The sequence below is a fragment of the Zea mays genome, chromosome 4, assembly GCF_902167145.1.
Source record: "Zea mays cultivar B73 chromosome 4, Zm-B73-REFERENCE-NAM-5.0, whole genome shotgun sequence".
Classification (NCBI taxonomy): Eukaryota; Viridiplantae; Streptophyta; class Magnoliopsida; order Poales; family Poaceae; genus Zea; species Zea mays.
The window spans coordinates 183,402,559-183,474,647 of record NC_050099.1 but is presented as its reverse complement, the minus strand read 5'-3'; the positions used below and the strand labels follow the sequence as shown (position 1 = coordinate 183,474,647).

The 72,089-nt window shown below is 44.6% G+C and overlaps 2 protein-coding genes across 2 annotated transcripts; one reads left to right on the top strand and one right to left on the bottom strand.

The window, feature by feature from the left end:
• Nucleotides 1-23,619: 23,619 nt before the first annotated feature.
• On the top strand, nucleotides 23,620-24,993 carry LOC100283173 (RHC1A). Its single transcript, NM_001156075.2, has 2 exons — nucleotides 23,620-24,727; nucleotides 24,808-24,993. The coding sequence occupies exons 1-2, from the start codon at nucleotides 23,698-23,700 to the stop codon at nucleotides 24,843-24,845; spliced, it is 1,068 nt and encodes a 355-aa protein (NP_001149547.2). The 5' UTR covers nucleotides 23,620-23,697; the 3' UTR covers nucleotides 24,846-24,993.
• Nucleotides 24,994-25,152: 159 nt separating this feature from the next.
• Nucleotides 25,153-38,231, bottom strand: LOC103654226 (prolyl-tRNA synthetase associated domain-containing protein 1). Its single transcript, NM_001317945.1, has 12 exons — nucleotides 38,063-38,231; nucleotides 37,585-37,644; nucleotides 37,448-37,501; nucleotides 37,305-37,365; nucleotides 37,151-37,227; nucleotides 36,574-36,623; nucleotides 36,118-36,200; nucleotides 28,402-28,472; nucleotides 28,200-28,323; nucleotides 26,662-26,798; nucleotides 26,484-26,576; nucleotides 25,153-25,550 (listed from the first exon to the last, which is right to left on the bottom strand). The coding sequence occupies exons 1-12, from the start codon at nucleotides 38,099-38,101 to the stop codon at nucleotides 25,470-25,472; spliced, it is 930 nt and encodes a 309-aa protein (NP_001304874.1). The 5' UTR covers nucleotides 38,102-38,231; the 3' UTR covers nucleotides 25,153-25,469.
• Between the last annotated feature and the right edge of the window lie 33,858 nt (nucleotides 38,232-72,089).

The window sequence follows — 72,089 nt, the reverse complement described above, 5'->3', positions numbered from 1 at the left end:
CCTTGGGGGCGGACCGTCCGCGATCCTCCAGAAGGTCCGGGGTTTGACCATTTGTGTTGACTCTGTGTTCTATTGCACTGCGGAGCGTCCGGGCCTTAGGGCCGGACCGTCCGCAGTCCTGACCAGAGGAAGGTGGCTTCGGGTCAGTCCCTGAATTATAGGCGGACGGTCCGCCTGTGAGGCGCGGACGGTCCGCATGTGAATAACTCGTTTTTGGACAGGGACTGTGTGTTTTTATTGATTTGTACTACGGACGGTCCGGGGGACCAGTCCGGACAGTACTGTCTCAGGTCGCGGACGGTCCGGGATTTATAGCCGGACGGTCCGCGTGTGTTAACTCCGTTTGATCCGAGGCTCGGGTGTTTGAAATTGTCAGGTCGCGGACGGTCCGGCCTTGACGGGCGGACTGTCCGGACCCACCTTTTGAGTCTGCTCTGACATGTTTCAACGGTCATTATAGCCGTTATGGTGTACGGCGGACCGTCCGGCCCTAGGGCGCGGACGGTCCGCGTGTGCGCAGAACTGCCCCCTTTTGCACATAACGGTTGATTTTAGATGGGGGACTATAAATAGAAGGGTAGCTCGTGTGTGAGACCTCTCTTGGCTATTCCTTGCACACATTGAGCTCATTTGTGATCCTCCAACTCACTCTCTCACACTCTTTGCTTGAGATTGCATTCTAGTGAGAGATTGAGGGTTCCTAGTGCATTTGCATCATTTGGTGATTCTTGAGGCACTAGGTGGTACACCGAGCAAGTGTCGTTGGCTTGTTACTCTTGGAGGTTGCCGCCTCCTAGACGGCTCGGGTGATTGTCTCCGTCGAGCTCTCCAAGAAGATTGTGGAGAAGCCGCGGTGTTGATTGTGAGGGGTTCGCGCCTACCTCGCCGGAGCGGCAAAGGTGACATTAGTGGAATCGAGGTATTGAGTGATTTCTTGTCCACTTGGCTCAAAGATCAAGTCGTGTCTTGATAGAGGAGCAAGTGAGAGCTTGAAGTCCACCTCAACGTGGATTAGGGGTGATCGGCAAATCACCGATACCACGGGATAAATTTCGGTGTCTATTCCTTCTAGCATTACTTATTGCCTTGCAATTGATTAGTGTTTTGCTTATTGTTCTTCAAGTATTCAATCTTCGTAGTTGTCTTTCATACATTGTTTACTTATTGACACTAGTAAATTTATTTCTCTTGTTGTATTGATTAAATTTACTTAGTATTGTTGTTTTTAGTCAAAACCGTCTATTCACCCCCCCTCTAGCCGGTGTCCTAGATCCTACAAGTGGTATCAGAACCGAGGACTCCATTGTTTGTGGATCTAATCATCCCGGAGTGGGACAAAATGGCTAGTAACAACAATGTGCACATTGGGAAGCCACCGCACTTTGATGGAAACAATTATGATTATTGGAAAATAAGAATGTCAATGCATCTTAGAGCAATGGGTGGAAAAATTTGGCCAATTGTTAAAAATGGATTTGTTGTATTGAAGGAAGATGAACCATCCGTTAGTGATAATGAGAATATCCTCACAAATGATCAAGCCATGAATGTCTTTTATGATGCTCTTGATATAAATGAGTTCAATCGTATCAAGAATCTCACAACCGCTCATGAGATTTGGGTAAAACTAATGGAAATTCATGAAGGAACTACAATTGTGAAGAGTGCCAAACTATATGTGTGCAAAGGGAAGTTTGAGCAATTTATTATGAAAGAAGATGAGAGTGTATCCGATATGTTCAATCGATCGAATGAGATTGTAAATGAACTCAAGGGACTTGGTTTTAATGTACCGGATGTGGATTTCACACACAAGTTCCTTAGATCACTTCCGGAGAAATATGAGACTATTGTGACAATGCTAGTAAGGAGTGATCTATCTACAACCTCTCCAACCGAAGTATTGGGAGAAATTCTCACTCAAGATATATTTAAGAAGTCACAAGCCGATGCTTTAAGTTTGGCAAAGAAGGTGAAAAATGAATCTATTGCTCTCAAAGCCAAGGCCTCAAAGGCAATTGAAAAGGAAGATAGCAATGATGAAGAAAATGAAAGTGAGAGTGATGGTGACATGGCTTTATTTGTAAGGAAATTCAATAAATTCATGAAGATGAAAAGAGGTCAACCTAGAAGAGGTCAAACATCTAGAAGAAATGCTTTCAATGATAGAAAATGTTTTGAGTGTGGGGAACCCGGTCACATTGCCATGAATTGTTCAAGCAAGAAGAAGAAGGGCAAAGATGAAAGTGACAAGAAGAAAAAGAAATACTATAACAAGAAGAAAGATGGCAAAGCCTACTTAGTTGAATGGGACTCGGATGATAGCTCGGATGATGATGATGATGACACCTCATCCAAGCTTAATGCCGGAATTGCCATCAAGGAAGCTCCCTCACTCTTCTCATCCCCCCATTGCCTCATGGCAAAGGGAGATGCTAAGGTAAAAATCATCACCGATTTAAATGATATAAATGATGATGATGATATCGATGATGTTGATGATGATGGCTATTCATATGATGATCTTGTTAGAATGTTAGGTGAGGCCGATGACTACATGCACAAAGAAAAAGAAAAATTTAAGGCCTTGAAGGAATTGTATAAAAACCTCCAAGTGTCTTTTGAGGAGCTCAAGACCTCTCACAATGACCTCAAAGAAAATTGTGAGAAGCTTGCGGATGCTCAAAAATCATCTATTGTGCATGAAGTTGAGGTGGTCACTAAGGATGTTGGAGTCACTTGTGACTTACTTGATAGTCTTACAAGTGAACCACTACCTACTAACTCTATTTGTGATAAATGCAAAATTTCTCTCAATGATAATATTGCTCTTGATGAATCAAAAATTATTGTTGAGAATGAAGTGTTAGTGGATGGAATAAATACTCTAACTCATGACCTAGAAAAGGCATATGGTGGTAAGAAGAAATTGGATTTCATATTGGGAAGTCAACGATGCTCTCTTAACCGTGAAGGTCTTGGATATGTTCCCAAGAAAGGAAAGAATGCTTTTGTAAAGCAAAAGACATTGTTTGTGAAAGAATGTGACAAAGTGTGTCACAAGTGTCACAAAAAGGGACATGTTAAGAAAAATTGTCCCAAGTTCAAACATGTATCCTCCACTTGTTTTGAGCATTGTTATGTTCTTTCTCATAATGCAAAAGGTGTTCATGCTAAATTTGTTGGTACTTCAATTGTTGGAAACAAAAAGAAAGCTATTTGGGTGCCAAAGACCTTGGTCACTAACATCCAAGGACCCAAGCAAGTTTGGGTACCTAAAAGAGATTGATTTCCTTTTGTAGGTAAACTACAAGGCGGGAGGGAATCATTGGGTGTTGGATAGTGGATGTACTCAACACATGACCGGGGATATGAAGATGTTTACCCAAATGAGTGAGGAAGATTGCTCAAATTATGATAGTATCACATTTGGAGATAATCGTAAAGGAAAGGTTAAAGGTTTGGGTAAAATTGCTATCTCAAATGATCATTCTATATCAAATGTGCTATTGGTTGAGTCTTTGAATTTTAATTTACTTTCCGTAGCTCAATTATGTGATTTAGGATTTTGTTGCAATTTCATAGTTGAAGATGTTATTATCTCTAGTGTTGATGGTAGCAATCTTAAATTTAAAGGTTTTAGACATGAAAATCTTTATCTTGTTGATTTATCATCTAATGAGGCAAAGCTCACAACTTGCTTATTTTCAAAAGCTTCACTAGGTTGGTTATGGCATAGAAGACTTGGTCATGTTGGGATGAAGCAACTCAATCGGCTAACCAAGCATGACTTAGTTCGAGGCTTAAAAGATGTGAAGTTTGAAAAGAACAAATTGTGTAGCTCTTGTCAAGCCGGTAAGCAAGTGGCAAACACTCATCCAAATAAAAGTCAAATGTCCACTCATCGACCTTTGGAATTACTTCACATGGATTTATTTGGGCCCACATCTTTTGTAAGTATTGGTGGTAATTCTTATTGTCTTGTGATTGTGGATGACTATTCAAGATTTACTTGGGTTTATTTTCTACGAGACAAATCCAATGTGTTTGAAACATTCAAGTCATTTGCTATATTGGCTCAAAATCAATTTGACTTTGACATCAAAAAGGTTAGAAGTGATAATGGGTCGGAATTCAAAAATGCAAGAATTGATCAATATTGTGATGACAAGGGTATCAAACATGAATTCTCTTCCAAATATACCCCGGAACAAAACGGTATTGTTGAAAGAAAGAATAGAACTCTTATTGATATGGCAAGGTCTATGTTAGCGGAATATAATATATCGGATTCTTATTGGGCCGAGGCAATAAATACCGCTTGTCATTCATCAAATAGACTATATTGTCACAAGCTCTTGAAGAAAACTCCATATGAATTGCTCATTGGTAGAAAGCCAAATATCTCATATTTTAGGGTATTCGGTTGCAAATGTTATATTTTGAGAAAGGGAAGCCGGCTTTCTAAATTTGAGAAGAAATGTGATGAGGGTTTTCTTCTTGGATATTCATCAAATAGTAAGGCTTATAGAGTCTTCAACAAAACTCATGGTATTATTGAGGAAGCATATGATGTTGAATTCGATGAAACAAATGGGTCTCAAGATGAGAGTGATAATCTCGATGATGTTGGGGGAACTCAATTGATAAATGCAATGAAAACAATGGCCATTGGTGAAATAAAACCAAAGGAAGATGATGATGAAGATAGTGTGGTTGTCATTCCTTCATCCTCAACTATAAATGAGGAAGATCACCAAAGCCAACAACTCGATGAAACCATGGATACTCATGATCAAGGTACTTCAAGACCTACGGTTCCTCCTAATGCTTCAACAAGCAACTATCAAACGGTATCAAGAATTCATCATTCCATTGTGAAGGATCACCCGGTTGATCAAATTGTGGGTGATATTAGTAAGGGTGTTCAAACTCGCTCTCGCATAGCTTCATTTTGTGAACATTTCTCTTTTGTATCTTGTATGGAACCTAACCATGTAGATGAAGCTCTACTTGATGTTGATTGGGTGAATGCAATGCATGAAGAATTAAATAACTTCGCTCGAAATGAAGTTTGGGAGCTTGTTGAGAGACCAAAGAACCACAATGTTATTGGTACAAAATGGGTGTTTCGCAACAAGCACAATGAAGATGGTGTAGTAGTAAGAAACAAGGCAAGATTAGTTGCACAAGGATATACTCAAATTGAAGGATTGGATTTTGGGGAGACATTTGCTCCCGTAGCAAGATTAGAAGCAATCCGGATTCTACTTGCTTATGCTTGTGCACACAATATCAAGCTCTACCAAATGGATGTAAAGAGTGCCTTTCTAAATGGTAAGATTAGTGAACTAGTGTATGTTGAACAACCTCCCGGTTTTGAGGACCCCAAAAGACCTAACCATGTGTTCAAGCTTTCTAAAGCTCTCTATGGGCTTAAGCAAGCTCCACGCGCTTGGTATGAAAGACTTAGGGATTTCTTGCTTTCCAAAGACTTCAAAATTGGGAAGGTTGACACTACTCTATTCACTAAAAGAATTGGCAAAGATTTATTTGTTTGTCAAATCTACGTTGATGATATTATTTTTGGATCTACTAATGAATTATTTTGTGAGGAGTTCGGAAAAATGATGTCAAAAGAATTTGAAATGTCTATGATAGGAGAATTGAGCTTCTTTCTTGGCCTTCAAATCAAACAATTGAAAGATGGAATTTTTATAAGTCAATCAAAATATTTGAAGGACATGCTCAAGAAGTTTGGTTTAGAAAATGCTAAGCCTATCAAGACTCCAATGGCAACAAATGGTCATCTAGACTTAGATGAAGGAGGTACTATAGTTGATCAAAAACTTTATCGTTCAATAATTGGTAGTTTGCTTTATATTACCGCATCTAGGCCCGATGTTATGTTTAGTGTATGCATGTGTGCTCGATTTCAAGCTTCTCCTAGAGAGATTCACTTGAAGGCCGCTAAAAGAATTCTAAGATATTTGAAGTATACTCCCAATATTGGTCTATGGTATCCCAAAGGTGCTCAATTTGAATTAATTGGATATTCGGATTCGGACTATGCGGGGTGCAAAGTTGATAGAAAAAGCACCTCCGGTTGTTGTCAATTTCTTGGTAGATCTCTTGTTTCATGGTCTTCTAAGAAACAAAATTCGGTTGCTCTATCTACCGCCGAGGCGGAATATATATCGGCCGGAAATTGTTGTGCTCAACTATTATGGATGAAACAAACCTTATTGGACTATGGAATTATTTTCAAGAATGTGCCTCTCATGTGTGATAATGAGAGTGCGGTAAAATTGGCTACCAATCCGGTCCAACACTCAAGAACCAAGCATATTGATATACGGCATCACTTCTTAAGAGATCATGTTGGCAAGGGAGATATCTCTATTTATTCCATTGGCACCGATGATCAATTAGCAGACATTTTTACAAAACCTTTGGATGAAACAAGATTTTGTTCTCTAAGAAGTGAAAAGAATGTGATCGATATCTCAAATGTGACTTGAAGTTGATCACACATGTGTCGCCTTGCATCTCGGGTCTAAGTATGCTCTTTATGCTATTTATTTGGTATTATTTGTGCATTTTTCATTTCTAATTGCTCTAGATAGTATAATTCAAAAATCTTGCATTACTCAATTACATCATATGTATATACATGCATACCAACTCTTGGATTGGTCAAAATGTCCATATATGAGCACCAATTCGGATTCGGAATTCAAAATCAGAAAGTGGACAGAAATTGGAAAAATGAGTATCAGGCCGCGGACCGTCCGCCCATGGACCGCGGACCGTCCGCAGCATCAGGAAATGGACAGTCCGAGCAGCCTCGCAGACCGTCTGAGATCATCAGGGCGCGGACCGTCCGCCGCCCCAGCGCGGACCGTCCGCGACAGGGCAGAAAAAGGGACAGAGCCCGCAGACTTGCCAGTTGTGCCCATTCGCTTGTTCTCTCTTGCTCTCCACTCGCCATATACTCTCTTGTGTCGAGTGTGCGCGGACCGTGAAGTGAAGTTGCGTGCGGACAGTCCGACAGCTTGCAGCAACATTCCCTCAACATGTCTTCATCACGGTATCTTCAAATCTTGTGGATTTAATCAAATTTCATCAACTTTGAGATTATTTGGGTTTCTTCTCTGATCTGAAATTGAGCAGTGGGTTTCAAAATCTAATTGGTGGGATTGATAGTTCTTCTCAATATCAATGCTATGCCAAATTTTGAACTTGTTTGGCTGGGTATTATCTGCAAAAACATCAAAGTGAACACTTGTGGCGGCTAGGGTTCTTGGAGTCGCCCCTGGTCGGTCGCGGACCGTCCGCCTGGTGGACGCGGACCGTCCGGGCCTCTGGCGCGGACAGTCCGGCCCCCTAGCGCGGACCGTCCGGACCCTGGCAGAGCATTACCATTCCATTCCTTTTTATAAGTGGTGATTGATCTCAATTATTTATCTATGGATGTCTGTCACCTTGTTGCAGTGGTTTTGGTGGTCTCCGCAAGAAACTTGCAGGTCTCTTCAAATCCAAGCGCCCTCGTGGCAATGATGATGACTACACACCGACCACTGATTCAGAGGCCCAATCCTCAGCTGGGGGCACTGAATCCATGGATGCTGAAGATTTTCTTCATGTTCATCCTGATTATCCCATTGATATCCAAGGATGGACTTATCCCAAGCGGAGATTTTCTATGGCTGAGTACTGCTCTAGACGGACTGTGAACCAGTATGCTCTGCCATCTGATACAAATATCCAGTTTTTCCACACTCAGCCGCAGTTTGATGTCTTTTGGGGCACCCTGGTGGATACCAATTTTCATAAGCATCAGGTGATTGATTGGTCCTTCTTGCTCAGTCAATCAGTCATGGAGGGTCTCATCCCCAAATTTGAAACAAGTGGGTTATATCAGTTTATGGGGCAGCGCACCGATTTCAATGAAATGACAGTTAAACAATTCTTGGCTACCTCAGAGATTGATATTGCAGCAGAATCTATCACCTGGATGACTGGCTTCAAGCGGTATTCTGCTTCTTTTGCTGACTTTGCCGCTGCCAACAGTCTGGACTATGGCACCATTTCTGCTGGGGTGGATCTTTATACTGAAGATAATTTTGAGGATTTTGTGCAGTTTTATGAGCCAGCCAGGCTAGGTATACCCAGGAGGTTTGGAGAAACAGCAGGACTCAGACATCATCCTGCTGTCATCAACAAGATTGCCAGAGTCACCATTCTTCCCAAGAGTGGTGATAAGAGTAAAATTCGAGATAAGTTCTGGAACATAATCCAGCACATCATGAATGGTGAAGTCATGAACATTGTTCTTTTCATGATGAGGCAGCTTAATGATTTAAAGATGGACAAGAATCAAAACTTGGCATATGCTCCCTACATTATGGCTCTCATTAAATCCAAGACAAGATTTGAGGGCCCATGTGAGATTGTTCACACTCCATTCAGGCCTTTTAAGAATGAGATAGGGTTTCTCACCAGGCCACTCACTCCATTCCCAGATGATGAGGAAGACCCTGGCTATGAGGGTGGAGCAGCTCCTAATGTTGAGGAACAGCAGATGCCTCCTCCTCCACCTCCTCCTCAGCCTCAGCACTATTGGGAGCCTGCTCCAGGATATTTTGATCCTTATTTTCACAATATGCAGCAAGGGCTGGAGACTCATATTGATGCTCGCTTTGATGGCCTAATGTCACATGTGGATCACCGCCTTGATGACATGCAGTCTCGCTTTGACAGTAACTGGGATGCACTTAACTCTGAATTTTCTGACTTTCGTGATCAAATTCACACTAATGTCACTGATCCCATCATGTCAAGGCTGAATAATATGCAACAAAGCTTTCAAGATAACATGGGTGCTCTCTCCAGTCAGTTTGATAATCTTTCTACAACTGACAACATGCATGATATAAGTCAGAGGCAGCAGCAGCTCCAGCAGGACTTTGGCCAGTTCTCCTCCCTGTTTGACACCTTCAGCACTCATTATTACAACATGCATCCTCCGCCGAGTGATCAGTAGGGTCTCTCCTTTGTGGCAATTGATGCCAAAGGGGGAGAGAAGTGATGAGAAGTTGTCAGGCGTCTCCTTCAGGGGGAGTTGGTGGTTCTATGTGGACACTAAGACCATGCATATGCATTTTACCTTTCTCATGCCGCTTTAGTTTATGTCTTATGCATTCGGAACTTGGCTTGATCCATTAACTCTATGTCGTATGTCTGTGGACTATTATCTGTAATATTCTGTGGGATGAACTATGTTTTAGTTCAAATTACTCTGTGTGTGGTTAATCGAGATGTGATTATAATTGCTGCGCTCACTCTACGGATCATCTCTTGTATGCCTCGATAACCATGATTGTAGGAAAGTCTCCATCAAGCTCCAATATATTATGTGTGTTATATCTTCAACTTCAAATAATCCTACACACACTTAGGGGGAGCCTTTCTTGCATACTGAGTTTTTATTGGGATTTATCTATCTCTTGGACAGAACTTCAAATCAAGATAAGTCCTATGAAACTCATCTCCAAGATCTATCTTATACCTTAGGTATGAGAGAGATTTGGAGAAACTAAACTTCTCTTTAATATACTATGTGGTGTTGTCATCAATTACCAAAAAGGGGGAGATTGTGAATCATCTAGGCCCCTTTGGTAATGTTTTGGTAATTAATGACAACTACTTGTGGACTAACGATTCTTGGAGAAATAAGAATGCAGGGTTGGACCACATAGAACAGGAAATGTTGAAGAGTCATACGCATTGGTTGTGGATCAGATGAAGGCAAAGGTATAATATAGGTTTTACTTTTGCCGGTCTTGAGGTGTTTAGAGAAGATACCTGACCGGATTAGTAGGCTAGATAGCCGTACTATTAAGAGGGGTCAATGACTTAGATCTGTGTAAAACTTAGTGCCTCATAGAGCATCAAGTAGTTGCATTTGCATAAGGGCTAACAGCGCTTCTCATTTCGTGAGTTAAAAGTTCATTCAAAAGCATGTTTGAAATTTGAGAAGTCTTGGTCGCGCGGACTGTCCGGCCCTTAGGGCGGACCGTCCGCGATCCTCCAGAAGGTCCGGGGTTTGACCATTTGTGTTGACTCTGTGTCCTATTGAAAGTTCCCTTTGCCCGGGAACAGGATCTGGATGTCGCCTAGAGGGGGGGTGAATAGGCGAATAAAAAATTATCACTTTAGTTCTTACTCTACTCAAAGACCAGATCGCAGTGGAATGAAAGATCCTTCGAGTAGGTTGCAGCGGAATAGAAGATCCTGTCTCAAAATGCCCTGCACTTCAAATATAACTTGTACCACAGATAAGTGTTGAAGTGCAGATATAAAAAGTGAGTAAGACAGAGAGTCAGCACATAATACAGAGCGAAGCACACAGACGCAGGAATTTATCCCGAGGTTCGGCCAAGCCTGAAATGCTTGCCTAGTCCTCGTTGGAGTTAGCCACACCTGGGCTTGGAGTCTATTTCAACTCCTTCCTCCGTTTGCTCAGATCTGTCAGTATGACAGATAGAGCCTTCCACTATGTTGAGTTGGGTTACAACAAAGCCGCGGCTGCTTACAATCTTCTTGACAGCACTCTGGCAGAGTAACAATGCGCTCAAGACTTTGCTCTAGCTCTTTGCAGCACCTCTCCACTCTCTAAAGGCTTATAACTTTGCCTTCACACAAACTAGAGAGATTTACACAAGAGGGAGAGAGAGAATCGATCCGAGTGATGTATACAATTGTTGGCTGCACTTGTGTTCTTGTTTCAGGCGCCTAGGGGTCCCTTTTATAGCCCCAAAGGGCCTAGGAGCCGTTAGAGCTTCATTTGGAAGCTCCCAGCCTTCCCTGGTTGCGGGTGCACCGGACTGTCCGGTGGCGCACCGGACAGTGAACAGTAACGGATCTGATTGACAGTTTCCTTCTCTGGAACAGCTAGCCGTTGGTGCACCGGACAGGTTACTATTCACTGTCCTGTGCACCGGACAGGTCACTATTCACTGTCCTGTGCACCGGACACAGCTACTATTCACTGTCCTGTGCACCGGACGCTGCGACTATTCACTGTCCTGTGCACCGGACACAGTTACTATTCACTGTCCTGTGCACCGGATAGAGTTACTATTCACTGTCCTGTGCACCGGACATCTACTATTCACTGTCCTGTGCACCAGCCAACAGCACACTAAGTGCTTTTTCCTCCGTTCTTTCTCCGTTTGACTTCAACTTTTGGGAGGATTTTCCTGAGACTTAAACAAACACATTTAGAGTATAATCCAATTGATTTAGTCCTAGAAACTTACATCTTTCTTGTTCTTCTCCTAGCTTTTCTGTTTCTCCTCCAGCAGAGCTCAGAATGGTACTTTCTCTACAGAAAGAGTTAGAGAGCAAACCAAAGCACCAAACTTGTAGTAAGAGGTGTATGCAAAATGGTTGAACACTCAAACCTTACATACTTAACCTTTTTCATCGTTTTACCCAATTTGGCTTGTTTGAGGTCGATGTTGGACTCTAAACCATCAAGTCAACTTGACTTGATCTAGATTGACATATCTGAGCCCCAACCCCCGTTCACTTCTCGAGCTTGATCTTGAGCCTTATGACTTACACCACATAATTGTAGATGTTACCTCATTGGTTGTAAGTCATGTCCTTATGTAGTGATCCTTGATGCACCATAACTCTTCTTAACTCGATCAACCTTGACTTTGCAAGTCTTCTTCTTCACCCCTGGCTTTGGGTTCCTGGTCTCCTTGACCTTCTCCCGTGCACTCGGTACCTCGAACCTCTTCTTGCCTCCATCTTTGGCTTGATCGACTGTCTCTGAGTTACGCACACCGAGTCTCACTTAAGCAATGTCCATCTTACTTGTGATGTCCATTATCTATAGATAATCCAGTCTTTGGACCATCACACTTGTTCACTTGTGTTGAACCCTGTTAGCTTTGCATTAAGCACCTGTTCAACACTTAGCACACTTGTTAGTCCTTTAATTGGGTTGTCATCCAAACCACCAAAACCCAGAAGAGAGCTTTCAATCTCCCCCTTTTTGGTGATTGATGGCAACACAATTAAAGCTTACACAACAATAAGATTTAAAGCACAAATTTTGAATTCTAAGTTTATAGAATGCTCCCCCTAAATATGTGCTTACATTAAAATCTTAACTTTGGCCTTAAATGCCAACATGCACATACTTAGGCTAATTCGAAGCATTGCTACACCTTAGCACCTGTGGGATGCATTGTGTGAAGAATCAAACCGTGATGCGTATAACACACAAATGCACAGAATCAGAGTTAAACACCAATTAAATAAATATACCATAGGAATATAAACCTACCACTATTCACCAGTAAGATACCGATTTTAAAGCGTCAGAACCACATGAATATCTATCACAGGATAAACACAGTAGATACCAATTGATTCATATCAACGGAAGCACTAATTTTGCATTATCACCATATAATACAACAAGAAGCATATGATAAGTATTATCAACAAACTAACACATTTTTCTTTAAGATCAAAGGAACTCAAGGAAACCCCTTTGAGTCCTTTAGCACACAAAAAAAATTAATCTTCACCCTTAAGATAAGCTTTCCTCTCAGGTCGAGGTAAGCTTTAATGCACAAATTCTCCCCCTTTGACATCAAACACCAAAACCATATTCAAGCAAGAACATAGGATGATGTCAAGGGACAGCAGGGTATTAAGCAGGGAAAATGCAACACACTAACATTACTCCCCCTTACACATTAAACATATGCAACACAAGCATTGGAGAAAAATTAAGGTACAAATACGCAAAAAGGTCAATACCTCCTTTTGTACCTTTACCATGTTATGGTGTACTTTCCATCTAAGTAGGCGGAGTTCCTTTTGTCATCAAAGATTTCCATCTTGAAAGTTTTATCTCTAGGGAGCTCCTTTACACTTATGCCTGATCCTTTATCCTGACCTTTTCTTGTTGCTAAGATACAAAACTTAGAACAAGTTATAGTATTGTGGCACAAGATGAAGCTTCTATTCTAGTGATTACCAAAAGATACCAATTGAAGCACACTACCAAGGCTACCAATTGAAAAATCATCACTGTCATAGCTCCATGATATTTAAAGATAAGCATCTAGGATCACCAACTATTATAGAGCACGAGCAACCTTTAAATACGTAATTACTCACAACTTTAGATACCAATTACTCGACTTGTGGAGGTACCCAAGTCCTGATTGCTCCTTTTCTTGCTCATCTTCCCTTTTCCACCTTGAGACTATACAGGATCACTCAAGAAACAATTAGTCTCAAAAGACACAAGTTATGTGTGCTCCCCCTAAAGTTGTGCATCAAGTATTTGAATGACTTGCACTTTGCACATTCTAGCTTCCTTAGAACTAGAGGGGATCACAACATATCTTGGTCAAGGCATACTCTATCAATTTCATCACAAAGAGATACCAATTGAATAGTTGACTTAATACAACAATGCATGCCTCAAGGAGTATAACATTTTACAAGCAACCTAGGCATGCTTCATACATGATAATCATTGCACCACATATACCAATTGAAAACAACAAGATCATACATATAAAGCGCAATGTCTAAGTACACCATGATTAAGAAGGTTCCTTAGGTACACCAAAAGAAACAACATTTTAAAGCATAAAGCACCTAAGCCAAGATACTACCAATTGAAAGGCAAGAACATAACTATGATCACAATCAATGGAACTTCAAGATATTCAATGAAATTGCATAGTTCCATTCTCCATACCTTTGCCTTTTACCTGAATGCCATGAGATTCATTCTTTTAGGTAGTGTGTAGTGAGAGCACCTGTTGTCACCAATTTAGGGCTCCTTTTGCTCATGCACCTCATAGCTCGAGAGGGTGCATTAGAGACACAACATGGATTTCTTGTTTTGGTATACACAGAGTACCAAGACAAAGTAATCATGGACTAAACAAAACTATCATGCTTGCACATAGGTTAATCATTAAAAAAACACATAGCATGACTTACAAAAAGATACATGTTTATCCACATACACCAAGAGAGTTAATCATGGTGGATATATCAAATGAAAAGCTACCAACTGAATGATTCAAGAGATATACCCTATAAAGCACACAATCACGATTAAGCAAGCATGATTATGATCTTGGAAATCATGGATCATTAATTGAAAGATATTCAACACAAGCAATCTCAAAAGCATAACTAGTCCAAGGATAGGTATAGCACGACAATCCAACTTAAAAGCAATGCTGATTAGAAATAATGCACTTAAGATACACGGGTACCGTCCTTTGGAGATCAAGTTGCAGATTCTCATCAAAGTCCTTCGCTTGATTCACCAATAATGATCAAGGACATCTACAACTTATTTAACTCGAGATGAATATGGGATTAGTATTGCACAATAATTCAACCTTGGGTCAATAAATAGACATTAAAATTGATAGCTTAAGCATAGAGTTTGAATTAACCATCTTAAGCTCTCCCAGGGTCTCCAGTCCATCTCGAGGCACCTGCATGGTCTAGTTGGCATGGTTTGGTACCCATCTCGAGATGGGTCCATAACGTTCATCTAAAAGGGCCTTTGGTACCCAAATAGCAGTTGTGCTAGTTCTAGGTGATCTCATTACTAATCTAGCACAAGTGTATGATTTGGGTCTCCTGAGCGAATAAGATTGAGATAAATTTACTTGTTTAGGAACCTTACCCTTCTTACATACCTTAGGTAGATGACCATGCTCACCACACATGTAGCAGAAGCGTCGCTCAACCTGACTTGACACTTGTTGTTTGTCTTTTTGCTTAGTGAGGGTCATCTTGGAGGGTGCACGTTTTTGATTCTTCATGAGCGGACATGAAGTGATCATATGGTCCTTATCGTTGCATCCAAAGCATCTCCTCATTCCTTCATCCTTGTCTTTGTGTGGACAAGACGCAATGAAGTGACCTAATTCCTTGCACTTGAAGCACCTCCTTTTTCCTCTTCCCTTTTTGCTCTTGGATGACATAGAGAGATGATCAGTGCAAACAACATGACTAATTGAATTTTTACCTTTTTCCTCGTTCATGTTGATTTCTTCATTTATAGCTTTGGGAACATTCTTCTTATTGAGCTTAACACTTGCTGTAGTTTTTCCTTTCTCAAGCTTCTTCACCACGCGCCCGTGGATATCTTGAGAGAGTTGAGCTAAGCGTCTTCTCCTCAGTTGTCGTTGCTTCTTATTCCCACAGAATTTCTTTTGTGACCCTAAAACTTGTTGCTCAATCAATGATTGGCTTTCTTTTGAGCAACAGGGGTTAGCACATGATGATATACAATTCAAATGCGCACACGTGCGAGAATGGGGTTCACATGAATTTAAGTTTGAAATTACAACCTCATGAGCAATATTAAGCATGATATGGTCATCAATTAATTCATTATGAGAATAAGATAGCATATCATATTTTTCACTTAGAGCAAGTTTTTCTAAATTTATCATTTCTACTTGACTCTTAAGCATAGAATTCTTAGTTTTAAGTTGAGCAACATCAGATAATACATCATGATTATTTCTTTGCTTAAATAAAATAGATTCATACCGTTGGACCAAATTATCATGAGAGCACTTTAGCTCCTCATGTTCTTTGGTCATCTTCTCCAGGCTGTCGTTGGTTTTGATGAGAGTCTCCTCTAGCCTGAGAAGCGTCTCGCTTTGTTCCTTGTTCCTCCTCAACAACTTAACCAAGAGCACTTTGTCTTCTTTGTTGAGATGGGTGTAGAACCGGCGAATCTCCTCTTCTTCCACATCACCGGTCTCATTTTCCCTGTCATTATTATTAGTGGAAGCAATACAGGAAAATGTACCTTGTGGTGATGAAGACTCATCCTCGCTATCATCCTCATATTCCTCCTCATCATCGCTTTCGTCTCCACTATCATTGTTAGCAATAAGACATTTATAACTAGTGGAAGACAAACCTGTCGGTGAGGTGGATTCATCGTTTGGTTGCCATCGTTTTTCTTCTCCCTTTGAAAGGTTAGTACCACAAGCAACATAGGGAGTAGAAGTAGTACAATTGGACTCAGAATATTTTATTTTAATTCTAGTCCATAGATCATGAGCATCAACAAATAAATCACTATCACTACTCATGATGGCAAAATAAGCACCTCTAGAAAGAGAGTCAACTAAGATGTTGCAAGCATTGTGATTAAGAGATAGACATCTTAGTTCAGTATTAGAAGGGTTTTTACTAATATTAGAGGGAAAAATACTTCTACTAAAGATCTGTCTCAAATCAGGATCAATATGCATGAAAGCATTATAAATAGAGACAGACCAAGATTTATAATTAGAACCATCGCCTAAAAGAAGTTCTAGAGTTACCTCTTGTGACGACATCGTCATCTCCGGACGGCTAAGCCCACACTGGAGAGGCCTAGCTCCGATACCAATTGAAAGTTCCCTTTGCCCGGGAACAGGATCTGGATGTCGCCTAGAGGGGGGTGAATAGGCGAATAAAAAATTATCACTTTAGTTCTTACTCTACTCAAAGACCAGATCGCAGTGGAATGAAAGATCCTTCGAGTAGGTTGCAGCGGAATAGAAGATCCTGTCTCAAAATGCCCTGCACTTCAAATATAACTTGTACCACAGATAAGTGTTGAAGTGCAGATATAAAAAGTGAGTAAGACAGAGAGTCAGCACATAATACAGAGCGAAGCACACAGACGCAGGAATTTATCCCGAGGTTCGGCCAAGCCTGAAATGCTTGCCTAGTCCTCGTTGGAGTTAGCCACACCTGGGCTTGGAGTCTATTTCAACTCCTTCCTCCGTTTGCTCAGATCTGTCAGTATGACAGATAGAGCCTTCCACTATGTTGAGTTGGGTTACAACAAAGCCGCGGCTGCTTACAATCTTCTTGACAGCACTCTGGCAGAGTAACAATGCGCTCAAGACTTTGCTCTAGCTCTTTGCAGCACCTCTCCACTCTCTAAAGGCTTATAACTTTGCCTTCACACAAACTAGAGAGATTTACACAAGAGGGAGAGAGAGAATCGATCCGAGTGATGTATACAATTGTTGGCTGCACTTGTGTTCTTGTTTCAGGCGCCTAGGGGTCCCTTTTATAGCCCCAAAGGGCCTAGGAGCCGTTAGAGCTTCATTTGGAAGCTCCCAGCCTTCCCTGGTTGCGGGTGCACCGGACTGTCCGGTGGCGCACCGGACAGTGAACAGTAACGGATCTGATTGACAGTTTCCTTCTCTGGAACAGCTAGCCGTTGGTGCACCGGACAGGTTACTATTCACTGCCCTGTGCACCGGACAGGTCACTATTCACTGTCCTGTGCACCGGACACAGCTACTATTCACTGTCCTGTGCACCGGACGCTGCGACTATTCACTGTCCTGTGCACCGGACACAGTTACTATTCACTGTCCTGTGCACCGGATAGAGTTACTATTCACTGTCCTGTGCACCGGACATCTACTATTCACTGTCCTGTGCACCAGCCAACAGCACACTAAGTGCTTTTTCCTCCGTTCTTTCTCCGTTTGACTTCAACTTTTGGGAGGATTTTCCTGAGACTTAAACAAACACATTTAGAGTATAATCCAATTGATTTAGTCCTAGAAACTTACATCTTTCTTGTTCTTCTCCTAGCTTTTCTGTTTCTCCTCCAGCAGAGCTCAGAATGGTACTTTCTCTACAGAAAGAGTTAGAGAGCAAACCAAAGCACCAAACTTGTAGTAAGAGGTGTATGCAAAATGGTTGAACACTCAAACCTTACATACTTAACCTTTTTCATCGTTTTACCCAATTTGGCTTGTTTGAGGTCGATGTTGGACTCTAAACCATCAAGTCAACTTGACTTGATCTAGATTGACATATCTGAGCCCCAACCCCCGTTCACTTCTCGAGCTTGATCTTGAGCCTTATGACTTACACCACATAATTGTAGATGTTACCTCATTGGTTGTAAGTCATGTCCTTATGTAGTGATCCTTGATGCACCATAACTCTTCTTAACTCGATCAACCTTGACTTTGCAAGTCTTCTTCTTCACCCCTGGCTTTGGGTTCCTGGTCTCCTTGACCTTCTCCCGTGCACTCGGTACCTCGAACCTCTTCTTGCCTCCATCTTTGGCTTGATCGACTGTCTCTGAGTTACGCACACCGAGTCTCACTTAAGCAATGTCCATCTTACTTGTGATGTCCATTATCTATAGATAATCCAGTCTTTGGACCATCACACTTGTTCACTTGTGTTGAACCCTGTTAGCTTTGCATTAAGCACCTGTTCAACACTTAGCACACTTGTTAGTCCTTTAATTGGGTTGTCATCCAAACCACCAAAACCCAGAAGAGAGCTTTCACCTATTGCACTGCGGACCGTCCGGGCCTTAGGGCCGGACCGTCCGCAGTCCTGACCAGAGGAAGGTGGCTTCGGGTCAGTCCCTGAATTATAGGCGGACGGTCCGCCTGTGAGGTGCGGACGGTCCGCATGTGAATAACTCGTTTTTGGACAGAGACTGTGTGTTTTTATTGATTTGTACTACGGACGGTCCGGGGGACCAGTCCGGACAGTACTGTCTCAGGTCGCGGACGGTCCGGGATTTATAGCCGGACGGTCCGCGTGTGTTAACTCCGTTTGATCCGAGGCTCGGGTGTTTGAAATTGCCAGGTCGCGGACGGTCCGGCCTTGACGGGCGGACTGTCCGGACCCACCTTTTGAGTCTGCTCTGACATGTTTCAACGGTCATTATAGCCGTTATGGTGTACGGCGGACCGTCCGGCCCTAGGGCGCGGACGGTCCGCGTGTGCGCAGAACTGCCCCTTTTGCACATAACGGTTGGTTTTAGATGGGGGACTATAAATAGAAGGGTAGCTCGTGTGTGAGACCTCTCTTGGCTATTCCTTGCACACATTGAGCTCATTTGTGATCCTCCAACTCACTCTCTCACACTCTTTGCTTGAGATTGCATTCTAGTGAGAGATTGAGGGTTCCTAGTGCATTTGCATCATTTGGTGATTCTTGAGGCACTAGGTGGTACACCGAGCAAGCGTCGTTGGCTTGTTACTCTTGGAGGTTGCCGCCTCCTAGACGGCTCGGGTGATTGTCTCCGTCGAGCTCTCCAAGAAGATTGTGGAGAAGCTGCGGTGTTGATTGTGAGGGGTTCGCGCCTACCTCGCCGGAGCGGCAAAGGTGACATTAGTGGAATCGAGGTATTGAGTGATTTCTTGTCCACTTGGCTCAAAGATCAAGTCGTGTCTTGATAGAGGAGCAAGTGAGAGCTTGAAGTCCACCTCAACGTGGATTAGGGGTGATCGGCAAATCACCGATACCACGGGATAAATTTCGGTGTCTATTCCTTCTAGCATTACTTATTGCCTTGCAATTGATTAGTGTTTTGCTTATTGTTCTTCAAGTATTCAATCTTCGTAGTTGTCTTTCATACATTGTTTACTTATTGACACTAGTAAATTTATTTCTCTTGTTGTATTGATTAAATTTACTTAGTATTGTTGTTTTTAGTCAAAACCGTCTATTCACCCCCCATCTAGCCGGTGTCCTAGATCCTACAATCAGCCAGAAGGGTTTATAGCGGATGGTCAAGAGAACAAGGTGTGCAGGTTGATAAAATCATTGTATGGCCTAAAACAAGCACCTAAGCAATGGCATGAAAAGTTTGATAATACTCTTACAGCAGCTGGCTTTGTTGTAAATGAATCTGACACGTGTGTATACTATCGGTATGGTGGGGGTGAGTCTGTTATGCTGTGCCTTTATGTTGATGACATCTTGATCTTTGGATCAAATCTCAATGTGATTGAGGAAGTTAAAAATCTTCTATCGAGCAATTTCGAAATGAAAGATTTGGGAGAAGCTGATGTCATTCTAAACATCAAGCTTGTTAGAGAAGCTGATGGTGGGGTAACTTTGTTACAATCCCATTATGTGGAAAAGGTATTGAGTCGCTTTGGTTTTAGTGACTGTGATCCTGCTCCAACACCTTATGACCCCAGTGTGCTATTAAGAAAGAATCGGAGAATAGCAAGGGATCAATTGACATACTCCCAGATCATTGGCTCGCTCATGTACCTTGCAAGTGCAACAAGGCCAGACATCTCTTATGCTGTGAGTAAGCTAAGTCGGTTTGTGTCGAAACCAGGAGATGATCACTGGCGTGCTCTTGAGAGAGTGTTGCGGTATTTGAAAGGTACTATGACATACGGTATTCATTATACCGGAAACCCAAAAGTGCTGGAAGGCTATTGTGATGCCAACTGGATTTCTGATGCTGATGAGCTTTATGCCACAAGCGGATATGTGTTTCTGTTTGGAGGTGGCGCTGTTTCCTGGAAGTCTTGCAAGCAGACTATCTTAACGAAGTCTACAATGGAAGCAGAACTCGCAGCATTAGACACTGCTGGGGCTGAGGCCGAGTGGCTTCGTGATTTCCTATTGGACTTACCGGTAGTTGAAAAACCGATACCGGCTATTTCCATGAACTGTGACAACCAAACGGTGATTACAAAGGTTAACAGTTCTAGGAATAACATGAAGTCTACAAGGCATGTTAAGAGGAGATTGAAATCCGTCAGAAAGTTGAAAAACTCCGGAGTTATTACTGTGGATTATGTCCACACATCGAATAATCTGGCAGATCAATTCACTAAGGGTCTATCACGCAATGTGATAGAAAGTGCATCGAGGGAAATGGGTATGAGACCCATGTGAGATCTACTCTAGTGGTAACCTGTTCTATGTGATCGGAGATCCCGTGAAGTAGAGTGGAGAAACAAGCTAGGAGTAGATTGTGAGGAAAGATCCCTTCTTTAACTCATTTCTGATGCACATCTTTCCTATCTGTAAGGCAGGATGGTTTTTACCTTAATGTATTCCAAGAGTCTTATAAAGGTGAGATGTTGTCCTACATAACATCTTCAGAGGAATACACCTATATGAGTCAGACTGCTAGTCACAGTCTATGGGAAATGGGTAATCCCTAAATACTCATGAAAGGCACTGAAGTGTGACTTATATGCTTCTAAAAAGCGGGAATACCCTTTTGCAGCCTAGTATCAGCAAAGGATTTGAGTGAATCTTATTTCGCACAAAACTGTCAATTCAAGGCATAGTCCATTGTTCAGTTGTGAATGAGTGAAACTCTTATTCTAGATGGATGTTCAACTTAACAGTCTCCATCGAAACACTGGTATATCATAGGATTGTGATTCTGATACTTCATCATTACAAACCCTAGAGTTTGGTGGGGATTGTTGGATCTTTTATGGGCTTGGCCCATTTATTGAATAAACTCTATGGTGTGTAATGGTGGAGAATACCAATAGTACCACATTGGAAGTCCAAGGGTCTTTTGCCTTGACTTATATGGTGGGATTTATTCCACTTAACTTGAGAAGTCAAGAAATGGACAAGGGTGTGCCACACGCGCGCGCGCGCGCCGCCGCCGCCGCCGGCCGGGCCGGGCCGGGCCGGGCGTGGCGTGGCGTGGCGTGGCGAGGCGAGGCAGGCAGGCAGACAGGCAGGCAGGCAGGCAGGCGAGCGGGTGTGGTGTGGTTGTGTTAATTTTTAGCACTCACTAACCGCGTACGTCAGCCGAGTGACCCTGTCTCTTCGTCTGCCGAGTGACCCTGTCTCTTCGTCAGCCAGCTGAGTGACCCTTCTCCTTCAGCTGCCGACTCATGGCGTGACTCGGCGAGAGCTGGCCGACTCATGGCATAACTCGGCTAGAGCTGGCCGACTCTTGGCGTGACTCAGCGACCTTTCTCCTTCAGCTTCCCTCTGCGAGAGGTTAAATAGAGGAGCACCCCTGTCACTCGGTACACGCGAGAAACACTTTCAGTCTCAGAATCCAGCCGCCGAGTGAGGGTATTTCCATCTCGTGACTCTGCGCGCACAGAGTAGCGAGAGGGCAGGTGCCTCCGAAGCCGGTGCCGTTCGAGACCTTGCACGGGGGATCGGCAATTAGGTTTTTGGGGAGCGTCTACGCGACTGCCCAAAACATCTTCAACATGACAAAGGAAGCTGGCCAAGGATCTGGATCATCAGAGCGCATAGGAGGGTATGATCAGTTTATTTACTTACTGTTTTGTGTTCTGGAGATTATATATGTTCCATATTTTCATCTATATTGTTTCATAGTTACGAATGATTTTATCTTATCTGTTCTGTCTTATTATAATATGATAGATCTATCTGTTTTAATTTTTCAGTCATGCTATTTATGTTTCTATCTGTTTACTTTCATTTGTTCAGTCAGTATACATGTTTATCGTATTTATATGATTTATATAATTCACATGCTCTATGTTCTCTTGATTCATACTGGTATGGATCAATTTGAGATCACAATTTCTATGGTTAATTATTTGTTATATGTCATCATCATAATGTTGATTTATGGAATTAAAATAATACGAAAAATGCCTATAATTCTAACACCTATTTCATAATTTTTTGTCAAAAAACTATAGGGCAACATCCCAAGTGACTCAAATATACTACACCATAGTGGGTTGCCCTATAATCTAGATTTGGGGTTTTACTGTTGGAGCGAGGTGTTTTGTTGGTAACCTAAATTCTATAAAATATACTTATTTTCAAATTATATGGCATTTTTATAGGTCATATTGTTGGAGATGCTCTAAGGGAAAAAAGGTTAATTGCAACTTCGCACAAGGCAGAAGAGACACACATCAAGCGTTGCTTTCGGAGGCGTGCGGGTTGCAGCAAAGAGACCGTATCTTGTGCGCAAGGAGCGCTGGTGCTCCCATGAGCAAAATCAATCCAGACCACACCTTCCACATCCAACGGTGCTGCATCAGGGGGTTTTATAAAATGTTCTTTGCAACTCTGTACATTTTACAAAAACCTCCCTAACACAGCACCGTTGGATGTGGAGGGTGTGATCTGGATTGATTTTGCTCATGGGAGCAGCAGGGCTCCTTGCTCATAAGATACGGTGTCTGCAGCAAAGCCCTAACTTGCTTACTCCTTCGGTTGTACCAATTATTATTTATGACAACGACACCGTTTCTAAAATATAACTTTAGTTAATATATTTTTAATATGAATAAATTATTAATACATTTATAATTTTAGAATTACTTTTAAGACAAATTGGTATAGTATATATAAATACTAGGTTTTAAAACTAAATAACAAATAGTTATTTATAGTTAAAATTTTATAAATTTAATTTAAACTTTGTCTAAAACGAATACTGGAGGGGTACCTGAGGAGTCCATAAACCCAAAAAAAATCACCGAAAATGCTAGGTCGTAAAACTCCTGCTCGGGCCAGGCCCATCGCTTGTTCTTGGTTCTTCGTGCCTTTCCCTCCAAGAATTGAACCCACAGCAGCCCCCGTCCGCCGTTACTTCCTGCTTCGCGCCACTTACCCGCCTGGCCGGCTGGCCGACTCCACCACCTCCTGCCCGGCAAGCAACACGCGCTTTGGCGCCACGCACAAGTCACCGTCGCCGAACACAGCACGCCCCCTGCAAACTCACCTCATCTCACACCTCGCCGCAGAATCGCTTTCTTCCTCCCGCAAAGCCATCCTTTCCCACCCGTGCGTCAATTTCCGCGTCCCAAACGATCAAACCCTCATTTGCTTTAAAACCAGCGTCGTCTCAATCTCATGCAAAATTCCGAAGGCGGTCTTCCGAGAGCAACAGCTGCTCAGGCAGGCAGGCAGGCAGGCACCAACAGCCAACCCGACGCAAGGAACCAATTAACCACCGTCCCGCTGATGTCGTCGGCGACGCCAGCGCCCGCGCGCCACCGGACGTGCCGCACGTACTGGTGCTACCAGTGCGGCCGCGCGCTCCGCATCATCTCCTGCCCGTCCACCGACGTCTTCTGCCCGCGCTGCTTCGGCCGCTTCCTCCACGAGGTCGACCCGCCGACGGCGCGCCACGGGTTCCCGCCGGCGCACTTCCTTCCGCACCCGTTCCACCCGCAGCACCAGTACGCCGGCCGCCCGCGCCGCTGGGTCATATACGGCGAGGAGCCGACGACGGTACCAGGCCGTGCGTTCCGCCAGCCTGCGCCGGCACAGGGACCTGCCACGCCTCCTGCTCCTGCACCGGCGCTGGTTCGACGACGGCGCGTGCCTTCCCCGCCGCCGGCGCCGGTGCCGCGGCGGCCGTCCACGCCCCCGGCCATCGACCCCGGGGACTACTTCATGGGGCCGAACCTGAACAGCCTCATCGAGGAGCTCACGCAGAACGACAGGCCGGGGCCGGCGCCGGCGCCACCGTCGGCAATCGACTCGCTCCCGACGGTGCGGGTCGCCGGGGCGCACCTGTCGGACGGCTCGCAGTGCCCCGTGTGCAAGGAGGACTTCGAGCTCGGGGAGGCCGCGCGGCAGCTGCCGTGCAAGCACGTCTACCACTCCGATTGCATCGTGCCGTGGCTCCGCCTGCACAACTCCTGCCCGGTCTGCCGATACCAGCTACCTAGAGCCGGGTCCAACGGCAGCAGTCAGGCCGCACCTCGCGGCGGAAGCAACGGCAGCAACAACAGGAACAGGGAGATGGAGAGAGAGCCCCTGACGATGGTGCAATGGGGGCCATTCTCCTGGCCGTTTCCACCGCGCGGGATGGACGACCCCGGCGACGCGTGGGAGCACGGGCAGCGCGGCAGGCACGACGCGGCGGACGCCGGCGGTAATGACATGACGGCCCTCCAGTCCTTTGTTCTTGTGGCAACCTGCGTTTTCTTTTCTCATCTCTCATATTTCTTTCAGCATTCTACGCTTGGTGGCGCTCTCTGTTTTTCATATAGATGTTCTCGTGGAGTCTTTATCGCATCCAAAGATGTATGCCTCCTACCCTTAAGTGATCCGCATCCAAAGATGTACGCCTCCTCCAGATTCAGAATGCCGACGTGCTAGCAACCTAACAGCGAACTACAGGTAACTATGGCGCCGTTCTCTCAGTTCAATGTCAAAGATGGAAGATTGGTGGAAGCCTGATGCCAAAATCAGCGTAGATGTAAAAATGAAATACGCCCACTGTAAAGGCGAGTGAATTACACATCGTTAAAGGGCACGTAAAACGACTGTTTGGGTGATATACCATGTTAACAGTAATTTCTGGAACGCGCCGAAGACATTTCTATGTGATGTATCTGATACACTGAAACTCTGATGTTGGTAGAGCGAGTAGCAGAATCTTGTAAATACATATTCTATGGAACACTGCACGGTATGGTGAAAATTTCCCATTGATCTCTCAGAGAGAGAAAAAGGCAAATCCACACATACACAAAAAAAGAGCATACGTCATAGATAGAACGAGAGCATCAAACATAATATGTTGACTTCATTCAACAGCATACAAATATGTAAAATCAGATTCCTGTTTCTTGTATCAAACCATGCAATTGAGAGACTGGGACCTAAGTGGGTCAGCCGTTTAGACCACGATTCTGCATGGTTTTGTAACCAGCGTGAAACCCTGAGGTATATGATGCATTCTTCAGAGTCATCTGCAATGAAAACATCCGCGTTAGTTATGCATATACATTGACGAGCAGGTCCCGGGTGTTAAAAAAAAATGGCTTCTCACTGCTTATTATTGGTGGGTATATAGTAGAAGTAAATGTAAAATACAACTGCACATATATCACCAAAGAATTAGGTGGTGTTTGGTTCCAGCCACGGAGGGGTAACGTACTAACGTCAATGGAATCAGATGACACTGTGATTTGATTCAGCGTAAGCGAAAACGGATTTTGTTTGGTTCACGTCACTAACAAAGTCAAATAGCTGAAATCGGATTACAGAGCCGAAGGAGCGGTAACAAAAGTATATGTCCCGTATCTGATTACTTTGTATCCGATTACACAGGCGGCCGGCACCAAACAAAATAAGATGGAAACACTTACAGCTGAAATCGGAATACGTTACAATTACACGGACCAAACAGCACCTTAGTTCTATATCATTGTATTTGTATTGGACCAACATCGTTCACAACTATGTGTTTAAATGCATCAAGAAGTTTTACAGACAGGTTAAAATTTTCTTGTCCAGACCAGGCCATTTCCATTCAAGTGTGGCACGGTAAATTTTAATTTTCTGTAATTCGTAGGCATGGGGTAATGATCCATCAGGAATGTTCCAGATGAACTCTCGTGAATCAAGACTTAATTAGATATTGCTATTAGCCTATTACTAAATGTTGGTGAATTGCATTTTAAGCAGAGTTGCATCACTGAAAACTCAAGCTTACTTGGGAAGAATTCACAGGAAGAAGGAACTATAGGAGGAAGGCACAACTTTCTACTTCGGGTTGCCCTTTTCTCAGCATACATGGTTAAACATATTTTAGGAGAAGGATTTGAACAAGTGTTGTAAAAGTAAAACATGCATGAAATAATTCGAGCAGGTCTTCTAAAAATAGCATTCGAGAAACTAACCGCTATACTCTTCAAATCTGGATCTGCCCGTCCCCTGAGGCCTTCTAAGATCAAAGAAAGATCTTCCTTCTTAATGTCCAATTTCTTCAATGCCTGCATGGGCAGCATGGCAATATTTATCAACACAAAGAACAGGTGTTGTAAAAGAAGGCTATCATAGATAAGCTCACTGGATTACCTCAGACAAGAACAATGGGGAGATGATCTCGAACACATCATTTACAAATTTGTCAACACTGGTATCGGTAGTAGGTTTATCTACTTTGCTCGATGTTTCTGCACCCTTGCTCTGAACTTTGGGTTTAGCCTTCACTTCTAATAATGGACGAATTGTCATGGTTGACTATTAAAACTTAAGAAATCATAAATAAACTCAGGAAAAGTTGCAAATAAAATGCAAGTATATAAGTTTAGGCCAACAGTAAGCAACATAAAGTGTAGCAACCTCCTTTGAACTATGATGTATGTGAGCTAAGGACAAAGAACAGAAACTGACCAGTTCCAGAAACGATATTGAATCTATGTACTTCAACAGTCCGTGACAATATTCTAGGTACATAAGACAGTGCATGTCAAGTACTACACAATAGTCACAGATTCCCCCAAGATCACAATTCACATTTGACCACTTCAATGGCTCATTAGGTGGCATCTGCATAGCAAACTGTTTGTATGGATGGGAGTGGGGATGTGGAGGTAGATTGTATAGAGGTGGGTATGGGTCTGTTATCAGGGATACCCATCCCCCTGTCTGGCATGGACTGGTTAGCTATATATGACCCACAGTGCCCTTCCTAAACTGACAAGCATTTGTATCTTGAACTGATCCATAACAGAACCCATCGGAGGATCGCTGGATACTGATATCAAGTTGTCATGATCGTGAGGCAGGCAGTGACCAAATAGGATAGCTCTGGGAGATCTCTGGTCAATCTGCTGCCGGTTTCCAGCCCATGATTGATAGCGTTGAGGTGCTGAGCAAGGAGATGAGTAGAGAGAAGGGAGACAATAGATGAGAACAGAATGATTTAATGTCCAGGCTCTCTCCAACAATTTCCCTTATACATCTCCCCAGTCCCAAACCAAACAGCTATTCCACCACGAATTGACTGATGAGAAAAGGTCTAATTTGCTATTTCCAAACCCAATATACAAACAATGGGCTAAATTTAACCTACCCCCACCCTAACACTTCACAACCACATTCCCCAAATCCAAATGGTGCCTTTGTGAATCAGATACGGTAACACATTAACTCATGGCAGCTGCTACATGATCCTTATGTTTGTGTTGGACAACATTATGTGCATTGTGGACTGAAAGGTCACAAGCTAAGTGTTAGTTTGCTCTAATGGCAATGGTAAACATTTACGTTACCCTAAAGAAATTCCTACCTACTTTCAAACCATATTAAAATACAGAGCTCTTGCCAGCCATGACCATGAGAGCATAATTCAGATTCACAAAGAAGGGCATGCTAATGCTACCAAACACTTATTTTACCCTGTTATATATGATATAATAAGTACATACTGAAGAAAAACTTTTCTCGGCTAGCCAGTCATCCAAACAAATGTGGGGCATGCACAGAAGGGTCATCGAATCACGTGAATTTTGTTGATGCAACAAAATGCCAGCATGGCCTGTCGATAGATGATAAAGCAAATAACTGCAAGGGGATGAAATCTTAAAGTATTGCATGCATGAATAGCTGACCTGTCTCTTTAAGAACATTAGTAGGTGCCGTGTTCTCAACTGGTTGTTCTGAAGAATTTGGCACACCAGTTGGAACCAAATGTGCTAGATCAGGAGGATTATCCTTACCCACAGCTGGTGCAGCCTGTATCACAGCAGTGATATAAAACATCTCTACAATACAAAAATGCAAGAACACCTAGGCAATCCACCCAGCCATTACCTCCAAGTCCACATATGCTGGTTGCTTCCCAATGGAGATGAGAAACTTGTCCAGATTACTTGAGCTAAGAGCTGGATGAAGTAAATTATAAATAAACCATGAAACAAAATAATATATCGGGTAAATTGCATCCGAGGTCACCAGACTTCTCTTGTATGTGCAAATAGGTCACTGCACTATAAAATGAGCAAACCCATCACTAAACTCTAAATTTTCTAAGTGGGTCACCCAAGGACACCACGTTCAGTGCCACCACGACAATGGGTTAAGTCGTGGGACAGTGGAAGAATGTTTATGATCCTTGCACTTGCATTGAATCAATCGCATGCTGATCATGTTAGAATCAATATATTCACATGCTAACTCATCTATCAGACATTATTTGACTCTAATGATATTAGGGCTTTATGAGATCTTCGGTGGTCAGAATGACATGCTTGGCACACAGTGACGAGTACGTAGATTAATTTTTGGAGACACCATCTCAATGATTTGTTTCAGAAGTATGCCACATGCCACATGAGAGTGATGACCAGCATGCAGCACTGTCGCAAGACATGATGAATAGCAGAGTGACTACCACAAGCCCACAAGGGTACAAGCACACAACAAAGAATTGGAGCTCTGTTTTCGACATGCCATGCCCACGAGTTTACCTGCTGGCAGAAAAATGGTTGGCAGCGCAATTGGCACCTGCACTGGGTGGACGAAAAATAGTATACTGCTAGTTGCATGCATGAGGCTAGAAAAAATATATAAGAGGCGTATGAATTTGATATAAAGCTAAAGGTTGTCGAGAAATATTCGATAGTGAATTTATGGGGTAGATCAAGAGTTTAAGGAAAATGCACAAGGGACTCGAAGATTTAGATAGGTTCGGGCTATCAATGTAAGATAATACTATGCGTCTTGTGTGTTGCGGTGTCTATTGCCTATGCAATATGATCAGATGATCTGCCCTTGATGGGCGATACTACCCCCTTTTATAGTCCAAGGAGGTGTCATTGGTTATAGAAAGTTTATCTAGTCGTTAGCTTGATAAGGGTAGAGATCAGCCTAACTGACCCCCTCCAATAAATGGGAATACTTATATCTATCTTTACATGTAAACTCCCTTATAATTCAGGATATGCTACATTTACAAATATATCATTCTTATCACGAATCACCATCTTCCCTTATCTATAGCAGGCTGGCGAATCTTGTCTGGCATGTGGACCGAGCTCCCGGTCGCCGAGTCCCTAAGACCGAGTTCGAGTCCTCGGACCGAGTCTGAGTCTATCGGCCCCAAAGTCAGCATAATCTTTGTTGAACCATCTTGGAATACCCCTGGTATATATCTTTAGCAAAGTTTTTGCCAAATAAAATTGTATCACATTCTCTTATGCAGCTGTAATGTCCATGTCACTGTGAAATAGATGAGTTGTCGCATGAGGAACTTAATTCTGCATATGTTGTCTCAACATAGGATGTCCCAAGCCCTGGTAAAAAAGGGGGTTATGATAGGCTTGGCGAGGCAACGTTAAACCTAGCAATTCTAATGGAGACAAAACTCGAACAAGATGCCTAACGAGTGGTGCTGATCTACAAAACAGAGAGATATTCACAAATTACCGGCGAATTAAGTTGATGAATGATATTATGAAACTATGGAAGAGAGTTATCGAGCATTGCCTGAGAGGAATAACAATGATCTCTATGAACCAATTTAGTTTCATGCCTGGAAGGTCAACCATGGAAGTCATTTTCTTAATAAGACAAGTGGTAGAGCAAAAGGACCTAAACATAGTTTTCATTGACTTGGAGATGGCTTAATACAAAATACCAAGGAATGTTATGCGGTCGGCTCTGGACAAACATAAAGTTCCAACGAAGTGCGTTGAACACATTAACGGTGTGTATAACAATGTTGTGACTAGTGTTCAAATAAGTGAGGGAGACAGATGACTTCCTGATTAGAATAGGACTACATCAAGGATCATCTTTGAGCCCTTACCTTTTTGCCTTGGTGATGGATAAGGTCGCAAGGGACATACAAAGGGGATATACCTTGGTGTATGCTTTTTACGAACGATGTAACACTAATTGATGAAAGTCGGGAATGAGTAAATATGAAACAAGAGTTGTGGGCGGGTGCTCTAGAGTGCAAAGGTTCTAGACAGTAGAACTAAAACTGAATATATGAGATGTGACTTCGGCATTACTATACATGAGGAAGGGGATGCTAGTTTGGAAGGTCAAATAGTGCCCAGGAAGCATACCTTTCAGTATTTAGGATCAATTCTACAAAGATGGGGATATTAATGAATATGTTAGCCATAGAATCAAAAGAGGGTGGGTAAAGTGAGGTCAAACATCTGGTGTTTATATGGCAAGAGGGTACCACAAAAGCTAAAAGACAAGTTTTATAGAACGACGATTAGACCTATGTTGTATGGTGCAGAATATTGGCCTACAAAAAGTGTTCAACAGATAATTGTTGTGAAAATGTGTATGTGGCGTTGGATTCGTAGCTATACAAGAAGAGATCAAGTCCAGAAGGATAATATTCGTGATAGGCTAGGGGTAGCACCAATTGAAGAAAAGCTTATCTAACACAAGTTGATATGGTTTGGACATGTCCAATGGAGACCTTTAGAGGCATCAATGCGTAGTGGGATCCTAAGGCGCATTAACAATGGGAATAGAACTATAGAAGTAGGGGTAGGCCAAAGTTAACATGGGAAGAGGTAGTAAAAGAAGACTAGAAATGACGGAATATATCCAAAGATTTAGCCTTAAATAGAAGTGCATGGAAAACAGCTATCCATGTGCATGAACCTTGACTTGTGATTTCGGTTGGGTTTTAACTCTAGCCACCCCAACTTTCTTCGGACTAAAAGGCGTTGTTGTTGTTGTGCCACAATAGGACCTTATAGACATCAACTCAGAAAGTTTAGTGTTAGAGTATATGGTAGGCCCATGTGGCCCATGTATAACACTACATAGCTACCCATTAGGGTTAGCCCTAAGCATGGATTTTCACTGTAACATGGTATCACGCTAGGTTACCTCCTCTCCCACCCAGCCGCCGCCGCCCTTCCCTCAGGCGGCCGTTGCCGCTCCAAGCGCCGCCACCGGCGCCCTGGCCCTCTCTGCTCCAAGCGACGTCGTCCCCTCTGCTCCAAGCGCGCTCTCTGCTCCAAGCGCCGACGCCCTCTCTGCTCCTAGCGCCGCCGCCGGCGCCCTTGCGCTGCGCACCCGCGCCCGCCCCGCGCACGCGCTGCGCCCCCGGCTGGCCGCCGCCGCCCCAGCTCCCTGCTCCGGCCCGGGGTCCTCATCCTCCTCGATAGCACTGGCGGCTATCACCCCGACCCGTCCACCTACTTCATCCAAGTAGGCCCTTGGCCCTCATCAACCCGGGCCGAGCAGGGGCGACGGGGGTCGAGGTGGCGGAGGCAGGGGCGGTGGTGGCCGTCGCCGTCGTGGTGGCCGTGGTGGTGGTGGTGGTGGTTCCAGCGGGGGTGCCCGTGGCAACGCACCGACGTCGGGACCCCAACAGGGTGCGCCTTGGCCCACTTTCCACCACCCGTGGTCAGGGCGCATCTCCATGTGGCCGTTCCAGGGGCCCGGTTCTGAGGCTCGTCCCCTGGCGGCCTTGTTCGCTGGTGTGCAGCCGGGGTTCGCCTTTGCCTCTCTGTCGCCCTGGACCTCGGCGCCTGCCGCTTCCTCGTGGCCCACGCCGCCGACTGCTCCACCGTCCGGGCTGGTTGGTTGGGACGCAACCGCCCTGGCTGCCTTCCAGACTCCCACTCTGACTCTGTCGATGGGTCCCGAGTGGATCGCGGACACCGGTGCTACCTACCACATCACTCCCAACCCCGGTATACTTACCTCTGTTCGCCCTCCTTCTTCCTCTCTCCCTTCGTCCATCATGGTGGCGAATGGCTCGTGTCTTCCTGTCACATTTGTGGGTGTCGTCGGCCCTCCCGGCTCTTTTCGCCTTCCCGATGTTCTTGTCTCTTCTTCTTTGGTTCATAATCTTCTTTCTATTCGTCGTTTTACTGCTGATAATTCTTGTTCTGTCGAGTTTGACTCTTCTGGTCTTACTGTGAAGGACTTGGCAACTCGGCGCCCCCTCCTCCGATGTGACAGCACCGGCCCCCTCTACACCCTTCGACTTCCGCATGCCACCTCTTCTTCGTCTTCGTCACCTGCCACTGCTGCTGTTTTTGCTGCCACCACGTCTTCTACCACCTGGCATCGTCGCCTTGGTCACCCCGGACGCGAGGCATTGATGCAGCTTACTCGTAGTGCCACTATCCCATGTACTAGATCACGTGATGAGCATCTTTGTCATGCGTGCCAGTTAGGCCGCCATGTTCGTCTTCCTTTTTCTTCGTCTTCCTCGCATGCTACTCATGCATTTGATCTTGTACACTGCGATTTGTGGACTTCACCTATACCAGTATGTCAGGCTACAAATACTATCTTGTGGTGCTTGATGATTTTTCTCATTATGTGTGGACTTTTCCTTTGCGTGCCAAGTCTGAGGCTTTCCTCGCCCTTCGCCACTTCTTCGCCTGGGTGTCCACTCAGTTCGGCCTCACCATTAAGGCCGTTCAGTGTGACAATGGTCGGGAGTTCGATAACTCCACCTCCCGCGACTTCTATCTCTCCCACAGGATGCAGTTGCGTATGTCTTGCCCGTATACCTCCTCTCAGAACGGCAAGGCTGAGCGTATGATCCGCACGACCAACGACACCATCTGCACTCTTCTCCAACCGCACCTACGGGCACGCTTCTGGGCCGAGGGCCTCCACACATCTACCTACCTCCTCAACCGTCTCCCTTCCACTGCGTGCCCGGCCCCCACTCCTCACCAGGCACTCTTCGGTACCCCTCCGCGCTATGACCACCTCCGTGTCTTCGGGTGTGCTTGCTACCCGAACACCGTTGCCACTGCTCCTCACAAGCTAGCACCCCGTTCCACCCTCTGTGTGTTTCTCGGGTACTCCCCGGACCACAAGGGCTACCGCTGCTTTGACCTCTCCTCTCGTCGGGTCCTCATCTCTCGCCATGTGGTATTTGATGAGTCCGTCTTTCCCTTCTCCACCACCATACCACCCTCCTCCGACCCTGACCCCTTCACTCTCTTTCCGACTAACATGGTGATCGAGCCACCTATCCTTCCTCTCTCTGCAGGTACTCGCTCACCGCCTGTCGGTCCTACTCCCGGCCCGGTGCCTTGCCCGGGTCCGGTGGTGTCGCCTCTCCGTGGGGCCCTGTCTACAATCGCCCCCGTGCCCAACGGGGGTGGTGGGCCTGCAACGCCTGCGGGGCCATCAGTACCGACCCCTCCGGCCCGCTTCGCCCAACCGGTGCGGGTCTACCAGTGCCAGCCCCCGGTGCCCACGTCGCCGGCCGCAGGACCGCCACCGCCGGTCCCTCCAGCATGCTTCGCCCAGCCGGTGCGCGTCTACCAGCGCCGGTTGCCGCCGCCGGGGTTCACACCTCCACCGGCGACGTCCCCACCGGTGACCTCACCTCCGGCGGTACCTCCGGTGGCCCAGTCTTCCCCAGGGACACCGACACCTCCGCCGCAGCCACCAGCGGCACGTGTCGAGACGCCGGTGTACCACCCACTGCTCCTTCACCGCGACCCGCGGCACGTCCACCCGATGGTGACGCGACACGCGACTGGTACCCTGCTGCCTCGAGTCCTGACGGCCACGACCGAAGACTCGCAGGTTTCTCCGGTACCCTCCTTCGTCCGCGCCGCCCTGCTAGACCCCCACTGGCGTCGAGCGATGGAGGAAAAGTACGCGGCGCTCGTCGCCAACCAGACGTGGGATCTGGTACCCCGTCCGCCCGGCACCAACGTCGTCACCGGCAAGTGGATCTGGACGCACAAGCGGCGGGCCGATGGTACCTTGGAGCGGTACAAGGCTCGCTGGGTTCTTTGAGGCTTCACTCAGCGCCTCGGAGTAGACTACGATGAGACCTTCAGCCTGGTTGTGAACCTGGCCACCGTCCGCACGGTGCTCTCACTGGCCCTCGCTCGCTCCTAGCCAGTTCACCAGCTCGACGTCAAGAACGCCTTCCTGCATGGCGCCCTCACCGAGACCGTCTACTGCTGTCAGTCGGCGGGGTTCGTGGACTCCTCTCGCCCTGACATGGTCTGCCGGCTCAACAGGTCCCTCTACGGCCTCAAGCAGGCCCCCCGGGCGTGGCACTCCAGACTGGCTACGTTCCTGTTGACACTGGGCTTCATGGAGGCCAAGTCAGACACGTCTCTGTTCGTCCACCATCATGGAGCAGAGACTGTCTACTTGCTTCTCTACATGGATGACATTGTCCTCACCGCTTCCAGTCCGTCACTTCTTTGCCGCCTCGTCGACGCCCTTCAGCGGGAGTTTCAGGTCAAGGATCTGGGCGTGCTTCACCATTTCCTGGGGGTCACTGCTGAGCCTCGCCCCTCCGGACTCCTCCTTCACCAGCGACAATGCACTCTTGACATTCTGGAGCGGGCCCAGATGAGTGACTGCAAGCCCTGCTCCACCCCAGTTGACACGCAGGCCAAGCTCTCTGAGGCCACGGGTGACTCAGTCGCGGACCCTACCGGCTACAGGAGTCTTGCCAGTGCCCTTCAGTACCTCACCTTCACTAGGCCGGACATCTCCTACGCTGTGCAGCAGGTCTGTCTCCATATGCACGATCCCCGGGAGCCCCACCTCGCGGCTCTCAAGCGCCTCCTCCGCTACCTCCGGGGCACCGTCGACTACGGGCTGCTTCTTCACCGGTCTACATCCTCCGAGCTAGTCGTCTACACTGACGCTAACTGGGCCGGGTGCCCAGACACTCGGCGCTCCACCTCCGGCTACGCCGTCTTCTTAGGCGGCAACCTGGTGTCCTGGTCGGCGAAGCACCAGCCGGTCGTTTCCCGCTCGAGTGCTGAGGCGGAGTATCGTGTCGTGGCCAACGGCGTGGCGGAGGTTGCCTGGCTCCGACAGCTCCTCGCCGAGCTTCACAGTCCCCTCTCCAGGAGCACGCTGGTCTACTGCAACAACGTCAGCGCGGTCTACCTCTCCACCAACCCAGTGCAGCACCAGCGGACCAAGCATGTCGAGATCGATCTCCACTTCGTCCGTGATTATGTCGCCGTCGGGGCTATTCGGGTCATCCACGTCCCTACCACCTCCCAGTTTGCTGACATCTTCACCAAGGGTCTTCCGTCCTCGACCTTCGCCGAGTTTCGCTCCAGCCTCAACATCAGTAGTGGCTAGTTGCGGCTGTGGTGGGATCCTATGGTGTAATGTACGGTGTATTGTACGTCATCCTTTTTCAGTCCAGTCTGTGAACTCCGCTGCGACGGAAGTTCAGACTGCGGGGGCGTGTTAGAGTATATGGTAGGTCCGTGTGGCTAGGCCCATGTGACCCATGTATAACACTACATAGCTACCCATTAGGGTTAGCCCTAAGCATGGATTTTCACTGTAACATTTAGTGATGGTATTTTTATTGCCTATTCGCACATGCAAATTTAGTGACCTCCAACTTGCATATATAATATTAGCCAGGTCAGGATATAGTATTTTACGCAACTTCACAGAAGTGTAACGCCTAATATATAGTTTGCATTTGGGAATAGCAGTAGTTAATTAGTTATGTATTATCAGTAGTTAAAGCAATGGAACACAATCAGTAAAAAGAAGTGTTGTTATTCTGAACCATACCAATTGTCACATCATTTGTCAGTGGATGGAAGTAGCAGCTCTGTTTAGACTTGAAACCTTGATCAAGTAAAAGTGAAACAGCACTGCACACAAAAACAGAATTGTATGAATTTATTAAATCATTAACTGAAAAGGCATAGAAAAAAAGCAAGCATTACTTCAGAGTATAGAACTGCAAGTCACTATAAGAGTATAAGTACAAGAATGTGCAACAGAACAAAGCATTATGAAAAGAAAACAAGATTTATAGATCTCAAGCAGTCTATCCTTCATCAATGATATTTCTATCTAGCAGTCAGAAATATGACTCACAAATTGAAGGGACACACTCATGCTACTATTATATCACAGTCGAAACAAATTTATGGTTGTAATAGCTTTCCATCTATCAAGGATATCATACTTGATAAAGGTAAGAGACAGAGTCAATCATAAAATCAAAGCAAAACCCCATACCTCGCAGACTCGTTTATTAAAGCAAAAGGAGTAACACACCCTAAGGGCACCTGGATACAATAAGAAAGTAAAACAGATTAACAAGTGTTTTAAGGAAAAGGAACTATTCATTTAGATTCCTAATAAAACCAGCATGCGCCTAAGCTCACATAATCTCCTCACTGAAAATAAAAAGAAAAAGGAAAAACACGGGGTAACTTCTCTTTGTGTGATCAAGCAATTAAATAGAAACTTTGTCATCTGGAGAAGCATTCACTACAAACATTTCTATTTAACTATGAAGTAAAACCTGCAATGAAATAAACTGAATGAATAGCACACAATTGGTAAAGATGGAGATTTCTACATAAAAGCATAGGAGTTCCTGACTCAAGTAAAGATAGAGGCAATCTTTATTGATGTTCAGTGAAACTGGTAAATCTAGATGACACCACTGTGTGACCATTATGTGCAAGAATTATGGAACCGTAAGATGTGCTATGTTCTTTTTTCTTTTTTTCATTGCTCCTATGGTTATCTAAGGTTAGGTTAGAAAAATATATTGCTGAAAGTTTTGAACAGCATATAAATGGCTGACCTGAAGTACTTCTAGAAGATTTTCCTCAGGAGCCATTCGTAGACCACCTTTTCCCAACCCAAGACGTTGGGAAAGAACTAGAAGTTTAAGGAAAACAAGATTAACTAACAGAAAATAAGCAACAATAAGATGTAATCGTGGCAAAGCTACCTACTTTTCATGTCAACTTTGGTGCCAGCAAGGGCAGAAATAACATATAACCGATGCTTCTTGTCCTGAAATTCAGAATTCGGAAACATTAGCATGACGACAAGTGCTACGGTCAGAACTACATTCCACCAGTTGCCACAGATATACCTTCAAGAGTAAATTTTTGCTCAAAGCACCTCCTAAATGGCCAACATGTTTGGCCTGGCATAGCCAAATAAGAAGTAAAGTAATATATATATGGTAAATCAATGGAGACCAAATAAGAAGTATGGTGGTCCACTCACCTGTTCCTCCACTGTCAACACAACCGGGTGATCGTAGCACGTGAAATCAATCTTAAGCTTCTGCAAAATACAAGAACACCAAATTGAGCCCCGGTTAGCGAGTTCCATAGTGACGATAAGTGTGCTCGGGATACAACATCTAGAACCCATACATCCAGGTACAAGTATACGCACTTCAATTTATACACATTTGTGGAGAATCTCTTTTCCTTCTATAACACCACACGATTAAATTTCGATGCAACCACGCCTTTTAACGCTAAGATAGGATTTACAACAGCCCAATATTGACAGATCAAGAGCGACGAAGCATATTGATGGTGCCACGTGCAGAGGCACTACGGCCACCGGCGCCGATCTTCAAGGCACGGAGGCGAGGAAGCAAATCCTCTAGTCGATCTCCAAGGCACGGGGCGAGGAAGCAAATCCGAGAAGGATGGTGCAGACTGCGGAAGTAGCAGAGAGTTGCGGTGCCGACCTGGAGGTGCGCGAGAAGCTGGTCCTTCGTGTACCCCATGGCTGGCCGCTGGCGAGTTTTGCGACGGCGGGCGGCGGCGGTGGACGAGTTGGGAAGGGACGTCGGGGTCGAAGTCACGGGCGTGCAATCGCCCGTCCGCCAAATCCTACGGTTCTCCTCTGCTAGTGTTAGACTGCTAGGGTTAGCGGATGCTAGCGATAGCAGGTTACCCGATCCGAACTGTTACTGTTACGACTTCTTTGGTTTACTGCTGAACTCATTAGTCCACATGCATGTTATCTACTCTTTAAAGGATCAGTTTGTCACGCGTAGCACTGTTCTTACCTCTCCCCACATTACCGCATAGATGGACCACTACCAAGTGTCCGTACGTTGCAACGGCATATAAAATATTAGTATTCAATAATTATATAAAAACAAATAACATATATTATCGATCTTAATCTTATAAATTCTTTTGCAACAACCAATGAAGAATTAAACTAATACAAATCAATTTACAATACAATGTGAAAAATCACAAAAAAGTCTAAGAAGTGAATACAATATTTGTGCATTGCGAGGATTGTAATGCTAACGAAGTGAATATACATTAAAATTCATACCAAAAGGCCGGGAATAACAAGTGAGAGCAAAAATTCTTAATCTTTGTTTCTTATCATAAACTCGAGTATTTGCAAATAACATCACATATGTTGTATATCTAAAAACCAACTAAACACTGATGCGCTTAATAATCTTTTTATTTCTTCTGGAATATTGTCATTACATTCATTCTCCATGTACTTCATCAATTATACTAAGAATTTGGTCATCGGTACACTTAAAGTCTGTACATTCGGTATAAGACAACATTAAATTCAGTAAAGACAATTAGTTATAGAAGAATGATATTGACCAGGTATTAGAACTATACGATTACTCACAGTAGAAATGCAGGGTAACCTTTTACCATTTCACGAGTGCATAAAGTTAATAACAATAAAACCTAACAAATTCCTATAGATTCAAATAACTTGTTCTTACATATATGTAGCCAAAATTATTTAGTTGTCTTCAAGGTATAAGAAATTACCAGTTTAATATTTTTGGAACTCATGTTGGTAATATACGACGACACATATAAAAATCGTCCTTGCATGTAGGATTAGCCAATTCCATGGCGACATTCATATTATTGGCAATACTATGTATTTTGTGAATATAATGCATGCTTAGATGGTTACCCTTAATTCGGTCTGCTGGTGGGGGTGCGGTGGGGAACTGAGGGCCATAGTGAAATAATTGAAGCATGGACCACACCATATCAGAACTACAGTTTATTTCACATATTAATTCAAGCCATTTTCTCATGGATTGGAACAACTTAGTAAACGAATTCTCTAATGTTACAAAAAAACAAGTTGACTATCAGGCGAACTGAAATTACCAAGAGCATTGGCAGATTCAAATAAAGATCATACTCAACTGACCCCTTTTTTCCTATCACACTTGCTCTTCACATCTTGAAAAGTATATGGAGAAAGCGAAGAAATCTTGATCAATTATTAGTTAGGTGCCCATGCTCTGCCATGGTTTCTATATAGTAGAGCATTGATTTCTATATAGTAGACATCATTGGTTTCTATGCAGTAGAGCATTGGACACACTTTGCACGCCTTGTATTAGCAAACGATTTGTAGCAGGCGATTAAACTATACATATCATCCATGTGAATATTCAAAAGCAACATCTATGATGGAGATAAATATGAAAACTTGTTTGTCTGGCAGGCACTACCTTGTGCTTGCTTACAATCTGACAATGCTCCGTGGATGGAGAACCACGTCTTTTCCCTAGTGATCCTGCCAAAGGACAACTTTATGTCAGCCAACTAATAATACAAACATGTTCAAAAGATGAAGGTTAAAACTGGAAGCAATAAATCCCAGGTGCATTAGCGATCTCATGAACAACACATTTAGCAAAAAAATGCATGTATAGATCCACTGCAAAGGTTAAAAAATAGTCAGATCAGAGCATATGTCTCTTACAAGGTAGGTAAGATGAGCAACGAACCTACAGTCAATCAGTTTTAGAATGTGGTCAATTTGATGTAATGGTAAGTAATTTGAAACTCTCAAACCATGACCGCCTATCAGGGTTTAGTCTCCATAAATGGAATACTAAAATATATTAGACTTGTACATATCTGACATCTAATTAGCAGCATCAGGCACAAGAAATATATGGAATTCGACTTATACATGTCCAACATGAAAGGGAAATGTGCCCTTGGGCCATTTCTAAGTATTTTGGTGATTAAGTGCCCAACACAAATGGTTTAAGTGTTAATTTGTGCCAAAGACTCAAGAAGTGAAAATCAAGGTACAAGGTATGATTCTAGACTTAGTACATTGATTTTTGTGTACTAACATATTTGTCTAAGTGCTAGAATCAGAGAAAATACAAAAGGAAAAAGACTTGGCTAGAGCAGCCAAGACTCTACGCAGTCTGGGTGCACCGAACTGTCCGGTGGTGCACCAGACAGTGTCCAGTGCGCCAGGCTGGAGTCTGGTCAACTGGCCGCTCTCGGGAATTCGTCGGCGACGTACGGCTAAAATTCACCGGACTGTCCGGTGAGCCAACGGTCGGCCGCGCAATCCGCGCGTGACGCGTGGCCGAGCCAACGGTCTGATGGGGGCACCGGACTGTCCGGTGCGCCAACGGCTCCAAATCTTCAACGATCGGCTGCGCCAATTTAGGAAAGCAATCTGCACCAGACACTGAATAGTGCCTGTCCGGTGGCACACCGGACTGTCCGGTGCGCCACCCGACAGAAGGCAAGAATTGCCTTTCTAGATTGCTCTCAACGGCTCCTAGCTGCCTTGGGGCTATAAAAGGGACCCCTAGGCGCATGGAGGAGTACACCAAGCATACTCTGAACATTCTAAGACTCCTGCACTCCATCCTCGCACACTCGATTGACATTCTTAGTGATTTGAGCTCCGTTCTAGTGGTGAACTTGTTGTGTTTCATTTGAGCTCAAGTCTTGGCTTGTATGTGTGCGTATTGCTGGGATTTGTGTGTGTTGCTTCCCTCCCTTACTCTAGTGCTTTCACTTTGATATTTGTTGTAAGGGCGAGAGACTCCAACTTGTGGAGATTCCTCGCAAACGGGAAAAGTGATAAGAAAAAGGAACACCGTGGTATTCAAGTTGATCATTGGATCACTTGAGAGGGGTTGAGTGCAACCCTCGTCCATTGGGACGCCACAACGTGGAGTAGGCAAGTTTTGTACTTGGCCGAACCACGGGATAAACCACTGTGTCTACTGTGTTGTTTCTCTCTGTGGTTTCTGTGTTTCACAAGTACTTCTCTCCAGCTACTTGATCCTATTGCACTAACACTTAACCAAGTTTTTTGTGGCAATAAGTTTTAAGTTTTACAGGATCACCTATTCACCCCCCTCTAGGTGCTCTCAATTGGTATTAGAGTCGTTCTCTTCACGAAGGGACTAATCGCCCGAATAGATGGATCCTAAGGGAAAGGGGATGGTGATCAATGACAAGGAGAAGGAGTCTTTCCTCAATGAGCCAAAAGATGACAAGCCCACTGACTCGGGCTCAAGTCATAAGAAGAAGGATGGGAAGAAGAAGAGGCGCATCAAGAAGATAGTATACTACGACAGCGACGAGTCCTCTTCTTCCCAAAGAGACGACAACGACGAGAAAAAGAAAACGGTCGACTCAAACTTTTCTTTTGATTATTCTCGTATCCCGCAAAATTCCAATGCTCATTTGCTTTCCATTCCTCTTGGTAAACCTCCACACTTTGATGGAGAGGACTACGGATTTTGGAGTCACAAAATGTGTAGCCACTTGTTCTCTCTTCATCCAAGTATATGGGAGATAGTAGAAAATGGAATGCAATTTGATAGTACGGATAATCCCATGTTTATCAATGAACAAATTCACAAAAATGCACAAGCTACCACTGTTCTTTTAGCATCCTTGTGCAGGGAAGAGTATCATAAGGTGGGCGGCTTGAATAATGCCAAGCAAATTTGGGACACCCTCAAGATCTCACATGAGGGGAACGACGCCACCATGATCACCAAGATGGAGTTGGTGGAAGGCAAACTAGGAAGGTTCGCAATGATCAGGGTGAGGAGCCAACTCAAACGTACAACAGGCTCAAGACCCTGGTTAACAAAATCAGGAGCTATGGAAGCACGAGATGGACGGACCACGACGTCGTCCGGCTTATGCTAAGGTCCTTCACTGTCCTTGATCCTCATCTTGTAAACTCTATCCGTGAAAATCCTAGGTACACCAAGATGACGCCCGAGGAAATACTCGGAAAGTTTGTAAGCGGGCGAATGATGATCAAGGAGGCAAGATATGTTGATGAGGCGTTGAATGGCCCAATGCCGATCCACGAGCCTCAAACCGTTGCTCTCAAAGCAACAAGTAGCAGGGAGGCGCTACCTAGCAAGGTGGCGCAAGTTGAGGCGGCTGGGCTAAATGAAGATGAAATGGCCCTCATTATCAAGCGCTTCAAGACGGCGCTAAAAGGACGCAAGGAGCATCCCAACAAAAGCAAGACAAAGGGAAAGCGCTCCTGCTTCAAGTGTGGTAAGACTGGTCACTTTATTGCTAACTGTCCCGATAATGATAGTGACCAGGGACAAGAAAAGAGTGGGAAGAGAGAGAACAAGAAGGTTTACAAGAAGGCTAAAGGCGAGGCACACCTTGGCAAAGAGTGGGACTCGGATTGTTCGTCGTCCGACTCCGAGGACGAAGGACTCGTCGCATCGGCCTTCAACAAGTCGTCGCTCTTCCCCAACGAGCATCATACTTGCCTAATGGCAAAGGAAAAGAAGGTAAACACTAGAGAAACTCCTAAGTACTCTACTTCTACTGATGAGGACTCTAGTGATGATGAGGTTGATTATACTAGCTTGTCCAAAGGATTAGATAGAGCAAAAGTAGAAAAGATCAATGAATTGATTGATGCTCTAAATGAAAAGAATAGACTTTTAGAAAAGCAAGAAGATCTTTTATATGAAGAGCATGATAAATTTGTAAGTGTGCAAAAGTCTCTTGTTTTAGAAGTTAAAAGGAATGAAATGCTTTCTTGTGAATTATCTACTTGTCATGAGACTGTGGCTAGCTTAAGAAGTATTAATGATGATTTAAATGCTAAGCTAGAAGTAGCAAATAAATCTAGTCCTTGTGTAGAGCATGTTGTAATTTGCAATAGATGCAAGGATTTTAATGTTGATGCTTGTAATGAACATTTAATTTCTATTTCTAAATTAAATGATGAGGTAGCAAGTCTTAATGCTCAACTTAAGACTTGCAAAAGTGATTTTGACAAATTAAAATTTGCTAGGGATGCCTACACTGTTGGTAGACACCCCTCAATTAAGGATGAGCTTGGCTATCAAAGGGAAGCCAAGAACTTAACAAGTCAAAGGGCTCCCATTCCCAACAAGGAGAAAGGGAAGGCCCCCATGACCAATGGTAGTCAAAAGAATCATGCTTTTCATGTACCATGATAGAAAATATACTAGGAATTTTCATTATAGTAGGAGTTATAATGCCTTTGACTCACATGCCATGATTGCTTCAAGTTCAAACTTTAATGGTAGATCTAGGAGGAATATTGTGTCTCATGCTCCTAGGAAAGTGTATAATGGATCTACCACTGTCTTTCATGCTTGCAATACTAAGTTTGTTCCTTCATGTAAAAATGAAAAAGTGATTGCTAAAAAGGTGGGGGCCAAATGCAAGGGAGACAAGACTTGCATTTGGGTCCCTAAGGCTATTGTAACTAACCTTGTAGGACCCAACAAGAGTTGGGTACCTAAAACCCAAGCCTAATTTGCCTTGCAGGTTTATGCATCCGGGGGCTCAAGCTGGATTATCGACAGCGGATGCACAAACCACATGACGGGGAGAAGAAGATGTTCACCTCCTACGTCAAGAACAAAGATTCCCAGGATTCAATCATATTCGGTGTCGGGAATCAAGGCAAGGTTAAAGGACTAGGAAAGATAGTTATTTCATCCAAGCATTCCATATCTAATGTGTTTTTAGTTGAATCGCTCGAGTATAACTTGCTGTCCGTGTGTCAATTATGTAATATGGGTTACAATTGCTTATTTACAAATGTAGATGTGTCTGTCTTTAGAAGGAGTGACAATTCATTAGCTTTTAAGGGTGTACTAGACGACAGACTCTATTTAGTTGATTTTTCGAAGGAGAAGGCCGATCTAGATGCATGCTTAATCGCTAAGACTAGCATGGGCTGGCTGTGGCATAACCGTCTAGCACATGTGGGGATGAAGAACCTTCACAAACTTCTAAAGGGAGAACCTGTGTTAGGTCTAACCAATGTATCTTTCGAAAAAGATAGACCTTGTGCAGCTTGTCAAGCAGGTAAACAGGTGGAAAGTACTCATCATAGCAAAAATGTGATGACCACATCAAGACCTTTGGAGTTACTTCATATGGACCTCTTCGGACCCATCGCCTACCTCAGCATCGGGGGAAGTAAGTATGGTCTTGTTATAGTTGATGATTTTTCCCGCTTCACTTGGGTTTTCTTTTTACAGGATAAATCAGAAACCCAAGGGACTCTTAAGCGCTTCCTAAGAAGAGCTCAAAACAAATTTGAGCTTAAGGTGAAAAAGATAAGAAGCGACAACAGGTCCGAATTCGAGAATCTTCAAGTAGAAGAGTACCTTGAGGAGGAAGGTGTCAAGCACGAGTTCTCCGCTCCCTACACACCACAACAAAATGGTGCGGTAGAGAGGAAGAACAGGACACTTTTAAACATGGCGAGGACGATGCTTGGTGAATTCAAGACGCCCGAACGGTTTTGGATGGAAGCTGTGAACACGGCTTGCCATGCCATAAACCGGGTCTACCTTCATCGCCTCCTCAAGAAGACGTCGTACAAACTCCTAACTGGTAATAGACCCAACGCGTCATACTTTCGTGTATTTGGGAGTAAATGTTATATTCTAGTGAAGAAAGGTAGGAATTCTAAATTTGATCCCAAAGCTGTAGAAGGTTTTTTGTTAGGATATGACTCAAATACAAAGGCGTATAGAGTCTTCAACAAATCATCGAGTTTGGTTGAAGTTGAAAGTCGCCTAGAGGGGGGGTGAATAGGGCGAATCTGAAATTTACAAACTTAATCACAACTACAAGCCGGGTTAGCGTTAGAAATATAAACGAGTCCGAGAGAGAGGGCGCAAAACAAATCGTGAGCGAATAAAGAGTAAGACACGATGATTTGTTTTACCGAGGTTCGGTTCTTGCAAACCTACTCCCCGTTGAGGTGGTCACAAAGACCGGGTCTCTTTCAACCCTTTCCCTCTCTCAAACGGTCCCTCGGACCGAGTGAGCTTCTCTTCTCAATCAAACAGAACACGAAGTTCCCGCAAGGACCACCACACAATTGGTGTCTCTTTCCTTGATTACAATTGAGCGAATCACAAGAAGAATGAGAAAGAAAAGAAGCAATCCAAGCGCAAGAGCTCAAATGAACACAACAAATCACTCTCACTAATCACTAAAGCTTTTTGTGGAGTTGGGAGAGGATTTGATCTCTTTGGTGTGTCTTGTATTGAATGCTAGCTCTTGTAAGTAGTTAAAAGGTGGAAAACTTGGATGACTTGAATGTGGAGGTGGTTGGGGTATTTATAGCCCCAACCACCACAAAGTGGTCGTTGGAAGGCTGCAGTCGCATGGCACACCGGACAGTCTGGTGCGCCACCGGACACTGTCCGGTGCGCCAGCCACGTCAGCAGACCGTTGGGGTTCAACCGTTGGAGTTCTGTCTTGTGGGCCCGCCTGGCTGTCCGGTGTGCCATCCGCGTGTGCCCTGCTCCTCTGCGCGTGTAGGCGCACATTTAATGCGTTGCAGTCGACCGTTGCGCGCGAAGTAGCCGTTGCTCCGCTGTCACACCAGACAGTCCGGTGAATTATAGCGGAGCAGATTCCCGAAGCTGGCGAGTTCAGAGTTGCTCTCCCTTGGGACACCGGACACTGTCCCGTGGTGCACCGGACAGTCCGGTGAATTATAGCGGAGCTCCTCTAAAAATTTCCGAAGGCCAAGAGTTGGGCATCGAGTTCCCTGGTGCACCGGACAATGTCCGGTGGTGCACCGGACAGTCCGGTGCGCCAGACCAGGGCACACTTCGGTTGTCCCTTACTCACTTTGTTCGAACCCATTCTTGGTCTTTTTATTGACTTATTGTGAACCTTTGGCACCTGTAGAACTTGTAGACTAGATCAAACTAGTTAGTCCAATTATTTGTGTTGGACAATTCAACCACCAAAATCAATTAGGAAAAAGGTGTAAGCCTAATTCCCTTTCAATCTCCCCCTTTTTGGTGATTGATGCCAACACAAACCAAAGCAAGTATAGAAGTGCATAATTGAACTAGTTTGCATAGTTGTAAGTTCAAAGGTTACTTAGAATTGAGCCAATATAAATTCTCATAAGATATGCATGGATTGTTTCTTTATTTTTATCATTTTGGACCTGGCTTGCACCACATGTTTTGTTTTTGCAAATTATTTTTGTAAATTCTTTTCAAAGTCCTTTTGCAAATAGTCAAAGGTAAATGAATAAGATTTTGCGAAGCATTTTCAAGATTTGAAATTTTCTTCCCTTGTTTCAAATGCTTTTCCTTTGACTAAACAAAACTCCCCCTCGATAAATTTCTCCTCTTAGTGTTCAAGAGGGTTTTAAGATATCAATTTGGAAAATACTACTTTCTCCCCCTTTTGAACACGATAAGATACCAATTTGAAAATCATTAGTTTTTAAATTAGGAGGTGGTGCGGTCCTTTTGCTTTGGGCTAATACTTTCTCCCCCTTTGGCATGAATCGCCAAAAACGGATACTTTGAGTGAAATATAAGCCCTTGGCTAACTACTTTCTCCCCTTTAGCAAATAAAACATATGAGTGAAGATTATACCAAAGATGGAGAGTTGCTCGGAGCGACGGCGAAGGATGAGTTATGGAGTGGAAGCCTTTGTATTCGCCGAAGACTCTAATTCCCTTTCAATACACCTATGACTTAGTTTGAAATTCACTTGAAAACACATTATAGCATATATAAAAAAGACATGATCAAAGGTATATTTATGAGCTATGTGTGCAAGACATCAAAAGAAATTCCTGGAATCAAGGATATTTAGCTCATGCCTAAGTTTGTTAAAAGTTTGTTCATCTAGTGGCTTGGTAAAGATATCGACTAATTGATCTTTAGTGTTAATATATGCAATCTCGATATCTCCCTTTTGTTGGTGATCCCTTAGAAGATGATACCGAATGGCTATGTGTTTAGTGCGGCTATGCTCAATGGGATTACCTGCCATGCGGATTGCACTCTCATTATCACATAGAAGAGGAACTTTGGTTAATTTGTAACCATAGTCCTTAAGGGTTTGCCTCATCCAAAGCAATTGCGCGCAACAATGACCTGCGGCAATATACTCGGCTTCGGCGGTAGAAAGAGCTACGGAATTTTGCTTCTTTGAAGCCCAAGACACCAAGGATCTTCCCAAGAACTGGCAAGTCCCTGATGTGCTCTTTCTATTAATCTTACACCCCGCCCAATCGGCATCCGAATAACTAATTAAATCAAAAGTGGATCCTCTAGGATACCAAACCCCAAACTGAGGAGTATGAACTAAATATCTCAAGATTCGTTTTACGGCCGTAAGGTGAGCTTCCTTAGGGTCGGCTTGGAATCTTGCACACATGCATACGGAAAGCATAATATCCGGTCGAGATGCACATAAGTAGAGTAAAGAACCTATCATCGACCGGTATACCTTTTGATCGATGGATTTACCTCTCGTGTCGAGGTCGAGATGCCCATTAGTTCCCATGGGTGTCTTGATGGGCTTGGCATCCTTCATCCCAAACTTGTTTAGAATGTCTTGAATATACTTCGTTTGGCTAGTGAAGGTGCCCTCTTGGAGTCGCTTCACTTGAAATCCCAAGAAGTACTTCAACTCCCCCATCATCGACATCTCGAATTTTTGTGTCATGATCCTACTAAATTCCTCACATGTAGATTCGTTAGTAGACCCAAATATAATATCATCAACATATATTTGGCATACAAACAAATCATTGTCAAGAGTTTTAGTAAATAAAGTAGGATCGGCTTTTCCGACTTTGAAGCCATTAGCAATAAGGAAATCTCTTAGGCATTCATACCATGCTCTTGGGGCTTGCTTGAGCCCATAAAGCTCCTTAGAGAGTCTATAGACATGGTTAGGATACTCACTGTCTTCAAAGCTGGGAGGTTGCTCAACATAGACCTCTTCCTTGATTGGTCCATTGAGGAAGGCACTTTTCACGTCCATTTGGTAAAGCTTAAAGCCATGGTAAGTAGCATAGGCAAGTAATATACGAATTGACTCAAGCCTAGCTATGGGTGCATAGGTTTCACCGAAATCCAAACCTTCGACTTGTGAATATCCCTTGGCCACAAGTCGGGCTTTGTTCCTTGTCACCACACCATGCTCGTCTTGCTTGTTGCGGAAGACCTACTTGGTCCCTACAACATTTTGATTAGGACGTGGAACTAAATGCCATACCTCATTTCTAGTGAAGTTGTTGAGCTCCTCTTGCATCGCCACCACCCAATCCGAATCTTGAAGTGCTTCCTCTACCCTATGTGGCTCAATAGAGGAAACAAACGAGTAATGCTCACAAAAATGTGCAACACGAGATCTAGTGGTTACCCCCTTATGAATGTCGCCGAGGATGGTGTCGACGGGGTGATCTCGTTGGATTGCTTGGTGGACTCTTGGGTGTGGCGGTCTTGGTTCTTCATCCTCCTTGTCTTGATCATTTGCATCTCCCCCTTGATCATTGCCATCATCTTGAGGTGGCTCATCCTGTTGATCTTCTCCTTCATCAACTTGAGCCTCATCCTCATTTTGAGTTGGTGGAGATGCTTGCGTGGAGGAGGATGGTTGATCTTGTGCATGTGGTGGCTCTTCGGATTCTTTAGGACACACATCCCCAATGGACATGTTCCTTAGTGCGATGCATGGAGCCTCTTCATCACCTATCTCATCAAGATCAACTTGCTCTACTTGAGAGCCGTTAGTCTCATCAAACACAACGTCACAAGAAACTTCAACTAGTCCTGAGGACTTGTTAAAGACTCTATATGCCCTTGTGTTTGAATCATATCCTAGTAAAAAGCCTTCTACAGTCTTAGGAGCAAATTTAGATTTTCTACCTCTTTTAACAAGAATAAATCATTTGCTACCAAAGACTCTAAAATATGAAATATTGGGCTTTTTACCGGTTAGAAATTCGTATGATGTCTTCTTGAGGATTCGGTGTAGATACAACCGGTTGATGGCGTAGCAAGCGGTGTTGACCGCCTCAGCCCAAAACCGATCCGAAGTCTTGTATTCATCAAGCATGGTTCTTGCCATGTCCAATAGAGTTCTATTCTTCCTCTCCACTACACCGTTTTGTTGTGAGGTGTAGGGAGAAGAGAACTCATGCTTGATGCCCTCCTCCTCAAGGAAGCCTTCGATTTGAGAGTTCTTGAACTCCGTCCTGTTGTCGCTTCTAATTTTCTTGATCCTTAAGCCAAACTCATTTCGAGCCCGTCTCAAGAATCCCTTTAAGGTCTCTTGGGTATGAGATTTTTCCTGTAAGAAGAATACCCAAGTGAAGCGAGAATAATCATCCACAATAACTAGACAGTACTTACTCCCGCCGATGTTTATGTAAGCTATCGGGCCGAATAGGTCCATGTGTAGGAGCTCCAGTGGCCTGTCAGTCGTCATGATGTTCTTTTGTGGATGATGAACACCAACTTGCTTCCCTGCTTGGCATGCGCTACAAATCCTGTCTTTCTCAAAATGAACATTTGTTAATCCTAAAATGTGCTCTCCCTTTAGAAGCTTATGAATATTCTTCATCCCAACATGGGCTAGTCGGCGGTGCTAGAGCCAACCCATGTTAGTCTTAGCAATTAAGCAAGTGTCGAGTTCAGCTCTATCAAAATCTACCAAGTATAGCTGACCCTCTAACACTCCCTTAAATGCTATTGAATCATCACTTCTTCTAAAGACAGTGACACCTACATCAGTAAAAAGACAGTTGTAGCCCATTTGACATAATTGAGATACGGAAAGCAAATTGTAATCTAAAGAGTCTACAAGAAAAACATTGGAAAATGGAATGGTCTGGTGATATAGCAATTTTACCCAATCCTTTGACCAAACCTTGGTTTCCATCCCCGAATGTGATCGCTCTTTGGGGATCTTGGTTTTTCTCGTAGGAGGAGAACATCTTCTTCTCCCCAGTCATATGGTTTGTGCACCCGCTATCGATGATCCAACTTGAGCCCCCGGATGCATAAACCTACAAAACAAGTTTAGTTCTTGATTTTAGGTACCCAGATGGTTTTGGGTCCTTTGACATTAGATACAAGAACTTTGGGTACCCAAACATAAGGTTTTGACCCCTTGTGCTTGCCCCCAACATATTTGGAAACTAACTTGCCAGATTTGTTAGTTAAAACATAAGATGCATCAAGAGTTTTAAATGAAATGTTATGATCATTTGATGCAATAGGAGTTTTCTTTCTAGGCAATTTAGCACGGGTTGATTGCCTAGAGCTAGATGTCTCACCCTTATACATAAAAGCATGATTAGGGCCAGAGTGAGACTTCCTAGAGTGAATTCTCCTAATTTTGCTCTCAGGATAACCGGCAGGGTACAAAATGTAACCCTCGTTATCCTGAGGCATGGGAGCCTTGCCCTTAACAAAATTAGACAATCTTTTAGGAGGGGCATTAATTTTGACATTGTCTCCCTTTTGGAAGCCAATGCCATCCTTGATGTCAGGGCGTCTCCCACTATAGAGCATGCTTCTAGCAAATTTAAACTTTTCATTTTCTAAGTCATGCTCGACAATTTTAGCATCTAATTTAGCTATATAATCATTTTGTTGTTTAATTAAAGCCATATGATCATGAATAGCATCAATGTTAATGTCTCTACATCTAGTACAAATGGAAGTATGCTCAACGGTAGATGTAGTAGGTTTGCAAGATTTTAATTCTACAACCTTAGCATGTAATATATCATTTTCACTTCTAAGGTTAGAAATAGTAACATTGCAAACATCAAAATCTTTAGCCTTAGCAATCAATTTTTTATTTTCATTTCTAAGGCTAGCAAGAGAGATATTCAATTCTTCAATCTTAGCAAGCAAATCAACATTTTCATCTCTAAGATTGGGAATTGAAACATCACAAGTATTAGAATCAACCTTAGCAATTAATTTAGCATTTTCATTTCTAAGGTTGGTAATAGTGTCATGGCAAGTGCTTAGCTCACTAGATAGTTTTTCACATTTTTCTACTTCTAGAGCGTAAGCATTTTTAACCTTCACATGCTTCTTGTTTTCTTTAATAAGGAAGTCCTCTTGGGAGTCCAAGAGATCATCCTTCTCATGAATAGCACTAATTAATTCATTTAATTTTTCCTTTTGTTGCATGTTTAGGTTGGCAAAAAGGGTGCGCAAATTATCCTCCTCATCACTAGCATTACCCTCATCACTAGAGGTTTCATATTTAGTGGAGGATCTTGATTTTACCTTCTTCCTTTTGCCGCCCTTAGCCATGAGGCACTTGTGGCCGACGTTTGGGAAGAGAAGACCCTTGGTGACGGCGATGTTTGCGGCGTCCTCGTCGGAGGAGGAGTCAGTGGAGCTCTCGTCGGAGTCCCACTCCCGGCAAACATGGGCATCGCCGCCCTTCTTCTTGTAGTATCTCTTCTTCTCCTTTCTTCTCCCCTTCTTGTCGTCACCCCTGTCACTATCACTAGATAATGGACATTTTGCAATAAAATGACCGGGCTTACCACATTTGTAGCACACTTTCTTGGAGCGGGATTTGTAGTCCTTCCCCCTCCTTTGCTTGAGGATTTGGCGGAAGCTCTTGATGATGAGCGCCATCTCCTCATTGTCGAGCTTTGAGGCGTCGATTGGTTGTCTACTTGATGTAGACTCCTCCTTCTTCTCCTCCGTCGCTTTGAATGCGACCGGTTGTGCTTCGGACGTGGAGGGGTCGTCAAGCTCGTTGATCTTCTTTGAGCCTTTGATCATCAATTCAAAGCTCACAAAATTCCCGATTACTTCCTCGGGAGTCATTAGTGTATATCTAGGATTGCCACGAATTAATTGAACTTGACTAGGGTTAAGGAAAACAAGTGATCTTAGAATAACCTTAACCATTTCGTGGTCATCCCATTTTTTGCTCCCGAGGTTGCGCACTTGGTTCACCAAGGTTTTGAGCCGGTTGTACATGTCTTGTGGCTCCTCCCCTTGGCGAAGTCGGAAGCGACCGAGCTCCCCCTCGATTGTTTCCCGCTTGGTGATTTTGGTCACCTCGTCTCCTTCGTGCGCGGTCTTTAGCACGTCCCAAATCTCTTTAGCACTCTTCAACCCTTGCACCTTGTTATACTCCTCTCGACTTAGAGAGGCGAGGAGTATATTGGTGGCTTGGGAGTTGAAGTGCACGATTTGGGCCACTTCGTCCTCATCATAATCCTCATCTCCTACGGATGGTACCTGTACACCAAACTCAACAAAATCCCATATACTTTTGTGGAGTGAGGTTAGGTGATATCGCATCATATCACTCCACCTAGCATAATCTTCACCATCAAACGTTGGTGGTTTGCCTAATGGGACGGAAAGTAATGGCGTATGTTTAGAAATGCGAGGATAGCGTACAGGGATCTTACTAAACTTTTTGCGCTCATGGCGCTTAGAAGTTACGGACGGCGTGTCGGAGCCGGAGGTGGATGGCGATGAGGTGTCGGTCTCGTAGTAGACCACCTTCCTCATCATCTTCTTCTTGTCACCACTCCGACGCGACTTGTATGAAGGGGATTTCTTCTCCTTCCCTTTCCCTTTGTTGCGGGACTCTTCCGATGAAGCCTTCCCGTGGCTTGTAGCGGGCTTGTCGCCGGTCTCCATCTCCCTCTTGGCGTGATCTCCCGACATCACTTTGAGCGGTTAAGCTCTAATGAAGCACCGGGCTCTAATACCAATTGAAAGTTGCCTAGGGGGGGTGAGTAGGGCGAATCTGAAATTTACAAACTTAATCACAACTACAAGCCGGGTTAGCGTTAGAAATATAAACGAGTCCGAGAGAGAGGGCGCAAAACAAATCGTGAGCGAATAAAGAGTAAGACACGATGATTTGTTTTACCGAGGTTCGGTTCTTGCAAACCTACTCCCCGTTGAGGTGGTCACAAAGACTGGGTCTCTTTCAGCCCTTTCCCTCTCTCAAACGGTCCCTCGGACCGAGTGAGCTTCTCTTCTCAATCAAACGGAACACGAAGTTCCCGCAAGGACCACCACACAATTGGTGTCTCTTGCCTTGATTACAATTGAGTGAATCACAAGAAGCATGAGAAAGAAAAGAAGCAATCCAAGCGCAAGAGCTCAAATGAACACAACAAATCACTCTCACTAATCACTAAAGCTTTGTGTGGAGTTGGGATAGGATTTGATCTCTTTGGTGTGTCTTGTATTGAATGCTAGCTCTTGTAAGTAGCTAGAAGGTGGAAAACTTGGATGACTTGAATGTGGAGGTGGTTGGGATATTTATAGCCCCAACCACCACAAAGTGGTCGTTGGAAGGCTGCAGTCCCATGGCGCACCGGACAGTCCGGTGCGCCACCGGACACTGTCCGGTGTGCCAGCCACGTCAGCAGACCGTTGGGGTTCGACCGTTGGAGCTCTATCTTGTGGGCCCGCCTGGCTGTCCGGTGGTGCACCGGACAGGCCCTGTAGGCTGTCCGGTGTGCCATTCGCGCGTGCCCTGCTCCTCTGCGCGCGCAGGCGCGCATTTAATGCATTGCAGTCGACCGTTGCGCGCGAAGTAGCCATTGCTTCGCTGTCACACCGGACAGTCCAGTGTGCACCGGACACTGTCCGGTGACTCACCGGACAGTCCGGTGAATTATAGTGGAGCGGATTCCCGAAGCTGACGAGTTCAGAGTTGCTTTCCCTTGGGACACCGGACAGTCCGGTGAATTATAGCGGAGCTCCTCTGAAAATTCCCGAAGGCCAAGAGTTGGGCGTCGAGTTCCCTGGTGCACCGGACAATGTCCGGTGGTGCACCGGACAGTCCGGTGCGCCAGACCAGGGCACACTTCGGTTGTCCCTTGCTCACTTTGTGCGAACCCATTCTTGATCTTTTTATTGACTTATTGTGAACCTTTGGCACCTGTAGAACTTGTAGACTAGAGCAAACTAGTTAGTCCAATTATTTGTGTTGGGCAATTCAACCACCAAAATCAATTAGGAAAAAGGTGTAAGCCTAATTCCCTTTCAGAAGTCTCTAGCGACGTTGTATTTGATGAGACTAATGGCTCTCCAAGAGAGCAAGTTGATCTTGATGATGTAGATGAAGATGATATTCCAACGGCCGCAATACGCACCATGGCGATTGGAGATGTGCGACCACAGGAACAAAAGGAGCAAGATCAACCTTCTTCCTCAACAATGGTGCATCCCCCAACCCAAGACGATGAACAGGTTCATCAAGAAGAGGTGTGTGATCAAGGGGGAGCACAAGAAGAACAAGTTGAGGAGGAAGAAGCACCTCAGGCCCCTCCAATCCAAGTTCGAGCGACGATTCAAAGGAATCATCCTATCGATCAAATTTTGGGTGATATAAGCAAGGGAGTAACTATTCGCTCTAGATTAGCTAATTTTTGTGAGCATTACTCTTTTGTCTCTTCTATTGAGCCTTTCAGGGTAGAAGAGGCCTTGCTAGATCTGGACTGGGTGTTGGCCATGCAGGAAGAGCTCAATAACTTCAAGCGAAATGAAGTTTGGACCCTAGTGCCTCGTCCAAAGCAAAACGTTGTGGGAACCAAGTGGGTGTTCCGCAACAAGCAAGACGAGCATGGAGTGGTGACAAGGAACAAGGCTAGACTTGTGGCAAAAGGTTATGCCCAAGTCGCAGGTTTGGACTTTGAGGAGACTTTTGCTCCTGTGGCTAGGCTAGAGTCTATTCGCATTTTGTTGGCCTATGCCGCTCACCATTCTTTTAGGTTGTTCCAAATGGATGTGAAGATCGTTTTCCTCAACGGGCCAATCAAGGAGGAGGTGTACGTAGAGCAACCCCTGGCTTTAAGGATGAGCGGTACTGAAAGGGAAGTAGGCTTACACCTAGTTTCTAAATAATTTTGGTGGTTGAATTGCCCAACACAAATAATTGAACTAACTAGTTTGCTCTAGTGTACAAGTTATACAGGTGCCAAAGGTTCACACTTAGCCAATAAAAAGACCAAGTATTGGGTTCAACAAAAGAGCAAAGGGGCAACCGAAGGCACCTCTGGTCTGGCGCACCGGACTGTCCGGTGGTGCACCGGACAGTGTCCGGTGCGCCAGGCTGCCTCGGCCGAACAGGCCGCTCTCGGGAATTCGCCGACGGCGTACGGCTAAAATTCACCGGACTGTCCGGTGTGCACCGGACTGTCCGGTGAGCCAAAGGTCGACTAGGGCCAACGGTCGGCCGCGGATTCTGCGCGCGACACGTGGCCAAGCCAACGGTCGGAAGGGGGCACCGGACTGTCCGGTGTGCACCGGACATGTCCGGTGCGCCAACGGCTCCCAGATCAGCAACGGTCGACTGCGCTGTTTAAGGAAGGAAATCGGGCACCGGACAGTGTCCGGTGTGCACCGGACTGTCCGGTGCGCCCGACGACAGAAGGCAAGATCAGCCTTCCAGATTTGCTCTCAACGGCTCCTAGCTGCCTTGGGGCTATAAAAGGGACCCCTAGGCGCATGGAGGAGACACCCAAGCAACCTTTGAGCATTCTTGATCATCCACACTCAGTTTTTGCGCATCCGTTTGTTATTCTAAGTGATTCGAGCTCCGTTCTTGTGAGAACTGTGAGATAGTCTTTGAGCTCGATTCTTGGCCGTGTGTGTGCGCATTTTGCTGTGGATTTGTGTGTGTTGCTTCCCTCCCTTACTCCGTATTTCTTTGTGAATCTCAAGTGTAAGGGCGAGAGACTCCAAGTTGTGGAGATTCCTTGCAAACGGGAAATTGAAAGGAAAAGCATAACACTGTGGTATTCAAGTTGATCATTGGATCACTTGAGAGGAGTTGAGTGCAACTCTCGTCCGTTGGGACGCCACAACGTGGAGTAGGCAAGTTTTGTACTTGGCCGAACCACGGGATAAATCACTGTGTCTTCTCTGTGTTGAACTTCTTGTGGTTATCATATTGTGCAAGATCTTCTCTTTAGCCACTTGGCATTAACTGTGCTAACGCTTAATCAAAGTTTTGTGGCTTAAGTTTTGAAGTATACAGGATCACCTATTCACCCCCCCTCTAGGTGCTCTCAATTGGTATCGGAGCCGTTCTCTTCAAGAAAGGGACTAACCGCCCGAAGAGATGGATCCTAAGGGGAAGGGAATCGTGATCAATGACAAGGAGAAGGAGTCCTTTGTCAACGAGCCAAAGGATGACAAGTCAAACGACTCGGGCTCGGGTCATAGACGGAAAGATGGGAAGAAGAAGAAGACAAGGCGCATCAAGGAGATTGTCTACTACGACAGCGACGAATCTTCCTCTTCCCAAAAGGACGATGACAACGACTACAGGAAGACGGTCAATTCAAACTTTTCATTTGATTATTCTCGTATTCCACATAGTTCGAATTCGCATTTGCTTTCCATTCCTCTCGGCAAACCTCCACACTTTGATGGGGAGGACTACGGATTTTGGAGTCACAAAATGCGTAGTCATTTATTCTCTCTCCATCCAAGCATATGGGAGATCGTAGAGAATGGAATGAAATTTGATAGCTCGGATAGCCCTATGTTTATTAATGAACAAATTCATAAAAATGCACAAGCTACTACTGTGTTGCTAGCCTCTTTGTGCAGGGACGAGTACAATAAGGTGAGCGGCTTGGACAATGCCAAGCAGATATGGGACACCCTCAAGATTTCTCACGAGGGGAACGACATCACCATGCTCACCAAAATGGAGTTGGTGGAGGGCGAGCTTGGAAGGTTTGCAATGATAAGGGGCGAGGAGCCAACCCAAACATACAACCGGCTCAAGACCCTTATCAACAAAATAAGGAGCTACGGAAGCACGCGATGGACGGATCACGACGTCGTCCGCCTAATGCTAAGGCCATTCACCGTTCTTGATCCTCATCTCGTGAACAATATTCGTGAGAATCCCAGGTACACGAAGATGACGCCCGAGGAGGTACTCGGAAAATTCGTAAGCGGGCGGATGATGATCAAGGAGGCAAGATACGTGGACGACGCCTTGAATGGACCGATCAACGAGCATCAACCCCTTGCTCTCAAGGCAACAAGAAGCAAGGAGGCGCTACCTAGCAAGGTGGCACAAATTGAGGCGGCCGGACTTAATGATGAAGAGATGGCTCTCATCATCAAACGCTTCAAGACGGTGCTAAAAGGTCACAAGGGGCAGCCAAGCAAGACCAAGACAAAGGGGAAGCGCTCATGCTTCAAGTGCGGTAAGATTGGTCATTTTATCGCTAACTGCCCCGATAACGATAGTGACCAGGAACAGGGGAACAAGAGGGAAAAGAAGAAGAATTACAAGAAGGCCAAGGGCGAGGCACACATCGGAAAGGAGTGGGATTCGGATTGCTCCTCCGACTCCGACAATGAAGGACTCGCCGCCACCGCCTTCAACAAGTCATCCCTCTTCCCCAACGAGCGTCACACATGCCTTATGGCAAGGGAGAAGAAGGTGAGTACTCGAGACTCCACTTGTGCTTCTTCTAGTGATAATGAGTCTAGTGATGATGATGACATAGACTATTCATGCTTATTCAAGGGCTTAGACAGATCTAAAATTGATAAGATTAATGAGTTGATTGATGCCTTGAATGACAAGAATAGATTACTGGAAAAACAAGAGGACCTTTTATATGAAGAGCATGACAAATTTGTAGAAGCACAAAAATCCCATGCTTTAGAAGTTAAGAGAAATGAAATGCTTTCTTGTGAATTATCTTCTTGCCATGAGACAATTTCTAGCTTAAAGAGCATAAATGATGATTTAAATGCTAAGCTAGAAAAATCTAGTAAATTAACATCTTGTGTAGAACATGTTGTGATTTGCACTAGGTGTAAAGACTTTAATGTTGATGCTTGTAGTGAACACCTAGAGTGCATTTCTAAATTAAATGATGAAGTAGCTAGTCTTAATGCCCAACTTAAGACTAGCAAGAGTAATTTGGATAAACTAAAATTTGCAAGGGATGCCTACACAATTGGTAGACACCCCTCAATTAAGGATGGGCTTGGCTTCAAGAGGGAAGTCAAGAACTTGACAAGCCATAAGGCTCCCATCTCCGCCAAGGAGAAAGGGAAGGCCCCTATGGCTAGTAGTGTGCAAAAGAACCATGCTTTTATGTACCGTGATAGGAGACAAACTAGAAATGCTTATAGGAGTTTTAATGCTTATGATGATTTTGATTCTCATGTCATGTTTGCTTCTAGTTCTTCCTATGTGCATGATAGAAATGTTGATAGGAGAAATGTTGTTCATAATATGCCTAGGAGAAATGTTGTTAATATTCCTAGAAAAGTTATGAATGGACCTTCTACAATTTATCATGCACTAAATGCTTCCTTTGCTATTTGTAGAACGGATAGGAAAATAGTTGCTAGGAAGTTAGGGGCAAAATGCAAGGGAGACAAAACTTGCATTTGGGTCCCTAAGGAAATTTGCACTAACCTTGTAGGACCCAACAAGAGTTGGGTACCTAAGTCCCAAGCCTAAATTTGCCTTGCAGGTTTATGCATCCGGGGGTTCAAGCTGGATTATCGACAGCGGATGCACAAACCATATGACGGGGGAGAAGAAGATGTTCACCTCCTACGTCAAGAATAAGGATTCCCAAGATTCAATTATATTCGGTGATGGGAATCAAGGCAAGGTGAAAGGGTTAGGTAAAATTGCAATTTCTAATGAGCATTCTATCTCTAATGTATTTTTAGTAGAGAGTCTTGGATATAATTTGCTATCTGTTAGTCAATTATGTCATATGGGATATAACTGTCTATTTACAAATGTAGATGTGTCTGTCTTTAGAAGAAGTGATGGTTCACTAGCTTTTAAGGGTGTATTAGACGGCAAACTTTATTTAGTTGATTTTGCAAAAGAAGAGGCCGGTCTAGATGCATGCTTAATAGCTAAGACTAGCATGGGCTGGCTGTGGCATCGCCGCTTAGCACATGTGGGGATGAAGAACCTTCACAAGCTTCTAAAGGGAGAACACGTGATAGGTTTGACTAACGTGCAATTCGAAAAAGATAGACCTTGTGCAGCTTGTCAAGCAGGTAAACAAGTGGGAGGAGCACATCACAGCAAGAATGTGATGACTACTTCAAGACCCCTGGAGCTGCTGCATATGGACCTCTTCGGACCCGTCGCCTATCTGAGCATAGGAGGGAGTAAGTATGGTCTAGTTATTGTTGATGACTTTTCCCGCTTCACTTGGGTGTTCTTTTTGCAGGATAAGTCTGAAACCCAAGGGACCCTCAAGCGCTTCCTCAGGAGAGCTCAAAATGAGTTTGAGCTCAAGGTGAAGAAGATAAGGAGCGACAACGGGTCCGAGTTCAAGAACCTTCAAGTGGAGGAGTTCCTTGAGGAGGAAGGGATAAAGCACGAGTTCTCCGCTCCCTACACACCACAACAAAATGGTGTGGTAGAAAGGAAGAACAGGACGCTCATCGATATGGCGAGAACGATGCTAGGAGAATTCAAGACCCCCGAGTGCTTTTGGTCGGAAGCCGTGAACACGGCTTGCCACGCCATCAACAGGGTCTACCTTCATCGCCTCCTCAAGAAGACGTCGTATGAGCTTCTAACCGGTAACAAACCCAATGTATCTTATTTTCGTGTATTTGGGAGCAAGTGCTACATTCTAGTGAAGAAGGGTAGAAATTCTAAGTTTGCTCCCAAAGCTGTAGAAGGGTTTTTGTTAGGTTATGACTCAAATACAAAGGCGTATAGAGTCTTCAACAAATCATCGGGTTTGGTTGAAGTCTCTAGCGACGTTGTATTTGATGAGACTAATGGCTCTCCAAGAGAGCAAGTTGTTGATTGTGATGATGTAGATGAAGAAGATGTTCCGACGGCCTCTATACGAACCATGGCGATTGGAGAAGTGCGGCCACAGGAACAAGATGAACGAGATCAACCTTCTTCCTCAACTATGGTGCATCCCCCAACCGAAGATGACGAACAGGTACCTCAAGTGGAGGCGCTTGATCAAGGGGGAGCACAAGATGATCAAGTGATGGAGGAAGAAGCACAACCGGCACCTCCAACCCAAGTTCGAGCGATGATTCAAAGGGATCATCCCGTCGACCAAATTCTAGGTGATATTAGCAAGGGTAGAGGAGGCCTTGCTAGATCCGGATTGGGTATTGGCCATGCAGGAGGAACTCAACAACTTCAAGCGAAATGAAGTTTGGACGCTGGTGCCTCGTCCGAAGCAAAATGTTGTGGGAACCAAGTGGGTGTTCCGCAACAAACAGGACGAACACGGGGTGGTGACGAGAAACAAGGCTCGACTTGTGGCAAAAGGTTATGCCCAAGTCGCAGGTTTGGATTTCGAGGAGACTTTTGCTCCTGTGGCTAGGCTAGAGTCTATTCGTATCCTGCTAGCATATGCCGCTCACCATTCTTTCAGGCTGTTCCAAATGGATGTGAAGAGCGCTTTCCTCAACGGGCCGATCAAGGAGGAGGTGTACGTGGAGCAACCCCCTGGCTTCGAGGATGAACGGTACCCCAACCACGTGTGTAAGCTCTCTAAGGCGCTCTATGGACTTAAGCAAGCCCCAAGAGCATGGTATGAATGCCTTAGAGACTTTCTAATTGCTAATGCTTTCAAGGTTGGGAAAGCCGATCCAACTCTTTTTACTAAGACATGTGATGGTGATTTGTTTGTGTGCCAAATTTATGTCGATGACATAATATTTGGTTCTACTAACCAAAAGTCTTGTGAAGAGTTTAGCAGGGTGATGACGCAGAAATTCGAGATGTCGATGATGGGCGAGTTGAACTACTTCCTTGGGTTCCAAGTGAAGCAACTCAAGGACGGCAACTTCATCTCCCAAACGAAGTACACGCAAGATCTGCTAAAGCGGTTTGGGATGAAGGACGCCAAGCCCGCAAAGACTCCGATGGGGACTGACGGACACACCGACCTCAACAAAGGAGGTAAGTCCGTTGATCAAAAAGCATACCGGTCAATGATAGGTTCTTTGCTTTACTTATGTGCTAGTAGACCGGATATTATGCTTAGTGTATGCATGTGTGCTAGATTTCAATCCGATCCTAAGGAGTGTCACTTAGTGGCGGTAAAGCGAATTCTTAGATATTTGGTTGCTACGCCTTGCTTCGGGCTCTGGTATCCAAAGGGGTCTACCTTTGACTTAGTTGGATACTCAGACTCCGACTATGCTGGATGTAAGGTCGATAGGAAGAGTACATCGGGGACGTGCCAATTCTTAGGAAGGTCCCTGGTGTCATGGAACTCTAAGAAACAAACCTCCGTTGCCCTATCCACCGCTGAGGCCGAGTACGTTGCCGCAGGTCAGTGTTGCGCGCAACTACTTTGGATGAGGCAAACCCTCCGGGACTTTGGCTACAATCTGAGCAAAGTCCCACTCCTATGTGACAATGAGAGTGCTATCCGCATGGCGGAAAATCCTGTTGAGCACAGCCGCACAAAGCACATAGACATCCGGCATCACTTTTTGAGAGACCACCAGCAAAAGGGAGATATCGAAGTGTTTCATGTTAGCACCGAGAACCAGCTAGCCGATATCTTCACTAAGCCTCTAGATGAGAAGACCTTTTGCAGGTTGCGTAGTGAGCTAAATGTCTTAGATTCGCGGAACCTGGATTGAATTATAGCATACATGTGTTTATGCCCTTGATCAGGTTCATTCTGCATTTTGTTGCTTATTGTGGTGCTCAAGTTGTACAAACACTCCCTGGACCTCACAAGTCCGTTGCAAAGTGATGCACATGTTTAGGGGGAGATGTGTTACAACTTGACCCTTTCGAGACTAACCATGTGCTTGAGTTTGATGATTTAGTCTCGAAGGAGAATTGAAAGGGAAAAGGTGGACTTGGATCATGAAAGACTTCCACTGCACTCCGATGAGAGGGTAACTTATTCCAAGTTCATCTTTAGACTCTTATTGCCTTTGTATTCTTACTGAAGATTTTGGTGAGGCAATGGGGTTAAAGGGCCAAGATTGATCCCGTTTTGGTGCTTGATGCCAAAGGGGGAGAAAATAAAGGCCAAAGCGATAAATGGATAAATGGATCAGCTACCACTTGAGAGATTTTGAAAGTAGTAGAATAGAGTTTTTGTTTTGTTAAACTCTTTTATTGTCTCTCTTGTCAAAAGTTGGCTTCGTATGGGGAGAAATGTTGATTATGGGAAATAGGGGGAGTTTTTGAAATCTTTGATCAATCTCTTTCGGAATGACTCTCTTTATGCCTCAATATGTGTGTTTGACATAGAGATAGAGATTTGAGTTTGATTTCCAAAAACAAACCAAGTGGTGGCAAAGGATGATCCATATATGCCAAAATTGAGTCAAAATCAATTTGAATTTTATTTGAAGTGATTTCGCACTTGTTCTAGTTGCTTTATGTTGTGTTGGCATAAATCACCGAAAAGGGGGAGACTGAAAGGGAAATGTGCCCTTGGGCCATTTCTAAGTATTTTGGTGATTGAGTGCCAACTCAAGTGCTTAAAATGTGAATTTATGCAATGGATGAACAAAGTGCAAATCAAGAGCAAAGGTATGTTTCTAAGTCTTAGCACATTGGTTTTGTGTACTAATATACTTGTCTAAGTATTGGAAACAGGAAGAAAAAGAAAAGGAAAAAGGTGGCTGTGTACAGCCAAGGGGCTGTTTCGGTCTGGGGCACCGGACTGTCCGGTGGTGCACCGGACAGTGTCCGGTGCGCCAGGCTGCCTCGGCCGAACAGGCCGCTCTCGGGAATTCGCCGACGGCGTACGGCTAAAATTCACCGGACTGTCCGGTGTGCACCGGACTGTCCGGTGAGCCAAAGGTCGACTAGGGCCAACGGTCGGCCGCGGATTCTGCGCGCGACACGTGGCCAAGCCAACGGTCGGAAGGGGGCACCGGACTGTCCGGTGTGCACCGGACATGTCCGGTGCGCCAACGGCTCCCAGATCAGCAACGGTCGACTGCGCTGTTTAAGGAAGGAAATCGGGCACCGGACAGTGTCCGGTGTGCACCGGACTGTCCGGTGCGCCCGACGACAGAAGGCAAGATCAGCCTTCCAGATTTGCTCTCAACGGCTCCTAGCTGCCTTGGGGCTATAAAAGGGACCCCTAGGCGCATGGAGGAGACACCCAAGCAACCTTTGAGCATTCTTGATCATCCACACTCAGTTTTTGCGCATCCGTTTGTTATTCTAAGTGATTCGAGCTCCGTTCTTGTGAGAACTGTGAGATAGTCTTTGAGCTCGATTCTTGGCCGTGTGTGTGCGCATTTTGCTGTGGATTTGTGTGTGTTGCTTCCCTCCCTTACTCCGTATTACTTTGTGAATCTCAAGTGTAAGGGCGAGAGACTCCAAGTTGTGGAGATTCCTTGCAAACGAGAAATTGAAAGGAAAAGCATAACACTGTGGTATTCAAGTTGATCATTGGATCACTTGAGAGGAGTTGAGTGCAACTCTCGTCCGTTGGGACGCCACAACGTGGAGTAGGCAAGTTTTGTACTTGGCCGAACCACGGGATAAATCACTGTGTCTTCTCTGTGTTGAACTTCTTGTGGTTATCATATTGTGCAAGATCTTCTCTTTAGCCACTTGGCATTAACTGTGCTAACGCTTAATCAAAGTTTTGTGGCTTAAGTTTTGAAGTATACAGGATCACCTATTCACCCCCCCCCCCTCTAGGTGCTCTCAGCGCAGAAGTCAGGCCCGCCCATGCTAGCGCACCGGACACTCTACAGTACATGTCCGGTGCGCCACTGGACATCCAGGCGGGCCCAGAAGTCAGAGCTCCAACGGTCGGAACCCTAACGGTCTGGTGACGTGGCTGTCGCACCGGACATGTCCGGTGTGCACCGGACTGTCCGGTGCGCCATTCGACAGACAGCCTCACCAAACGGCTAGTTTGGTGGTTGGGGCTATAAATACCCCCAACCACCTCACATTCAAGTCATCCAAGTTTTCCCACTTCCAACCACTTACAAGAGCTCTAGCATTCAATTCTAGACACACCAAAGTGATCAAATCCTCTCCCAAATTCCACACAAAGCTTTAGTGACTAGTGAGAGAGATTTGCTTGTGTTCTTTCAAGCTCTTGCGCTTGGATTGCTTTCTTCTTTCTTTGATTCTTCATTGCGATCAAACACACTTGTAATTGAGGCAAGAGACACCAATCTTGTGGTGGTCCTTGTAGGAACTTTGTGTTCCAAGTGATTGAGAAGAGAAAGCTCACTCGGTCCGGGGGACCGTTTGAGAGAGGGTAAGGGTTGAAAGAGACCCGGTCTTTGTGGCCTCCTCAACGGGGAGTAGGTTTGCGAGAACCGAACCTCGGTAAAACAAATCCACGTGTCTCACTCTTTATTCGCTTGCGATTTGTTTTGCACCCTCTCTTACGGACTATATTATATTTCTAACGCTAACCCGGCTTATAGTTGTGATTATTTTTGAGAATTTCAGTTTCGCCCTATTCACCCCCCTCTAGGCGACTTTCAATTGGTATCAGAGCCCGGTGCTTCATTAGAGCCTAACCGCTCGAAGTGATGTCGGGAGATCACACCAAGAGGGAGATGGAGACCGGCGACAAGCCCACTACGAGTCACGGGAGCACTTCATCGGAAGAGTCCCGCACCAAGAGGAAGGAGAAGAAGAAGGACTCCTCCAAAGGGAAGAAGTCTTCTTCACACTCCAAAGGAAAGGAGAAGAAATCCTCTTCTCACCACAAAGAGAAGAAGGAGAAATCTTCTTCCCACAAGCCGCATCGGAGTGGGGACAAGAAGAAGAGGATGAGGAAGGTGGTCTACTACAAGACCGATTCTTCATCAACATCCACCTCCGGCTCCGACGCGGCATCCGTCACTTCTAAGCGCCAAGAGCACAAGAAGTATAGTAAGATCCTCCTACGCTACCCTCGCATTTCTAAACATACACCTTTACTTTCCGTCCCATTAGGCAAACCACCAACTTTTGATGGTGAAGATTACGCTAGGTGGAGTGATTTAATGCGATTTCATCTAACCTCGCTCCACAAAAGTATATGGGATGTTGTTGAGTTTGGTGCACAGGTACCATCCGTAGGGGATGAAAATTATGATGAGGATGAGGTGGCCCAAATCGAGCACTTCAACTCCCAAGCCACAACCATACTCCTCGCCTCTTTAAGTAAGGAGGAATACAACAAGGTGCAAGGGTTGAAGAATGCAAAGGAGATTTGGGACTTACTCAAGACCGCGCACGAAGGTGATGAACTCACCAAGATCACCAAGCAGGAAACGATCGAGGGGGAGCTCGGTCGCTTCCGTCTTCGCCAAGGGGAGGATCCACAAGATATGTACAACCGACTCAAAACCTTGGTGAACCAAGTGCGCAACCTCGGGAGCAAGAAGTGGGACGACCACGAGGTGGTTAAGGTTATTCTAAGATCTCACATTTTCCTTAACCCCACTCAAGTTCAATTAATTCGTGGTAATCCTAGATACACACTAATGACTCCCGAGGAAGTAATCGGGAATTTTGTGAGCTTTGAATGTATGATTAAAGGCTCAAAGAAGATCAACGAGCTTGATGAACCCTCCACGTCCGAAGCACAACCGGTGGCATTCAAGGCGACGGAGGAGAAGAAGGAGGAGTCTACACCGAGTAGACAACCAATTGACGCCTCCAAGCTCGACAATGAGGAGATGGCTTTAATCATCAAAAGCTTTCGCCAAATCCTCAAGCAACGAAAGGGGAAGGATTACAAATCCCGTTCTAAGAAGGTTTGCTACAAGTGTGGTAAGCCCGGTCACTTTATTGCTAAATGTCCATTATCAAGTGACAGTGACAGGGATAACGACAAGAAGGGCAAGAGGAGAGAAAAGAAGAGGTACCACAAGAAGAGAGGAGGCGATGCCCACGTGTGCCGCGAGTGGGACTCCGACGAGAGCTCCACCGAGTCCTCCTCCGACGAGGACGCCGCCAACATCGCCGTCACCAAGGGACTCCTCTTCCCCAACGTCGGCCACAAGTGCCTCATGGCAAAGGACGGCAAAAAGAAGAAGGTTAAATCTAAATCCTCCACTAGATATGAGTCTTCTAGTGATGAAAATGCTAGTGATGAGGAGGATAATTTGCGTACCCTTTTTGCCAATCTTAACATGGAACAAAAGGAAAAATTAAATGAATTGATAAGTGCTATTCATGAAAAGGATGATCTCTTGGACTCTCAAGAGGACTTCCTTATTAAGGAAAACAAAAAGCATGTTAAGGTTAAAAATGCTTATGCTCTACAAGTTGAAAAATGTGAAAAATTGTCTAGTGAGCTAAGCACTTGCCATGAGACCATTGACAACCTTAGAAATAAAAATGCTAAATTAATTGCTAAGGTTGATTCCCATGTTTGTATTGATTCAATTTCCAATCCTAGAGATGATAATGTTGATTTGCTTGCTAGGATTGATGAATTGAATATTTCTCTTGATAGCCTTAGGATTGAAAATGAAAAGTTAATTGCTAAGGCTAAAGATTTTGATGTTTGCAATACTACTATTTCCGACCTTAGAACTAAGAATGATATGTTGCATGCTAAGGTTGTAGAATTAAAATCTTGCAAACCCTCTACATCTACCGTTAAGCACACTTCTATTTGTACTAGATGTAGAGATGTTGATATCAATGCTATTCATGATCACATGGCTTTAATTAAGCAACAAAATGATCATATAGCAATATTAGATGCTAAAATTGCCGAGCATAACTTAGAAAATGAAAAGTTTAAATTTGCTAGAAGTATGCTCTATAATGGGAGACACCCTGGCATCAAGGATGACATTGGCTTCCAAAGGGGAGACAATGTCAAACTTAATGCCCCTCCTAGAAATTTGTCTAACTTTGTTAAGGGCAGGCTCCCATGCCTCAGGATAACGAGGGTTACATTTTGTATCCTGCCGGTTATCCCGAGAGTAAAATTAGGAGAATTCATTCTAGGAAGTCTCACTCTGGCCCTAACCATGCTTTTATGTATAAGGGTGAGACATCTAGTTCTAGGCAACCAACCCGTGCTAAGTTGCCTAAAAAGAAAACTCCTAATGCATCAAATGATCATGACATTTCATTCAAAACTTTTGATGCATCATATGTGCTTACTAACAAATCCGGCAAGGTAGTTGCCAAGTTTGTTGGGGGCAAACACAAGGGGTCAAAAACTTGTGTTTGGGTACCCAAAGTTCTTGTTTCTAATGCCAAAGGACCCAAAACCGTTTGGGTACCTAAAGTCAAGAACTAAAATTGTTTTGTAGGTTTATGCATCCGGGGGCTCAAGTTGGATACTCGACAGCGGGTGCACAAACCACATGACAGGGGAGAAGAAGATGTTCTCCTCATATAAGAAAAACCAAGATCCCCAACGAGCTATCACATTCGGGGATGGAAATCAAGGTTTGGTCAAAGGATTGGGTAAAATTGCTATATCACCCGACCATACTATTTCCAATGTTTTTCTTGTAGATTCTTTAGATTACAATTTGCTTTCTGTATCTCAATTATGTCAAATGGGCTACAACTGTCTCTTTACTGATGTAGGTGTCACTGTCTTTAGAAGAAGTGATGATTCAATAGCATTTAAGGGTGTGTTAGAGGGTCAACTATACTTAGTAGATTTTGATAGAGCTGAACTCGACACATGCTTAATTGCTAAGACTAACATGGGTTGGCTCTGGCATCGCCGACTAGCCCACGTTGGGATGAAGAATCTTCATAAGCTTCTAAAGGGAGAGCACATTCTAGGATTAACCAATGTTCATTTTGAGAAAGACAGGATTTGTAGCGCATGCCAAGCCGGAAGCAAGTTGGCACTCATCATCCACACAAGAACATCATAACAAGTGACAGGCCACTGGAGCTCCTACACATGGATTTATTCGGCCCGATCGCTTACATAAGCATCGGCGGGAGTAAGTACTGTCTAGTTATTGTGGATGATTATTCTCGCTTCACTTGGGTGTTCTTTTTGCAGGAAAAATCTCATACCCAAGAGACCTTAAAGGGATTCTTGAGACGGACTCAAAACGAGTTCGGCTTAAGGATCAAGAAAATTAGAAGCGACAACGGGACGGAGTTCAAGAACTCACAAATAGAAGGCTTCCTTGAGGAGGAGGGCATCAAGCATGAGTTCTCTTCTCCCTACACACCACAACAAAATGGTGTAGTGGAGAGGAAGAATCGAACTCTATTGGACATGGCAAGAACCATGCTTGATGAGTACAAGACACTGGATCGGTTTTGGGCCGAGGCGGTTAACACCGCTTGCTACGCCATCAACCGGTTATATCTGCACCGAATCCTCAAGAAGACATCATACGAACTCCTCACCGGTAAAAAGCCCAACATTTCATATTTTAGAGTCTTTGGTAGCAAATGCTTTATTCTTATTAAATGAGGTAGAAAATCTAAATTTGCTCCTAAGACTGTAGAAGGCTTTTTACTAGGATATAACTCAAACACAAGGGCATATAGAGTCTTTAACAAGTCCTCGGGACTTGTTGAAGTTTCTTGTGACGTTGTGTTTGATGAAACTAATGGCTCTCAAGTAGAGCAAGTTGATCTTGATGAGATAGGTGAAGAACAGGCTCCGTGCATCGCGCTAAGGAACATGTCCATTGGGGATGTGTGTCCTAAGGAAGCCGAAGAGCCTCCATATGCACAAGATCAACCATCCTCCTCCACACAAGCATCTCCACCAACCCAAAATGAGGACGAGGCTCAAGTTGATAAAGAGGAAGAACAACATGATGAGCCACCTCAAGATGACGGCAATGATCAAGGGGGAGATGCAAATGATGAAGACAAGGAGGATGAAGAACAAAGGCCGCCACACCCAAGAGTCCACCAAGCAATCCAACGAGATCACCCCGTCGACACCATCCTTGGCGACATTCATAAGGGGGTAACCACTCGATCTCGTGTTGCACATTTTTGTGAGCATCACTCTTTTGTTTCCTCTATTGAGCCACACAGGGTAGAGGAAGCACTTCAAGATTCGGATAGGGTGATGGCGATGCAAGAGGAGCTCAACAACTTCACTAGGAATGAGGTATGACATTTAGTTCCACGTCCTAATCCAAATGTTGTAGGAACCAAGTGGGTCTTCCGCAACAAGCAAGACGAGCATGGTGTGGTGACAAGGAACAAAGCTCGACTCGTGGCCAAGGGGTATTCACAAGTCGAAGGTTTGGATTTTGGTGAAACCTATGCACCCGTAGTTAGGCTTGAGTCCATTCGCATATTATTAGCCTATGCTACTTACCATGGCTTCAAGCTTTATCAAATGGACGTGAAGAGTGCCTTCCTCAATGGACCAATCAAGGAGGAGGTCTATGTTGAGCAACCTCCCGGCTTTGAAGATAGTGAGTATCCTAACCATGTCTATAGGCTCTCTAAGGCGCTTTATGGGCTCAAGCAAGCCCCAAGAGCATGGTATGAATGCCTTAGAGATTTCCTTATTGCTAATGGCTTCAAAGTCGGCAAGGTCGATCCTACTTTGTTCACTAAAACTCTTGACAATGATTTGTTTGTATGCCAAATTTATGTTGATGATATTATATTTGGGTCTACTAACAAATCTACATGTGAAGAATTTAGTAGGATCATGACACAGAAATTCGAGATGTCTATGATGGGGGAGTTGAAGTATTTTCTAGGATTCCAAGTCAAGCAACTCCAAGAAGGCACCTTCATTTGCCAAACGAAGTATACTCAAGACATTCTAACCAAGTTTGGAATGAAGGATGCCAAGCCCATCAAGACACCCATGGGAACTAATGGGCATCTCGACCTCGACACGGGAGGTAAATCCATCGATCAAAAGGTATACCGGTCGATGATTGGTTCATTACTTTATTTATGTGCATCTCGACCGGACATTATGCTTTCCGTTTGCATGTGTGCAAGATTCCAATCCGACCCTAAGGAATCTCACCTTACGGTCGTAAAACGAATCTTGAGATATTTGGCTTATACTCCTAAGTTTGGGCTTTGGTACCCTCGGGGATCCACATTTGATTTGATTGGTTATTCGGATGCCGATTGGGCGAGGTGTAAGATTAATAGAAAGAGCACATCGGGGACTTGCCAGTTCTTGGGAAGATCCTTGGTGTCTTGGGCTTCAAAGAAGCAAAATTCGGTCGCTCTTTCTACTGCCGAAGCCGAGTATATCGCCGCAGGTCATTGTTGCGCGCAATTGCTTTGGATGAGGCAAACCCTGCGGGACTATGGTTACAAATTAACCAAAGTTCCTCTCCTATGTGATAATGAGAGTGCAATCCGCATGGCGGATAATCCCGTCGAGCATAGCCGCACTAAACACATAGCCATTCGGTATCATTTTCTTAGGGATCACCAACAAAAGGGGGATATCGAGATTGCATACATTAACACTAAAGATCAATTAGCCGATATCTTTACCAAGCCTCTTGATGAACAATCTTTTACCAAACTTAGGCACGAGCTCAATATTCTTGATTCTAGGAACTTCTTTTGCTAAACTTGCACACATAGCTCATAAGTATACCTTTGATCATGTCTCTTTTATATATGCTATGACTAATGTGTTTTCAAGTCTATTTCAAACCAAGTCATAGGTATATTGAAAGGGAATTGGAGTCTTCGGCGAAGACAAAGGCTTCCACTCCACTCCACAACTCATCCTTCGCCGTCGCTCCGCATCACTCTCCATCTTTGGTATAACCTTCACTCCTATGTTTTATTTGCCAAAGGGGAGAAAGTAGTCTAAAGGGCTCTAATGATTCTGTTTTTGGCGATTCATGCCAAAGGGGGAGAAAATATGAGCCCAAAGCAAAAGGACCGCACCACCACCCTCATTTTTAAAATTAATGATTTTCAATTGGTAAATTTCAAATTGGTATCTCTTTGTGTTCTAAAGGGGGAGCAAGTAGTATTTTCAAAACTTGATATCTTAAAACCCTCTTGAACACTAAGAGGAGGATCTCATTTAGGGGGAGTTTTTGTTTTAGTCAAAGGAAAAGCATTTGAAACAGGGGGTGAAAATTTCAAATCTTGAAAATGCTTCACAAAATCTTATTCATTTACCTTTGACTATTTGCAAAAGAAATTTGAAAAGGATTTACAAAAGAATTTGCAAAAAAAACAAAACATGTGGTGCAAGCGTGGTCTAAAATGTTAAAAATAAAGAAACAATCCATGCCTATCTTGTAAGTATTGGCTCAACTCCAAGCAACCTTTGCACTTACATTATGCAAACTAGTTCAATTATGCACTTCTATATTTGCTTTGGTTTGTGTTGGCATCAATCACCAAAAAGGGGGAGATTGAAAGGGAAGTAGGCTTACACCTAGTTTCTAAATAATTTTGGTGGTTGAATTGCCCAACACAAATAATTGAACTAACTAGTTTGCTCTAGTGTACAAGTTATACAGGTGCCAAAGGTTCACACTTAGCCAATAAAAAGACCAAGTATTGGGTTCAACAAAAGAGCAAAGGGGCAACCGAAGGCACCTCTGGTCTGGCGCACCGGACTGTCCGGTGTGCCACCGGACAGTGTCCGGTGCACCACCGGACATGTCCGGTGCACCAGAGGACTCCAACTCAAACTCGTCACCTTCGGGAAATTCCAGAGGCGACTCCGCTATAATTCACCGGACTGTCCGGTGTACACCGGACAG

Bases quoted from the DNA above. Each gene is read 5' to 3' on its own strand.
- LOC100283173 (NM_001156075.2), top strand. From the start codon at position 23,698: ATGCAAAATTCCGAAGGCGGTCTTCCGAGAGCAACAGCTGCTCAGGCA. The intron at 24,728-24,807 runs GTAATGACATGA...TATTTCTTTCAG, and splicing joins CGACGCGGCGGACGCCGGCG to CATTCTACGCTTGGTGGCGC.
- LOC103654226 (NM_001317945.1), bottom strand. From the start codon at position 38,101: ATGGGGTACACGAAGGACCAGCTTCTCGCGCACCTCCAG. The intron at 36,201-36,573 runs GTATGGGGTTTT...TTTTGTGTGCAG, and splicing joins TTAATAAACGAGTCTGCGAG to TGCTGTTTCACTTTTACTTG. The intron at 26,577-26,661 runs GTAATCCAGTGA...CTGCCCATGCAG, and splicing joins CCCCATTGTTCTTGTCTGAG to GCATTGAAGAAATTGGACAT.